The following is a 72,089-nucleotide window of genomic DNA, read 5'->3' on the forward strand; positions in this document are numbered from 1 at the left end:
CAGTCTCCTGCACTGTCTTCAAAGCATCAGTGACTCTACTTTTGCCTTTTTTTTTTTTTAGACAGAGTCTCCCTCTGTTGCCCAGGCTGGAGTGCGATGGCAAGATCTCAGGTCATTGCAACCTCCCACTGCTGGGCTCAAGGGATTTTCGTGTCTCAGCCTCTTGATTAGCTAGGACATCAGGTGCAGGCCACGACTCTCACTAATTTTTGTATTTTTGTTGTAGAGATGGAGTCTTGCCATGTTGGCCAGGCTGGCCTTGAACTCCTGGCCTGAAGTGGTCTGCCTACCTTGGCCTCCCACAGTGCTAGGATTACAGGCGTAAGCCACCATGCCTGGCCTACCTATGCCATCTTCTAAGGAGCCTTTCCCAGAGCCTTCTGTCCCTGCTCCATTCCTCATGGACAGCACTTCTTTGCCCCAACCTGGACAACTTTCCCTTTCCTCAGGCTAAAGCACCCATTACTGGGTTCCACATCTCCCTCCTCCTTGGTCGTTCCTTGTTTTTTTTGAGGCATCGCGTGTGTGAATGTATTTTTATTCTCCTCTCACTCTTACTTGGCTGGATATAAAAATCTAGTTAGAAACAAGTTTCCCAGGAACGTTGAAGACGTTGCTTTGTTGTCTTCCAGCTTCCAGGCTGCTATTGCAAAGCTGGTGCCAGTGCCATCTTTGACTTTGCACAGTTGTAAGATTTGTTTTGTTTTATTTTATTCTCTCTCCCTGGAAGCCTTTTGGGCCATCTCTTTGTCCTCAGTGCCCTGAAGTTTCATACACGTATCTCGATGTAGGTTCACACCCCTCCATTTTGCTGGCCCTTCTGACCTAGAATCTCTAGAACTGTTCTGGGACACATTCATGGATATTTTTCCCCTTGGTAATTTCCTCTCCTCTCTTTTCTGTGTTCTCTCTTTTTTCGGAACTCCTATTACCCAAATGTTGGACTTCCTGAACTGGTCCTCTAACTTTCAGATCCTTGTTCTCCTTTTTCTATTTCTCTGCTCCATCTTATGGCTTTCTTCAACTGTAACATCCAAACTCTTCTTTCACATTTTCCATTTCTACTATCATATATTAAGTTTCCAACAGCTTTTCCTATGTTCCATTTGTTTAATAATACTCTGTTCTTGTTTCACAGTCAGAATATCACTTCTTAGCTCTCTACTTGTATTCATGATAATGATTTTGAAGTTTTCTTCCCCTGCAAGTAAGCTTTGTTTCCTTCAAGTTGCTTTTTTAAAATTTCTGTTTGTTCTGACCTCTGTCTTTCATATCAGAAGTTTACTCAGATGTCTGACAATCCTTTTGATTGCTCCTATTTAAAAGTATGGCACTAAAACACTGGTGGAAAGTTTTATGTGTGTGCATGTGTATGTGTGTGTCATGGGAAATGGTGGCTTGTCAATTGTGAACTTCATTGTAGGATGATCTGCTTGGGCTGTTTCATGGGAGGCCCTCAGATATTTCTTCCTGATTGTTTGGATTCCCCTGAGTATCTGAGGCCTGAAAAGAGAAGCCTGGGTACCAGTGTTCTGGCTGCCAGTGAGGAACAGGGCTGGAGTGTTCAGCACTGAGTGTGTCGGGTTCATTCATTTACCCTGTTTCTTCTGATTTTAACTGTGCCCAGTTCAGAGACCCCTATTGTGGTCTCTAGAAATTAGTCTTCTGCCTGAATGAGGTTGTGCAGTCTGATGGAGAGGCTCTGGGTATCTGTCTGCTTATGAAAATGCTTTCAGTCCACTCTTGGTTCCTATTACTGCCTTCACCTCTGCTGCAGAGGCACCTCAGGCTTTCTGTTCTCGGGACTTTCTGAGCTTCTGGTTATTAGGCTTCCCACAGCCGCCTCAGGAGTCAGCTTTCTAAAATCAGCGAATTCAGTTATCGCTCACCCTTCTCTCTTCCTGACTCTAACATTTGTTGCTATTTTCTCCTCTTCTGTTCTCTTTGTCCTTGTAAGTGTAGGCTACCCCTCCTTTTAACATCCTCTTATTGCCATGTTAGTGTGAATTCAGGCTGGAGCAGAGGTTAATATCCATTTTTGGTCAGTTACATTTATGCAGAACTCAGCATTGAGTTCTGAGGTGCCCATGGGTGAGAGGAGGACACCTGTCCTCATAGTGACACCCACCCCACATTCATTGTTCGCAGCCAGTCTTGAGGTCAGATTGTGTAACCGATAATATTTCTCTTTCACATTAGCTTCTAGAAAGTTGTGAGACATATTTATGCCCTAAATATTTGCTGTAGCAAGTCTATAGATTATCTTAAAAACTTTTTTTTTTTTTTTTTTTAAGAGAGGGGTCTCACTCTATTGCACAGGCTGGAGTACAGAGGCACCATCATAGCTCACTGCAGTCTTAAACTCCTGGGTTCATCTCCTGAGTAGCTGTGACTATAGGCATGCACCACCATGCCTGGCTAATTTTTGTAGAGATGAGGTCTTGCTAAGTTGCCCAAGCTGCCAGTGTTAACATCTTAATAGATTCTTTGCGTTTACCTTCGCAGAATGAGAGTTTTAAGGACTGAAAAGTTCATTGCTGGGATAGACCAGCCACAACATGGAGTGGTTACTAACCTTAAGAAGCACATTAGGTTTTTCTTTTCTGTTCCTTCCTTCCTTCCTTCCTTCCTTCCTTCCTTCCTTCCTTCCTTCCTTCCTTCCTTCCTTCCTTCTTCTTTCTTTCTTTCCCTTTTTCTTTCTTTCTTTCTTCTTTCTCTCTCTCTCCCTCTCTCTCTTTCTTTCTTCTTTCAAGACGGAGTCTCACTCTGTCAGGCTGGAGTGTAATGGTGTGATCCCAGCTCACTGCCTCCCAGGTTCAAGCCATTCTCCTGTCTCAGCCTCCCTAGTAGCCAGGATTACAGGTGCCCACCACCATGCCTGGCTAATTTTTGTATTTTTAGTAGAGACGGGATTTTGCCATGTTGGCCAAGCTGGTCTTAAACTCCTGACCTCAGGTGATCCACCTGCCTCAGTCTCCCAAAGTGCTGGGATTACAGGCATAAACATGGCACTTGGCCACATTAGGTTGAATATAAGACTGTAGTAATATTGAGACCGTTCAGAGACAGGGTCTCATTGTGTTGCCCAGGCTGGTCTTGAACTCCTGGTCTGAAGCGATCCTCCTGCTTTGGCACTCGCAGAGTCTTAAAGCATTACCCTGAAGACCAGTTGTCAATTTAAAACTGGGGAAAAGCATCTTTGTATGATGGAGTCTAAGGGACACCACCTTCACAAAGTGATAACACTTAGCACCCCCAGTAATGGGACGGACTCCCGAGGCAAAACAGTAGCAGGAACCCCTGCCACCTACGGAAAGCTCCTGCCCAGTGTCTAACCTGGGTCTAAGGATGAGCACACAGCCAAATCTAGGGGCCGTTCATAAGATCTGGACTCCTCAAAACCTTGATGTCATGAACGACAACAGAAAATCAGGAGAACTGTTCTAGATTAAAGGAGACTAAAAAAAATCAGTCTAATGCAGTACAAAATCCTTGATAAGATCTTGGATCAAAAGACAATAGATGAAGGAAATTTGGGGGCAATTGGGCAACTGCACTTTGAGGTGTGGCATCTGTTGGATTTGGACATTTCCATGGAAATTCCCAATTGAGCATCCAGTTGCGTTTAAACACATTTATTTTGAATGGGAACTGTACATCAAAGATTGCTAGGGCTAGCTATAATTTCTATAGATTGAATGTTTGTGTCCCCTCAAAATAAATGTTGAAATGGAATCCCCCATGTGATAGTGTTAGGAAGTAGTACCTTTGGGAGGCGACAAGGTTGTGAAGGTGGAGCCCTTGTGGTTGCATTAGTGCCTGTATACAAAAGGCCCCAGATACACCCCATTTCCCCTCTCCCATGGTATAGGGACACGGTAAGAAGTCACCATCTAAGAACCAGAGAGTGGGCCCTCAGCAGACATTGAATCTGCCAGCACCTTGACCTTGAAGTTCCCAGGTGTGAGATAAATCTCTGTTGTTTGTTATAGTAGCTTGAAGGGTAAAGGATAAATATGCCATTGGTACACCATGTCCAAGGGTTCTGCATCATGGATTCACCCAACCAAAGATCAAAGATATAGATATTTTTAAATTCAGTAAAAACATACAATAAAATAATACAAATAAAACAATACACCGTGAGGACTATTTAAATCACATTACATTATATTAGGCAATGTAAGTAATCCAGAGATGATTTAAAGTATACAAGAGGAGGTACATAGGTATGTAAAGAGGATATATGTATATATATAAATACATTGCTATTTCATATTGAGGACTTGAGCATCCACAGATTTTGGTCTCCTCAGGGCCAATCCCCACACATACCAAGGGATGGCTATACTGGAAGAATGTTACAATCGAAATAAAAGAATTAGCATTTAAAATGTTTGACCCTGTACCACCTACAATCATTGTCTGCATCCCCTGTGGTAACTGCTCCATTCTTTGGGAACCACTAGGCTAGCCGGACACCAAGGAGAGCTTCTGTGTAAAAGCAAACCCAGGGCTTGACCTGGTTGGCTTGGAGAGGGAGAGAGAAATCACTCAGCATAATTCAGCAAGAAGCTTGCTGAGACTTCTTTAGCAGACTGGGGAGGAGTGAGTGGGAGGGGACCTAGGATAGAGAGAAGCTGGGGTGGGTGAGAGGAGCCGCGGGGTTCTGAGCAGGGACAGGAATGTCTGGTGATTAGTGTCAACCTATTTGCTGTGATGGTATGTACACTTTCCCCTTCATTTCCTGCCACCTGGCTTCAGGATATAGGGCTAGATTCTCACCTCATCCTCCGGGTTCTCAGGCTCTGTCCAAAGGCTGATTGTGGTGGGATGATATCCTTGGAATAACCTAACAGAGTCCATACCTTCCCACCTGGTGCCTCTATGGAAGGGGGGCATGCTCTTATGTATCACTTAGCTGTTGCTGTGCAACAATTACCCCAATAACCCAGTGGGGCTTGAAACCACAAACATTATTACAAGTCTGGGCATAGTACAAGTTTGGCTGGGCAATTCTGATCATCTCAGGTGGGCTCGTTCATGCATCTGGAGCCAGTGAAGGACAGCAAGACAGCTCTGTTAATTTAGGCTGGGGTCTGTCACCCATTTGAGGGTTTGCTGGGTGGAAGCTGGTCTAAGATAGGCTACAAGCTCTCTTCTGGGTTCACCAGTTGGTTCACCTGAACTTGTTCACATTGCAGGTGAACTGGTACAGTGTCACTTTCACTTCCACCCCGTTCTACTGATAAAGCAATTCACGGCCAGCCCAGACTGAATGGGCAGGAGAATGGACCCCACATCTCGATAGGAAGAACTATGCAGCCATACTGCAAGGACATAGGGAGGGATGTGGAATTGGGACCGTGTTCGCATCAATCTATTACATCTTACACCCTGTAACTGGAGGCTCCTGGGAAGACCTCCAGCAGAGGTCATTGCTGCTCTCCCTCCTATGAGTTGCTCCCTTAATGTAGTCTCCAGTGTGAGAGGCATATGTCTCCCCAGGATGGGGCAGGACTCAATAGTGAGCACTGCAAACAAGCCCCAGAGTTGAAGGGTCCACGTGCGGCAGCCCTGCAGCCAGCCATACAGGGGCCAGGGCTGGGATTCACCGTCTGCAGCAAGGCAGAGAGGCTGCCCACTGTCTGGTGGGCAGTGGAAAATAGTCCACAGCAAGGCAGAGAGGCTGCCCACTGTTTGGTGGGCAGTGGAAAATAGTCCACAGCAAGGCAGAGAGGCTGCCCACTGTCTGGTGGGCAGTGGAAAATAGTCCACAGCAAGGCAGAGAGGCTGCCCAGGCTCTTAGCCCTGCTCTAGCTCAGCCAGCCAGGGGAAAACAGCAATGCCAGAAGAAACTAGGAAATCATCTCCCGGCCTCGAGACGTCCTGGGCAGGGAACTGAAGGACTGGGGGCACAGATGGTGTTTTTTATCTTGTATTCCAATTGGCGGCTAAGGCTTTGGAAGAGAAGGGAACATATGCGAACTGAACAGCTGGCTAAGTAGATGCAATTGAAGAACAAGATTTGATTTTCTGGACCATGGCTTAAGACGGGTTCTTGGCTGGTGTCTAATATTAACAATCTTAATATCATGCATTTGCGCAGGACTTAACTGTTTAGAAATCACTTTGGCTGATCTGCCATTTCATTGTCACTTTACATTAACTGGGGTTGAGGGAGGGTGGATTTCTACTCTATATCACAGATGAGGTGAGAGAGGAGAGGTCCTCAGCTCTTTTAGATCCTAGAGCTGGTAGGTGTTAGGGCAAGTCCAGAATCCAGGTCTGTTTGACTCCAGAATCAATACTCGTTTCAGCATTTCATGTGATTCTAGTGAGCATGACTTGGAGCAATGTTTTTCCACCTCTTTGTGACCCACAGAAATAAGAACTACATTGAGACTGAGGATGTATGTGTGCCTATGTATGTATGTGTGCCTGTGTATATATGTGCATGTGTGTAGCATGTGTAGGTGTGTGTGTGTAGTGTGCGTATATCTGCCTATGTGTGTGTAGTGTGTGTGCATATATGTGTATGTATGTGTGTATAGTGTGTGGTGTTTATGTGTAGTGTGCATGTGTGTAGTGTATCTGTGTATAGATGTGTGTAGCACGTGTATGTGTGTCTATGTGTGTAGCACGTGTATGTGCACCTGTGTGCATGTGTGTATATACATGTGTGTATAGTATGTGTGGTGTGTGTCTGTATGTGTCGTGTGTATGTGTATACTGTATGTGTATAGATGTGTATGTAGCATATGTATGTGTGTCTGTGTGTACATATGTGTGCATCTATGTGTACAGTGTATGTGTGCATGTGCGTATACATGTGTAGGCTATAGGTTTATATAGGTGTAGCATGTGTGTGCATATGTGTGTAGTGTGTGCACATGTGTGTATACATATGTAGTGTATGTGTAGCATTTGTGTGCCTGTGTGTGTAGTGCGTGCATGTGTGTATATGTGTATGTAGTGTGTATATATGTATATGCCTGCATATGCGTATGTATGTGTGTGTGTGTTCATACTATTTGTGAAAACATCAGAGGGAGATGTACACTGGTACAAGGGAAATCGCTGGGAAGAGAGTCCCCCACGTGCCTGGAAGCCTGTGGACAGAGGATGGAGAACTCGGAGTCTCCTTTGTGCCTGGGTTTCCCATGGGCCCTGCCCGAGGAGAGGGTGCCCCAAGCCTGAGGCGCTCTCCCTGCCTGCCTGCTCTGTGGCGCTGTGGGGCACAGTCCTGAGGCTGCAAGAAGGCGCTGGCTGCTCCGCGCCTAATCACGGCGTCCTCCCTCCCTGGACCCCTCACCTGCGTTCCTGCCTCCACCCTGGGCCTGAGTCGCGCCCCTGCCCTGCCCAGGGCTGGGAGTCGCTCCCAAATCGGAGCTCATCCTCTGTGCCTCCTCCGGAACCTGCGTGTCCGTGCCTCCCGTGCCCCTCCAGTCTCAGGTAACAGCCACGCGCGCCCGCTGTGCTGCAGCCTAGCGAACTCCGCGCAAGGGCATCGGATCCGCTACACTGAGAGGCCGAGGACAGGCGTCCCAAGCACGGCTCCCTTGCCCCTCCAGCGGACTCCAGGTTGCTCCTCTCCAGAGGTCACCTCCCCTTCCGCATGCGCCTCCCCGCAGTTCCTCTCTTCCCTCACCCGCCCGGTGGACACGTTCCCTCCTTGACATCCCCCACGGGAGACGGCTCAGCAGGTGCACTGAGGGGCCCGAGCCCAGCACCCACCGCGATCAGACTCCGTGGCGGAAGAAGTTGCTTCCCTACAAATTATCCTTCCCATCTCCTAATGACTTCCAGGGGAACGTCTGGATTTGGTGCTAGCATGTTTAACACCTTTATAATACTTGCTAATCTCTTTGCTCTAACAAAGAGAGAGTAGACCTGGGGCTTAGAGTCCTGCCAGGCTGCGGTATCAAATTAGGGCTTAACAACTTTATTGTGACTTCATTGTGCTTTCTTGTAGTTGCATTATGGAAAATGAGGCTCAGTTCCATTTGTGAAGACACATAAAGTGTCCTGTTAGGTATACACTAATGTAAATTTTAAAAATGCAAAAAATCAAGGAAAATTGAGGTATAAATGAAGGCATAATGAATATTTGAGAAAGCATAATTTGAGAACGTCTGAAGGGAGGGAAAGGAGGGAAGGGGGCAGCTGAAGAGGTGTTTGGCAGCTGTGCAGAATCAGGAGGGTGTGAGTGACAGTGGGTCAGCACGCTGCCACCTCACACAGGCAGGAGGGAAGTGGGCATCCAGGACCACACCTGAAGTGCCAATGGCCTGCCGCGGCCTCTTATCAAGACTTCTTAACTCAGCCCTTCCTTTGCCACCACATCCCTGAATGTGGACACACCTCTGCTGGAGGGTCAAGACAAGACTGTGGTTTCTGGGGTGGCTGAGCAGCACCCATGAGAAAGTTGATTGACAGGACATCCACCTGCCAGGGGCTGGGGTCAGGTGAGCCCAGGCCCAACTCAAGGGAACTTATCCATCTTCTCTGAGCCCCAGGGTGCTTGCTGTGGTCCCAGCACACTGGCCAGCTCTTTCCCAGCATACCCCTCAGTCTGAATCTTGACAATTATGGAGAAGTGCCTGTCACATTCCTAAACAGAGACTCTTTCCCAACTACCCCTTCTGTGCCTGTCTTTCCTCATGCCCAGGTTTGGCAGGACTCTTTTGGATGGTTAGGCAAAGGTACTGGGACAGCTGATCTAACCAGGGTAGTGTGAACCTTGTTGATTACTCACTCATATCCACCCCTTTCCATTGCTTCCATTGTATGGCTAGAGCCCCAGCCCTGCTTGGTTCCACCGTCCTCCATGGAGCCTTGGGGAGGGGTGGGTCTTAACTAGCCTAAGCCAATTATAATAATTTCATTTCCCTATAGGTGGGCTTAGAAGAAGCAGATGCCCTGATTCCAGCCATGGAGACCTGAGGTTGCCTCTGCAATGCCTGGAATTTTGGCAGCCATCTTGGGATCATGAGAAAAGTCAGCCTGAAGGAAACGTGCTGAGAAGGACAAAGGAGAAAGGTGGGAGGTTCTGGGACCTGTGGCTTCTCCTATCATCCTACTGGGGAGGGTGATAAAGTCTCTTAGCTAAGCCATGTTAATTTGGGTTTTCGGCTGCTTGCAGCCAAAAATTTAGCCCAACTGACATGCAGACGGAGGATGACGAGCCAATACCCAGCCTCTCTGTCTGCAACACTCCTTGTCCTCCTGCAACTCACCTCTTTTCACTTCTCCTCTGAAAAGCCTGGCGTTTTCTTCTATCCTACTTTCTGCAGGCGAAGGGCCTGAAAGTGGCTGTGGGAAGCTTCTTTGGTCTATTCCCTCTCCTGAGAGTCCACGAAATGTGAGATGGGGGTCACTTCTCAGCTGAGTGTGCCCCCCAGTGACTGCTGGGCTCCAGCTTCTCCTGCATGCAGCAAGGCTTGGAAGCCCCTCAGCCCCGCCACACTCTACTCACCTTCATCCAGTGCAGCTACACAGGGCATGGTCCAGCCACAAGCTCATCTGTTCCAGACACCACCCGAGGCCCCTCAATCTGACCACATCTAGATCAGATGCTGCCAAGGAGGCTCAAGACTGCATAGACTTGAATGGCAGGGGACAAGCTCAGGATGGCCTGAGACCTGATTTTATTTTTTATGGGACTATGTAGTGTACAATGTGATGTTTTGATATAAGTATGCATTTTGAAATGATTACATTGGGCCAATTAAGTTTTTGATCACTTCACATACTTATCATTTTGGGGGGGTGCTGAGTGCATTTAGGATCTACTTTCAGTAATTTTCAAGTGTACATACATTATTATTAACTAATAATGCACCTTATATACCATTCCATAAAATAGATCTCCAGAACTTATTTATCCTGTCTCTTTGACCAACATCTCCCTATCCTCCTCATCCCCTAGTCCCTAGCAATGACCATTGTTCTCTCTGCTTCTATAAGGTCAACTTTTTAGATTCCACATATAAGTGAGGTCATGTAGTATTTGTTTTTCTGTTACTGACTTATTTCACTTAGCGCGATGTCCTCCAGGTTCATCTATGGCAGGATTTTCTTCTTTTTTAGGTCCGCATTGTACCATGTGTCTATTTTCCATGTTTTCTTTATCCATTCATCTGTTGATGGATACTTAGGTTGATTTCATATCTTGGCTATTGTGAACAATGCTACAATGAATGAGGGTAGATATCTCTTCACCATATTGATTTCACTTCCTTTGGGCATATACCTGGAAATGAGTTTGTCGGATCAAATAGTAGTTCTATTCTTAGTTTTCGAGAAAACTCTAAACTATTTTCAATAATGGCTGTACTAATTCACTGTTGTTCATCAACAGTGTACAAGGGTTCCCTTTTCTCCATATCATTGCTAGTACCTGTTATCTTTTATCTTTTTTATAATAGCCGTTCTAACAGGTGTGAGATGATATCTCATCTTAGTTGTCATTTGCATTTTCCTGATTAGTGATGTTGAGTACTTTTCATACACCTCTTGACCATTTTTATGTCCCTTTTGAGAAATGCCTATTCAGATCCTTCAGCCACTTTTAAATCAAGCTATTAGTTTTCTTGTTATTGAGTTATTTGAATTCCTTATGTATTTTGGATATTAATTCATTATCAGATATAGAGTTTGCAAATATTTTCTCCTATTCCATAGCTTGCCTCTTCACTCTGTTGATTGTTTCCTTTCCTGTGCAGAAGCTATTAAGTTCAATGCAATTTCTTTGATCTATTTTACTTATGTTTTCTGTGCCATTGGGGCCATATCCAAAAAAATCCTTTTCCAGACCAGGACCCTGGAGCTTTCCCCCTGTTTTCTTCTAGTAGTTTTACAGTTTCAGATCTTACATTAAGTTTTTGATTCATCTTAAATTGATTTTTGTATGTGGTATGAGATGAGGGTCTAATTTTATTCTTTTGCATATGGATTTCACAGCATCATTTATTGAAGAAACTGTTCATTCTCTATTTTATGTTCTTGGCAACTTTGTCAAAGATCAATTGACCACAAATGCATGAAGTTATGTCTGGGATCTTTATTCTTTCCATTGGCATCTGTATCTCTTTTTATGCCACTAACATGCTGTTTTGATTACTATAGCTTTTTAGTATATTTTGAAATCAGGTGCTGTGATGTTTCCAGCTTTGTTTTTATTCCCTCAAGATTGTTTTGGCTCTTTCGGGTCCATACAAATTTTAAGATTTTTCTTTCCCTTTCTGTGAAAAATGACACTGGGATCCTTGCAGGGATTGAATTGAATCTGTAGATTGCTTGGGTAGTTTGGACATTTTAACAATATTAATTTTTCCAAAGCATGGACCAACTATCTTTCCATTTATTCATGTCTTCTTCAATTTATTTCCTCAATGTATTACACTTTTCTGTGTAGAGATTTTTCAATTTTTTTGATTAAATTCATTCCTAAGTATTTTATTATTTGTAATGTCATTGTAAATCAGATTGCTTTCTTAATTTATTTTTTAGACAATTTATTGTTGATATATAGAAATACAACTGATTTTTGTATTTTGATTTTGTATTCTACAAGTTTTCTAAATTTATTTATTCTAATGGTTTTGGGGTGGATTCTTTTAAGGTTTTCTATATATAAGATCATGTCATCTGAAATCATGCCAACTGGAACAGACAATTTAACTTTTTTCATTCCAATGTGGATGCCTTTTATTACATTTTCTTGCCTTATTGCTTTGGTTAGGACTTTCAGTACCATGTGGAATAGAAGTGTCAAGGATGGGCATCCTTGTATTGTTCCTGTTCTTAGAGGAAAAGCTTTCAGCTTTTCACCCTTGAATGTGATATTAGTTTGGGCCTGTCATATATGGCCTTTATTATGTTGAGATACATTCTTTCTAAACCTAATTTGTTAAGAGGTTTTTTTTTTAATCATGAAAGAATGTTAAATTTTTTTGAATACTCTTGTCACCTAGGCTGGAGTGCAATGGCACAATCACGGCTTACTACAACCTCTGCCTCCTGGGTTCAAGTGATTCTCCCACCTCAGCCTCCTGAGTAGCTGTAATTACAGGTGTGTGCAATGATGTCCAGCTAATTTTTGTATTATTAGTGGAGACAGGGTTTCACTATGTTGGCCAGGATGGTCTTGAACTCCTGACCTCAGATGATCCACCTGCCTCATCCTCCCAAAGTGCTGGGGTTGCAGGTATGAGCCACCATGCCTGGCTTTGTTGAACACTTTTTATGCGTTCATTGAGATGTTCATATGATTTCTGTTAATGTGGTGTGTCACATTTATTGATTTGTATAAATTGAACCATACTTGTATCCCACAGACAAATCCCACTTAATCATGATGAATGATCTTTTTAATGTGTTGTTGAATTCTGTTTGTGAGTATTTTGTTAAGGATTTTTGCATCTATGTTCATCAGGGATATTGGCTCATTATTTTATTTTATCGTTGTGTTCTTAGCTGGCTTTGATATGATGGTAATGGTGGCCTCATAAAATGGATTTGGAAGTATTTCCTTATTTTCAATTTTTTGGAAGAGTTTGAGAAAGGTTGGCATTAATTATTTTTTAAATGCTTAGTAGAATTTGCCTATAAAGCCATCTGGTCCTGGAATTTTCTTTGTTGGGAGGTTTTACATTACTGATTCAATTTCTTTACATGTTGTTAGTCTGTTCAGCTTTTCTATTTCTTCATGATTCAGTCTTGGTAGATTGCATGTCTCTAGAAATTTATTAATTTCTTCTAAGTTATCAAATTTGCCGGTACATAATTGTTCATAGTTGTCTTTTAGCATCTTTGTATTTTTGTGGCATCCGTTATAATATCTCCTTTCTCATTTAAAACTTTGTTTATTTGATTCCCCCCCTCTCTCTTTTTGGTTAGTCTAGCTATGTTTTCAACTTCATTTTTCCCAGAAAGCATCTGTTAATCTTATTAATCTTTTCTATTGTCATTATAGTCTCTATTTCATCTCTAATCTTTATTTCCTTCCTGCTGTTGACTTTGGGTTTTAGTTTTTCTTCTTTTTCTAGTTCCTTGAGGTGTAAAGTTAGGGTGTTTACTTGAGACTTTTGTTTAAAAAATAGGCATTTACTACTCTAGATGGCTCCATAAAAATATTTTTGCTGCATACCATAAGTTTTGGTATGTTATGTTTCCATTTTTATTTGTCTCAAGATACTTATTGAGTTCCCTTTTTATTTCTTCTCCAATTTATTGGTTGTTCAGTAGTGTGTTGTTTAATTTTGTGTCCCAGCATATGATCTAGCCCAGAGAATGTTTCATGTGTTCTTGAGAAGGAAATATATTTCACTGCTGTTTTGTAGAATGCTCTATAAATGTCTATTAGGTCCATTCAGTTTACATGTTATTCAAGGCCACTATTTTCTTATTAATTTTCTGTCTGGATGACATATTTATTGTTCAAAGTAAAGTATTGAAGTCCCCTAGTATTTCTATATTGTCCATTTCTCCCTTTAACTCTATTAATATTTGCTTTATATATTTAGATTCTCCAATGTGGAGTGCACAAATATTTACAATTATTGTATCCTCTTGATGAATTGACAGCCTTATCATTATATAGTGACCTTTTTTTGTCACTTGTGACAGGTTTTTGACTGAAGGTCTATTTTGTCTTGTATTAGTAGAGGCACTTCTGCTTTCTTTTGGTTATCATTGGCATGGAATATCTTTTCCATCCCGTCACTTTCAGTCTCTATGTGTCCTCAAAGCTAAAATGAGCCTCTTGTGGTCAGCATGTTGTTGGATATTAATTGTTGTTTTAAAAATTCATTTAGCCATACTGTGTCTTTTGATTAGAAAATTTAACTCATTTACATTTAAAGTAATTTTTGATGTGGAAAGAATTACTATTGCCATTCTGTTTATTGTATTTGAACTGTTTTGTAGTTCTTTTGCTCTGTTCTCTCTTGCTGTCTTCCTTTGTGATCTGCTGATGTTTTTTTTATCCATATGCTTTGATTCTTTTTTCTTTATTGTTTGTGTACCTACTACAGATCTTCTCATTGTGTTTCCATGAAGCTCACCTAAAATATCATATGGTTATAATATCTATTTTGATCTTATAACAATTTTAATTGCATATAAACACTACATTTTACCTCTTCACTGCTCCCCCTTGTTTTATGCTATGGGTGTCATACTTTACATCTTTTTATATTGTGTATCCATTAGCCAATTACTAAATCTATGGTTTTTAAAATAGTCTTGTTTTTAACTTTTACACTAGAGTTAAAAGTGACTTATATGTCATCATTATAGCATTAGAATATTCTTAATTTGACTATATATTTGTTTTTGCCAGTAAGTATTATACTTTCATATGTTTTTATGTTGTTACTTAGCATCACTTTTTTTCAACTGAAAGAATTTTCTATAGTATTTCTTATAAGGCAGATCTCATGGAGATAAAGTACCTCAGCTTTTATTCATCTGGGCAAACCAAATTGTCTCAGACAAATAAAAGCTGAGGGACTTTATCCTTTAGATGTGAGTGTTGAAAGGATAGAGGGACCTTATTCTTCAGAAATGAAAGCTTTGCTGAGTGTAGTGCTCTTGGTTGGCAGGGTTTTTTCTTCAGTACTTTAAAGATATTGTCTAATTCCCAGCTAGTTTCCAAGTTTTCTGCTGAGGTGTCCTCTGATAGCTTTATGGAGTTTCCTTGTAATTGATGAGTCTCTTTTCTTATGCTGCTTTTGGGATTCTCTTTGTCTTTTGACAATTTGATTAGAATGTTCCTTGGGATATTCTTCTTTGGGTTGATTTTTGTTGGGATCCTTTGAGCTTCATGGATCTGGATGTCTCTCTCAAGATTTGGAAACTTTTTTCTTTTAAAGCCAGTATTTATTTAAATAAGCTTTCTGTCCCTTTCTCTCTCTCTTCTCCTTCTGAAACTCCCATAATTTGTATATTTATCCCCTTGATAGTGTCCCATAGGACTCTTATGCTTCACTCTTTTCTATTCATTTTTCTTTCTGCTTCTCTTGTTGGCTATTTTCAAATGACCTGTCTTTGGGTTTACTAATTATTTATTCTGCATGATTGAAACTGGTGTTGAAACTCTCTTGTATTTTTTAGTTCTTTCATTATATTCTTTAGCACCAGTATTTCTGTTTGGTTCTTTTTAATGGTTCCTGTTTGTTTATTAAACTTCTCATTTTTGTTTATGCATTGTTTTTCTTATTTCATTTAGTTGTCTGTATTGTCTTGCCTCTCACTGAGCTTCTGTAAGATGTTTATTTTGAATTATTTTTCAGGCAGTTTATAGACATTCATTTCTTTGGGGCCAACCACTAAAGCTTTATTAGTTTCTTTGGTGGTGTCATACTTGCTTGATTCTTTGTCATCTGTGTAGCCTTGTGTTGGTGTCTAGGAATTTGAAAGAGGAAACACCTCTTTAGTCTTTATAGACTAGTTTTGGCAGATGAAGACCTCCCACTGGGTCCCTGACCTCATGGGACTGCTTCTAGTGTTGTCGCCAAGTGGGATTTCACCTGAGTCATGTGGATGCTGTTGGGTCTGCAGTGGAGTCTGCAGCCAGTGGGCTCTTGTCCTGGCAAAAAAATCAGCAGCCTGTTACCAGGGGTTTTAAGGATTATAGATCTTGTCTGGTCCCTGGGTGGACTGGATTGCCTTTAGGACCTTGGTAAGTAGGGGCTGGTGCTGGGATGGGAGTCTGATTCAGGGTCCACAGATAGTGGGTCTGTTACTAAGTATGTGGATAGGTCTGTCTTCCTTCAAGTTCCTTGGAAGCCTTCAACTGAGTCAGTGGATGGGTCCCTGGGCAGGCAGTACTGGCCTCAGGTCATGGCTGAGAGGGGCTGGAACTGAGTTATAAACATGTTTAAGAGTCCACAGCCGAGATTAAGGTCTGCAGGCTTGTCTCTGGTGGTACAGACAAGCAGGTCTCCCTCTGGCCCTTGGGATGACAAGACAGTGCTTTGAGACAACAGTGGAGAGGAACTGGAGCCAAGTTACAAGATTGTTTCAAGATCTGCAGTGGCACTGGGCTTGGTGAGTCTACCTACAATGGCATGGGCAGGTAAAAGTGATTTCATGACATGCTTTCTGTATTTTCGGCTAATCGGTTTTTACTTTTTAAATAGATTTTCTCTTTTGTTTTTAATATTTTAATTTGTTTCACTAGGTATTGGAGTAGGAGATTCTGGGATCCTGCTTTATTTTATTGTATTTACCAAAATTTCTGCTTGGCCAGCCTCTGTAGCCATTTTTCCTGAGCAAGGCACTTTGTCACAAACCCTATCAGAAAGGTGCCTATCTCAAGCAAAGCAGAGGTATATCTGCTGTCACTCTTCAGCTTTGCATCTTAAAAAGTAAAAAATCTGGAAGCTGCAGTTTCTTTACCAGCACTAGGCCTGTTACTGGGGGCAACAGACCATCATGCCACATTTACCCTGAGTTATAGGACATTCTTCTGTAATTCTTGCTTGTTACAAAACAAAGCAGAATTGTGTGAGTTTAACTCAGCATAAGTGTTTACTGTATTTTTTTTAAATGAAACTTATTTATGAAAAACAGTTTTAGTGCAATGGATCAGAACAATGTTTTTAGAATCAGACAGAGCTAGGTCTGAATCCTGGTCCTGTATTTTACTAACTGTGTCTGTAAGTATTCAATGGGTTCTTAATTAAGGAAAAGAACATTGGCAAGTTATGTTGTTTCCCCAAACCTCAAATTCTTTCTCTACAAAATAAGGATAATAATAGTACTACTTCAGCTTTTGTAACAGGGATTAAAAGAGATCATTCATGTGAAGTGCCTGATGTAGGGCTTGGCGCATATCAAAGTCACCATTTAGATCAAGATTTAAAGAAATGAAACCCTCAGGCACACTTATGTGCATCATTCATTAACTTAGATTGTTTGCCAATAATTATTGCTTGATTTAATCCCAGTTTTTTCACAAACTTGAGCAAACCTAACATAATAAGATGCTTGTAAATCTTTAAGTCTGTGCCAGAATTGCAGCTGCTCATCCATAGCTAGGGCTATGTCAGCAATTGCTAACCTCCTTCACTTCTGGCTCAATACATTTAAATCTGAGTTCTCCTTTACCCTGTGTACAGGAGAAAAAAAGGGCTCCCTTTTTCCAACTGCTCTGTTTCATCAGTGTTACCCTCTTTCCTCCAATTTCCAAACTTACAAAATGCACTGTTGGCTTTCCTCTCCTGTGTGTAGTCTTACATTTAATCTACACAGTCTGACCAGGTGTTCTGTCTCAGACGTCTCTCACTCTTGGGTACACGAGCTTTGCTTCCCCAGCAAAGCTGTAGAGTAGGGCTCGTGTCTCTTCTCTAGAATTCCCCAGAGCTCCCATCCAGAGATAGACATGCTGTAGGTGCTTGGGAAATGCTCACTGACTGAGGACACTGTGAGCTACCATGACCATCTATCTTATCTGGAATAGTTTCCCTTTCACTCTCCATCCTCTTGCCCTGACTACTTTCTTCATATTGCTCATGACTACTTGATGTGAGATGTTTACTCTTTGTCAATTGCCTGTTTGGGTCTCAGGGTACAGAAGCACCATAAGGACAGCAGCACCATCTGTTTTGTTCCCTGCTCTATCTCTATCATCTGTAAGATTTGCTCAGCACAGAGTAGATTTTCAGTAAACATGTGTGAAATGAACAGAGGCCCCAAAGTCCACCACTATGGAAATTTGGTTACATGTTCAACATTGGATTCTGAGAGGAAGTCCCTAGTAAGTTTTTTGTGCAAATGCCCGTGCTTTATCAAATGGTATAAAGTGGTGGCCAAAGGAAAGAGGGAGAGAGGAGAGAGACAGAGAGAGAGGGGCAAAGAACACACACATACACACACATGCACACACACACACAGAATTGCACTAGTTAATTGTATCTAGTGACAAGTCACTTGGAGTCAGCTCAATACCTTTTTACCTGTCTGATGGCCTAATCAAAGTCTGCCTTCCTTAATCCCATTCGCCATCCCTCACATTGATCCGAAACCAGAGAAGAGAGAAGAGCACAGGCCCTGGGGCAAAGTGAATGCAATTAACAGCCCTGTGGCTTCATTTCAAAGCTGTCACCCAGCAGTTTGCCCTAATGCAGCAGATTTTTTTTCCCTCTGGGCTATTTCTCTTTTCACCTTTCCTTCTGCAATTCATATTTTGAACAGCAAGCAGGCCAAAAACTTATAAAAAGAAACTGTTTACACCAGGGATTCCCAAACTTTTGGAAGTCATGGAACCTTGGTTTAAAGAAAATTCATGGCAGATGGAGACTTTACAGTTATATCTAGAGGTCACAGATATTTATTGGGCACTTTCTACTCACACCAATTTTTTTTTAGGCTCAGAGAGGTAAAGACAGTTGCTACAGGTCACACAGCTAATAAGTGGTAGAGCTGAGATTTGAACCCAAGTCCTGGTTTTTGGCACAGGACTCTAGTCTCTTACACCCAAGATTTCTTCTTGGGCCATGAGAAGAAGGTCCATGCAAGGCCCAAAGTGCCTCCCATGTGCAAGCATCAACTCAGGACACATGAGGAATGGGTGGCAGAGATAAGGGCAGGCAGGGCTTCTAGATCCAGGCATCCTCCCTGGCCAGTCCAGACGGGTCTGCCAGTTCCTTTCAAATCTGACTCAAAAGGTCAAATATTAACCATGGAGTGACTGAAGGAACTTGTTCTAGAAAGGCTGGGGGGAGGGTAGCATTTGGTGTTTCTCACTAAGCTATACTTTCAGCCATCCTAGTCAATTCCATGGCAGCATTGAGTGGGCCAAGCGGGGAGGAACTGATCTGTAAATGGCAGAGAACAGTCAATTGCAATGTATGGCAGGAGGGGCTGCCCAGGGCAATAAGACTGGAACCGGGTATGGACTCCTTTGGAGGCTGCCTTCCCTGGATCTGCATTATGGGCTTCTCTGCTGGCTGGCCCTGAGAACCCGGATGAACTTTAGGGCTGGTTGGGGATTCCCCTAGCTAGCTGCAATTCAGTCGAGGTCCTTCTGGAGTAGCAGCTGGCCAAGGTGATGTGCCAGGCCTTCTAGGAAAGCACATGCAGCTTCCCCACTTGGCTCCTGGATAGAGGGCAGCCAGGTACAGCAAGAGTAGGAGACAGGGTGCACACGGATGGTAGAAGGAGCGCAGAGGTCATATGCCATGGCATTAAAGGAGAGTCCCTCCATTACTCTGGAGAGCTCTCTTGCTTCCCCTGAGAGGGTTTGTGTATGGGGAGGTAGGATGAGCAGAATGGAGGCTCCTGACATCTGCAACGACCTGGTGTGAGGTCTGCAAAAAAATCTTACATTTTTCTTGCTACCCTAGAGAATGTCCTGGTGGGTCTTTCTTAAGTGGTTTTTAACACCTTTAGGCCTACCAGCCCAGGACACTGCAGGGGTGGAAGCCACAGCGGCTGTCACAGGGTGTATTCTAGATTCATAAATGCATGGATTGTGTGCTCACTGGGGGTCATAAGGGATGCGGACCAACAACATGGCCAAGGAGCATGGCCCTCTTAGTGTTGGTTGAAACAAATGGTTACTACTTTTCACTCCTGCCTGAAGCCTTGCCTTTTGCCTGTGACTTTGCAGCACCTCCCATCAAGAGATGAGTCTATTTTCCTACCCTGTGAGCCAAGACTTGGCCAACATAATGTGATGGGAACTATAGAGTGCCACCTCTGAGCTAGATTTCAAGAGACTATACTCACTCCACTTGCTTTTGGATGCCTGTGCCTGTCGCTTGGACAACCCTGGGCCAGCCCACCAGAGAGTGAGCCATCCAGGGCCTGCTACTCCTGCTGCTCCAGCTGATGGGAGTGAGGCCACTGCAGGCCAGCCAGCTTCCTGGTCCCCCACTCATTGACTACAGACACAGAGCGAACCAGCCAAGTTCAGACAGACCTGGCCCAAACCACAAGCATTTCCCAGCCAACTCCCCAATGTCTGTGGCAAAAATAATTGGTGATTGTTTTAAGTCATGAAGTTTTGGGGCAGTTTGTTCCCCAGCAATAGCTAGTGGCATGGTCTGAAGTATTTTTAGATGTGCTCCATGCTGGTCTGTGGGGTGGTTGGCAGGGCAAAAATGGGCATGATATGAAGAGCCCTGAGTGTCTCATAAAAATATGAGATGGTGGGTATGAGGAGATTGTACTTTAACTGGTGCTGAATGCAGAGAAGGTCCCTGCTTCAGTTCAGGAGACAAGACAGTGGGGGAGGAAAATGTATGCCCAAGACAGACTCCAAATGTTACCTTCTTATTACACAAGACAAGAAATACATCAATATGCTCTTTTAAGACAATTGAAAGATTCCAGATAAACCCCAAATTCCCTTTGACCAACGCTTACTCTCATGCATTCCCCAAAGCAATTATTCTTATGAAGCTGGTGGTGTCCTTCCAGACCTCAAAAATATTCTTCCATGTTGATATGGGTAGATGTAGATTTAAGTTCAATTTTTAAATTGTACAATAGTCTATTGCATGAGCATAAGATGTTAAGAACATCTTAGTTAGCTGTTCTCCAGTTGTTGGAAATACCCTTATTTCCAGCGTCCACTTGCAACATCCCTGTATGTGCCTCCTTAGGCACCAGGGGTTCTCTGGGGAACCAAAACCAGAAGTAAAGTTGCTGGGCCCTGAGACACATGCATTTTCACAGGGCACAAGAACGAACAATTTCCTTTCACCTTGACAGCACATGAGATTATCAAAATATTTTTTGCCAATTACAGAGGTGAATAAAGAGACAGCAGAGGGTAGGGAGGGAGGGGAGGGTGGAGAGGGATAACATGGGGAGAAATGCCAGATATAGTATGCACCTAAAGTAAAATAAATAAAATTTAAAAATATCTTGTGGTTGATCTAATTTTGCATTTAATTTGATTACTCATAAGGTTGAACAGCTTTTCTTATGGCAGTTGGCCTATCTACTGCCTCTTCAGGAAATTCATATCCTTTGGCCATTTTCCTATTTGATTGCTTATCTTTTCTTATTAATGTGATCTGTTGTTTGTATATTGTAAGCACTCCAAGATAGACTTCTCTGTGGGAGCAGCATATTGGAGGCCTGCCAGGACAGTTCACAGGGGTGGCTGTGTGGGGCTGCAGGCATGTCTCTAATCAGACCATGCCTGTTTTTGTTTTTTTTTTATTGCCAGCTGCACTTTCTCCACCAAGAAGTGGGTAGCATGCAAGCTATGGTCATAGTGAAGGTGGGGGACGTGGTAAGTCCTTGTGGTACAGACAGTCATTTCCTGCTATCAATACCACCTGTAAATGGAATCTCTGTGGGGGAGTTATTCCAATTCCCTTCCAGTAAGAGTCTGCTTCTGTGAGTGGGGAAATCCAGCATGAACACCCAGAAATACACCATAGCAGGGAGATCACTGTTGGTCCTCACCCTAAGAAAAGGAGTAATCACACACTGTCACTCAGAGATGTGTGCTGAACAGAGTGCTGGTGGAGTGGTGTGCAGGAAAAACTAAAGACCAAATCAATGCATTCCTAAGAGCACAGGGGGCTGCGTCCCTGGTATGGAAGGTAGCACAGGGACTCGGGGAGCCTCCCCAGGAGGCCAGAGAACTGGGCAGAGGAGGCTGACTGCAGTGTGGTTTCACTGAAGGCCTCTGAGAGACTTACCAAGCTCTGGGGCTGGAGTGGGTTTAGAACATGTCCCATATTGAGGGGAAGAGGCTGGGCCTTTCAGCCCTGTACTTTCCAGGGGATAGGGAGCCTTGGCAGAGGCAGCTCCTTTCAGCAGAGTGTGATGCCTGGGGACAGCTTGGCTGGGTCCTTGGAAGACAGCAATGCTGACCAGGTACTAAGCAGCTCTGTCTGAAGGGGACACATCCCAGTGACCGCACGCTCTTATAGCTCCTGTCTCCTTCAGAGCAGAACCAGGCTCACAGTGGCTGTCAAACCCTATCTGCTCTGCCTCTCTGACCTCCTCTTCCCTAGCTGTTCCTCTCTCTCTCCTTCATGCAATCTAAATTGGCCTAGCACCGCTGTCCCTGAACTGTGCCAAACATTCTCCAGCCTTGGACTCTGGCTGGAATGTGCCCAGCCTACTTCATAACAGCATGGCTTGGTTCTTGTCTTCTTCCCCTTCTTGTTGAAATGTTCCCTTCTCGAGAGACATACTCTAACCACCTGGCTTAATCGGGGTGGTGGGGGGGGATTATTCCCCAGGTATCCTCTGTCCTTCAAATGCTGCTTTATGATTTTCCACAGCATTTCTCACCTCCAGGCAGATCTCATTCATTCATGAACTCCCTCTCCCCAGAGAATGGAAGCCTGAGAGCAGGCATTTCTGTACTCTGTTCACTGCTGGGTCTCTGGGGCTTAGAGCAGGGCCTGGCTTGTGGTGGCCACGTGACAGTGTTCACTGTATGAGTGAATGAACAAATAAATGAATGAACGGAAGAGAGGAGGGAACTGCAGGCAGTGGACAGACTCAGATTCCTCTATGGCTGTGGTATTCACTGCATCAGAGCCACAGATACAAATGTCGCCATGCTGTGAAGGCAAGCTTGGCTCTCTGTGTCAGAGGTGTGCTAAGAACAAAGTCCATGTTCTTTCTAAATTGTCCCAGAAGTGTGGGCAGGGCACAGCCACGTGATATACATGGAAGGAAAGTTCAGATTAACAGAAAATTCGACTTGGAGACCAGGGTGCTCACCAACAGTGACACCAAACATCCCTAAAGTCATGTAGAGATGGACAATGCTTAGTGGGTGTGTCAGGGAGGGAGAGGGGCTGATCAAAACCCCAGGTCCCTCCTCCAACCATGGCTGACAAAATTGTCCTTACCAAGCATCATAAGACTCTACCTTATCCAGATGAACAATAAAGAGACCCACCTTCGTAACAAGGGGACCAGCGGTGGCAGTCCTTCTCACATGAAATGCCCAGTGATTCAGTCACACATAGGCCCCAGTGCTGCTGGGAGGCCTTTTGTAGATGTGGTTAACATCTGCAATCTGTTGACTTTAACGTACAGGAGATAATCCCAAATGAGCCGCATAGGCCTCATCAAATCAGTGGAAAGCTTTGAGAACAGAGCGAAAGTTTCTCTGAGGAAGAGGAAATTCTACCTGTGGACAGTAGCTTCAGTGCCTGCTGCAATTTCCTTCCATTTGGCCCTTCCTGAGGGCCTGCCCTGTGCATTCCAGATTTGCCAGCAGTCCTCACAGCCACATAAGCCAATTCCTCGCAATAAATTTCCTAGTGTTAATGATCCTTTAATAATATACATATAAATAATGTATCCTAGTACTAATAAGTCAATCTCTCTCTCTCTCTCTCTCTCTCTCTCTCTCTCTCTCTCTCTCTCTCACACACACACACACACACACACGTCTTACTAGTTCTACTTCTCTGGTGGAATTCTGAATGATATAGATGTACACGAAGAGTAATCAGAAAAAAATTTAACATGGAGAGGGGGCTTGACCAGATGTTTTACCATTCTGTATAGACAACTTTCCAAAATGTGGTCAGTCAGGACACAGTCATCAATAGCCTAATCAGGTGGACCTAGACATCTAAGGCCAAAGCACAGCCAGCCAGTGTCATAGATCTAGATGGCATGATCAGTACAGCAGCTGTTCAGAACACAGTCGACCAGGCAAGCTGGATTAAGGACACAGTATAGAAGATAAGATGAAGATGGGCAACTGTCCTGGATGTAGCTGGCCAAAAAGACAGTCATGGGGGAAATGGCCAGTGTTTCCCAGGACCTGGGTGGCCAGGCCAAAGTCATGAGGCTAAAACCAAAAAGGATTCACTGCCCAGGACACTATGGCCAAGAATGTAGTCCTCAAGGGCAAAGCCAGCATAGATAGAGCAGATAGGACATCACTGACCAAGAACAAGTCCCAAGGATGCACAGCCAATGCCAACAGTGTAGATGGTACTACACTGCACAGGATACTATGCTGTGGCCGTGCATAACCTTGGGGGAGTGTCCTTGAGACAGCCACCATGTGTGCTTGTGCTAGAGGTAGGCTGTGGTTTATTTTTCTCATTTATCCAAGAAGCTATTTTTGTTCATTAAAACCTAGTTACTTGCTGTATCTAGCCAGGATCCTGGAGTGCTCGCTTGGTTAATTTAAGCAAGCAGAGCTTTGACAAAGTAATTTTATTGTCCTCTGGGATTGGCCAGCTTATGCCAAGCCTCACTCTTTCCATTGAAATGGAGTTAATTTTCGCTGAAATTGCTTCTTAGCAGACAAACACATTCCCCATCATCGAGGGCTTATGCTTCTGCAGCTCTATTATTGCTTAATTTACACACTTGGGCAGCACAGTATCCATGCCCAAGACAGACAGAGACTCCTGCAGGTAGACGGATGTGGAGAAGACTGCAGCCTCTGCTCAGCCCCTCATACCAGGTTGGAATTAGCCATTAGCAATTAGTAATCAATCATCCAATAAGTCTGAGCAGCCAGAGCCCCCAGTGTGTCCAGCTCTGTGCCAACAACAGCAAGAGGATGCAGTGAGGAGAGGTGCCCTGTCCCAAAAACCCAGTTTATTTGGAGAGGTGAGACTCAGATATGGGACTCAGAACTGACACAGAACAATATTAGCTCAGCCATTGGCTCTGGTCTAGGACATGGAAGAATGGAATGACTTGCTGATGGGATATGAAAAGATGGAAAGGTCTGAAAAAGAAGGAAAGAAAATGGCCCTTGGAGGGAATTTGCTATAGAGGAGTCCTGAAACTTCTGGTGAACCTTCAGGGAGGGGCTGCAAGAGTGAGCAGAAAGGGAGGTACTGGCTAAACGGGTCCAGGAGGAGCACAGTAGCAATCAGTGTTCTTCAGAGTAAGGAAGGACAGGAAGCGTTCAGGACAGGGAAAAGGCCAGGATGGAGGTCAAGGCCATGATGATTAAGCCAGAATCTGAGTCACTATCAGTGCTGGCCTTAGAGTCATGAAGGGCATCCAAGGTGAGACCAAGGATAGAGGAAGGGCAGCTTGGCTCACAGCTACTGTCATGGCCAGCACCACGGAGAGCTCCCGTAGGTTCTGGTGCCTCCCACAGCTAGTGGGCAAAAATATTCGGATTCCAGCTGTAGAAGCAGAAATAAATACGCCCATGTTCAGCTTTGGCTAGGAAATATTACTGAAGCAGAAGCCATGGGCTTTGCCTAGCAGCTAAGGAAGAACCTGGAAAAAAAAAATGGGAGTCTGTTGACACAGGTGCTTTGAGAAGACAAGCAATAAGCTAGCCATTACATCTCGTTAGATGGATTAGGAGAACACTGGGGAATATTTGCATACCAATTACCATAAAATTTGAGTTCAATCTATACTTATTTTATGACTTGCCTTCAGAAAGTTGAGTTTCTGTGCACATCTGTTTGCTAAGAAGATTCATTTTCCTGTAATATTAACATTTTTGTCATAATAGTTTCAAAAATGTTGACTTGTAACATTGAGATTAAAAATGTTTATTAGAAAAAAACACATTTGTTAAAATATTTGTAGTAGGAAAGTATTCATGCAAAGTTGTTTATTTACCTTGATAATTAACCCACTGTTTCCCTCACTAATCCAGCAAGATACAGCCAACTCAAGCTGTATAAGTGCTGAGTTCCTTAATATTAGAAATATATTAAGATGCACATTTTCATGTAAAATGTATCTGCAAGTACAATAAAATTACTCTAACATACTAACTTTAAAACCCAAAGCATAATCTTTGTTCACAGAGTGTCAGGTATATCTGACTCCAGGCTCCAAGGAATCACATATTTGAACCTGCCCCATCCTGGGGCTGCTGCCTCTCTCTGACTCTGCTGGGACACTAAGCACCCTTTCTTGGAGCCCTTGCTCCTGTGCGTCATGTGTTTTTAGTTTAGTTTAGTTTTTTTTTTTTTTGAGACAGAGTCTTGCTCTATTACCCAGGCTGGAGTGCAATGGTATGATCTCTGCTCAATGCAACCTCTGCCTACTGGGTTCAAGCAATTCTCGTGCCTCAGTCTCCTGAGTAGCTGAGATTACAGGTGCATGCTCACCACCATGCCCAACTAATTTTTGTATTTTTAGTGGAGACAGGGTTTCACCATGTTGGCCAGAATGGACTGGAACTTCAGACCTTGAGTGATCCACCCGCCTTGGCCTCCCAAAGTGCTGGGATTACTGCATCTGGCCTGTGTGTCATGTGTTTCTAATTTTATTCACTTGTACTGAGTTTGTGTCTGCCACCTGGAAATTTCAGTTCTTGCTTTAGAGCTTAGCTAAGTTCTTAAAACTTAAGTAGGTAACTGGATGCTGTTTCAATCCATTTGGGCTGCTGTAACAAAACACCTTAGACTGAGTAGTTTACAAACAATATACATGTATTCTTGCAGTGCTGGAGTCTGGGAAGTCCAAGATCAAGACACCAGCAGGTTCAGTGTCTGGTGAAGGCCCATTCCTCATAGCTGATGCCTTTTTTGTGTCTTCACATGGCAGAAGGAACAAAAAAGTTATCCCTGGCCTCTTTTATAAGGGCACTAACCCATTCACGAGGGCTCTGCCCTTATGATCTAATTGCCTCCTAGATGTCCCACCTCTCAACACTATTGCACTAGAGATTAGGTTTCAACATATGAATTCTGGTGGGGACACAAGTCTTTAGACCATAGCAGGTACCTCCACACTTTCAGGGTACATGTTGGGGGCATTTTTCCTGTGCCTGTTCTGTCATTTGACCTACAAGTTCCATTTTTTACTCCTGGCTGGTTAACTAGTTAGGTAATAATGTAGATTGTGAACCTTCACAATGCTCAGCACAAAATAAGACTTACTTGTTTGATGAATTGATGAACAAAGCAATGAATGAATGAATGAGGCTTCCTAGGAGAGCAAACCATTTAAATTCAAGAGACAAATCACTAGCCCTGAAGGGGCAGGAGGGAGGCAATGTATTGGGGGCTGATTAAAGCAAAAGCTTACACAGCCTCACCTGGCCCCAGAGGCTGCTCAGTGTGCAACTCAGCCCAAACTTGGACAATGTGAAGGAGGAGTTTGTTCAGTTAACCCTGGAGATTTCCACTTTCTCTTGAGGGAGGGAGAGGCAGCAAGACTGTTTGAGATTCTCTTGTTTGGAGATCTAAAGCTAGACAGATTTGAGATTGAGTCTCAGCATTGCACTATGAACTGTATGTCCTTGGCCAGGTCACTCAATGCTTACTGCCTCAATTTTCCCAACTGTGAAATAGGGAGGGATAAACAAGAGTGCAGCCTCATCATGGCACAGAGATGCTTATATACCAAGCACTGCATCTGGCACCAAGGAAGTGCTCATGTAGCCATTAGTATTTGAAACAGTTGACACCTGCTGCCTACCACCAGGAGCAGGATGTCAACCCACTGCACAGTTTGCAGGTGTCAGGATCGCCAAGAAAGACACAACTCACACAGGCACTGGATGGAACAATACTTTATTTACATTGAGAAACTTCACTAGGGAGTGTTGGCTCCCCATGACCAGCCTGTCTTGTCCTGCAGCTGATGCAGGGAGGTGGTCTGCATGTGCCCCTCTCAGGCTGCAGGTGAAGAACCTCATTTCCTTCCTCCTGACAACAGATATGGCAGTAAGGTTGGCCAGGTGCTATATGACGGACACACTGAAGCAGACCAAAGAAGTACATACAAGGAAACAACAGAGAAAGGTTTCCTCAAGCACAGTGGTGAGTCCAACACAGGCTGTGTTTTTTGAGCTCGTTATTTCCAGGGAAGGAATGGCTCCAGGCACAACCTCATGAGACTGAGCAGGAGTTGAGCAAGCTGGTCATGGCTGCCTCTCCTGGCAAGTAATGCTACCAATACAATGGTCCTGGTGGTGATCATTTCTTGTTGACGCCCCTCTGCATCTCCTTCTCACCTTCTTTATCAGAACTGGTCTCTCATCTGTGCACCGTGAGTTTCGGACCTCAGCTTCGAGGCAGTCCCAGCAGTCTTGGTGCTTCCTTCACCTCTTTGGCTTATTTTGTTTTTCATTTATACTATCATATGATTACAACATTAACATATGTTCATTTTTTTAAAAAAAGATGAAAATCCCTAAACATGCAGAAAAATAGAAAAAACATTAAAATCATTAATAAGTTTATCACTGTTGTCAGTATTTTCGAATATTTCCTTTAAGCTTTCTTTCTGCAAATAAACATATATACATTATTTTAAAAACTTGAAATTATATTACATGTAAAGTTCTTAATATATATTTGTACTTAACATTTTCTCATCTCATTACATATTCTTTGAAAGCACCTTTTTATGCCTACAAAGCATTTTATCTTATGGGTACAACATGCTTATATAACTCCAGTGATGTAATTCTGGTAGATGTGATATTTTTGAGTCTTGTCCTCAGATAACAAACATTTGTAGCATGTTGCATTTGTCTACATCTGTTTCAATTCCACCTCACATGCTTTCTTCAGACAGCGGCAACTTTGATCTGGTCATTTCCAGGTAAAGTCAGTCACTCACTTGAGATTTAAAATCAGATCATTTCTGCTTCTCTCCTTTTTCCTCTTCTCCGAGATCGGCAGCTAAAGTTTATTTTTTTTTTCTGTTTTTTCCAAAGCAAAACCCTAAAAGCCTCAGGACATGAAGTCAATACCACCAACCACAGTCAGTTTTCCCACCAGCCCAGGTAGAATAAAGCCATGTAACAGCAAGTCAAAAGGAGTGGGGGCCTGATGCCCAAAGACAGCAGAGTACAGGTCCCTGGTACCTGCCTGGGTGTGTACTTCTCCCCAGCTGCATGGCACCATCTCCTGGGAGCTTTCCAAACTCCTGAAACCAGGCCATGCCCCAGACAAAGGACATCAGATTCCATGGCTGGCTCCAGGCTTCAGTGCTTTTTATATCTCTCCAGATGATTACAGCATGCAGCAGCCAGTGCTACTGGCCTTCTGCTGTGCATGTGTAGTCTAATCAATGGATACCATCTAGGGGCTGTTAAACTGTGGAATCTTGGTCCCACCCCAGACCAGCTCCCTCAGAGTCTGCACCTTAGCAAGGTCTCCAGGTGGCTTAAATGCACATTAAAGTGTGAGGAATTTATATGAAAAATAATAAAAGTCATAAAAACCATTTATACAGCTCTTAACCTTTCATCCATATTGATGATATAAGAGGACCAATAATTGGCCTTTGAGAAATATATGGAATAGGATTACTTTGGAGAGAGGTGTGCTGTGATTCCCACCTTGCCCAAGGGGTGTGGCAGGGGTGTGATCTTGTCATCATATCAAAGAAACTGCTGAGAGCTTGCTGTCTGCCCTTGCAGTCTGGGGAATGCCATGACATGCTGTCTGAATCACACATTAAAGTACAGAGGGCGAGGGCTGGCTGAGTGACCTGCAGAGGCTAAGCTAAAGGGCTCTGGTTTGGAAAATCACTCTACTTCCAAGATTTGTTGGGCTAAGGATTCAGTGAGCATGTCCTCTGGACTGGAGGTGGACACATGCCTGAGGGAGCCTCCTGGCTGCCCTGAGCTTGACGAGACACACAGATCCGGGGCTGCAGAAGGAATTGGGAGTGGTCACAGCAAGGGGGCTGTTAATATGAGGCATTCCCGCAGCCCCCAGAAGGCCCTGTAAGAGGAAGTGTCAGCTCAAAACACCTGAAACATTCCAGAAACCAGAGAACAACCATGGTCCCAGTCAAGGAAAATCCTTTCTGTCCCCTGCTCCCCACAAGGGGTAATGTAGTTTGGCATGATGGAGGAGTGAGAGGAGCTGAGCACCCGGTTCTTCCTGGTCTGCAGCAGGCCCCAGGGCAGGGGAAGGAGACCTGGCTCTAAATCCTGTCTGATTGCATCCTGTATGAGGACGTCTGGATCACTGAATTGAAACAGAGGCTGGTGATTTAACGTGGCTCTGGGACGCTGTATTGGCACCATGACAACAATAACTATCACTGCCCCTGCCATCTACAGGACCAGAGAAATTATGGGGTCTGCCCAGGCAGGGAAGAACAAGGAATGGAGAAAGAAAAATCAGAATGAAGTTATATCTCCACCTCCTGCATGGCTGGCATGGCATTTGCAGCCTGGGTGGGGTTGGGGAAGCCTCAGGGCTGAGGCCTCTGAGGCAGGATGGATAGAAACTCAGATGGGTTTGGGAATCTGGATGGGAGAAACTCTAGTGCTTGCTGCCCTGCAGGGCACTGGAAGACAGTGAGTGGTCCAAGGCTCCTCTGGGGCCTAGCCTTCCTCAGGATTCCACACCTGGCCATGCAGGGAGGCAAAGGAGGGCCTGGTGGGAGGTGTTTGGGTCATGGGAGGAGTCCCTTATGAAGGGCTTGGTGCTCTCCTCAAGGAAATGAGTGAGTTCTTGCTCTATGAGTTCCACGAGAACTGATTGTTCAAAAGAGCCCGGCACCTCCCTCTCCTCTCTCTCTTTCTTGCTCATGCGATCACCATGTGACATGCCAGCTCCCCGCCACCTCCATCATGAGTGGAAACTTCCTGAGGCCTCACCAAGAGCAAGTGCTGGAGCCACACCTGCTATACAGCCTGCAGAACCATGAGCCAAATAAACATCTTTCTTTATAAATTACCCAGCCTCAGGTATTTCTTTATAGCAATATAAATGGTCTAAGACAGGGTCTATAACAGCATTATATACATATTCATACATAATCTCTGGAAAGATTTATATTAAAATGTTAGTAGAGAACTCTTTGGGTTACGGAATTGTGGGTAATTTTTATTTTAGTAATGGCCACATTACGATTTTACATAGAATATGTATTACTTGGATTAAAACAATAAAATTTATCTTAGAAGTCCTTTTCTATATTCATGTAAGGTAAATGATCACATTTATTTTCTTTTACTTATTTTATTGGTTCACTTTTTACTTGGAAATCTTTAATCCATCTGTAATTAACTTTGGTGTAAGGTGATGATCTATATTTTTTTAGAGTAGTTAGCCAACATCCCAGTAGCATTTACTGCACAATCTAGACTCTTCTTCTGATATCTTAGACTTTCTTCCTATTTTCCTTGCTCCTGCATTCTGTGTTACCTCTATCACACATAAGTTTGTCATACATACAAGGTCAGTTTCCATTTATCTGCTCAGCTATTCTATTGGCAGGATCACACCATCGTATTATGCCTTTTAATAATATTATTATCTAGTAACATAAGATGATGCTCATCATTTTTCTAAGTGTATTCTTCCATGTTATCTTTGGAACTACCCTGTGAAATTTGAATTAGATATCACTGTAAGGCCAGTTGCCTCGCCGGGAGCTCAGACATGACCATCCCTCTCCACGCCTGAAAACTACGTCACCAGAATCTGCACTCAACACACACCCACCTCTGCACTCCACATCAGGATCTGCACTCTGCATCAGAATCTGCACTCAACACTAAACTCTGCACTTGTCACCTAGCCCACCATTGGAAAACCCCGCCAAAATTTAAAAGAAGCCCCACCAAAAACTTCCCAATAGCACATTGCCCCGTCCAAGTCCCACTTCCCCTGGGCAGCCCGCTCACCAGAAATCCCGCCTACCTACCAATAGCAGCTCGCCTCGTCCACGTCCTGTTTCTTCTCAGCCAATCAAACGCCTTCACTCCCTATAAAACTCCATGCCTGAGAGGAGTCAGGCGCAACTTCTCTGGCCTCCCCCTTTCCTGGACCATAGAACCTCTCCCGGGAGCTGAATAAATTGGCATTTAATTGTTCTTATACTGGCCTCAGTTTCCTCATTTTAAACTGGGCAATAACCCTTACAATCACAATTATTTAAAAAGAAATAACATGTTGGAACTATTTAGGCTTTCCATTCAGGGACATGGATCTAGAAAACTTCTTTAATGTCTATTATACCTTAATTTTTTTTCCTTTGACTAGTACCACAGTCTTCTTGGAGAAAAAATGTTCTTGGCTGAAGGAAAATAAGACTTCAATTAAAATTTGTTTAAAAAGCAACAATTGTGAAAACACTATGTATTTAAGCAAATGGGGACAACTAAAACTATATTCAGAGGATTATTCAAAGCCTTAAGTACTTTCAATAGTACATAAGAAAACCTGAAAATAAACTAAGAATTCAATTTTTAAAGTCTTTTAATTTTTAAAAGCAGAGCTAAAGAAAGCAAGAGAAGGGAAATGGTAGCCTTACAAGCAGAATTTTGAAAACAAGAAAATTAGAAGAACTGATGAATAAATACAAGGTCCACTTATTTAGTCTCTAGATGTATTAATAGATTTGTCTGTTTCTTCTTTCAGATCTATTGGTTTCTGCTCCATGTGTTTTAAAATTCTGTTGCTAGGTGCATATATGTTTAGGATTATTAATGTCTCCTTGCAGAATTGACTCTTTTATCATCGTGCAATATCCCTTTTTCCAAGCATAATATTTTCTTTTATCTTTTGTGATGCCTGTGTTTGTCTGCAGCTTTCAGTTAATATTTTCATGGTATATCTTTTCATCCCATTGCTTTTATCCTTTCTATGTCTTACCTTTTGTAATAAATACTTATGTCTTTTTGTAATAAATTGGCAATAGTAAGTAAAATGTTTCTTTGAGTTCTTTGATTTGTCCTGGCAAATTATTAAGCATGAGGAGCAGGGTCATGGGAACCCTGATTCTCAGCAGGTCGGTTGGAAGCACAGGAAAAACAACATGGGGCTGGTGATTGGCATCTGAATTGGGAGCAGACTTGTGGTGCTGAGCTCTCAACCTGTGGGGTCTAACAGAATCTCCAGGTAGGTGGTGTCAAAATTGAGTTAAATTGTGAGACACCCAGCTGGTGTCCCCTAGAGGATTGTTTGGTGTGTGGGGAAAACCCATACACGTCTGATGTCAGAAGTGAAGTATTGAGGGTGTTGAGTGATAATACAGTAGGAGAAAAAAACCTGTTTTTTTCTTTACAGGCAAGTGATCAATACAATAAGCATGGAGCACCCTAATTTATGGACCACAACCTGTTAGCAGTATAGAAAATTTAGTCATAGGATGAAAACGTTTTACAGCGTAAAAATGAGGAAGGTACTGTGTTTACAGACAGGGGACAGCTCTGTGCTGATCATTTTGAAACCTTGAAAAAGTGATTATTTTAAAAATGAAAATAATCAAATTTGATTCAAGAAAAGGTAGAAAGGGGATATATCAGGAACTATGGAAGAATAAGGATATGCAAAAGCAAAAATGACTTTCAATGATAGCACTGTTTTGCTTGGTAGGATTTTTTTTTTCAAACTTTGAGGGAATGGGTAAATTCCTGACTATACAAAAGTTATGTGATATCCCTCACTGAGGATAGCTACAGGAGTTACTTCTTTCCTTGTTTAATCTGGATTTATTATCTTTTGTTGTTCATACCCTATTCATTTTCTTCTGGGCTGGTTACTTCTCCCCATTGAGGCCCCATTTTTCCCTGGAGAGGAGACTGACAAGTGCTCCCACCCCAGCTCAAGTGCAGGCATTTAATAAGAAAATCCTTAGGAACCAGTTTCTTTTAAAATGTGTAAATAAACCGGGAATGCGTTATCATTACGAGAAAATAAGGATGAAAACACCTATTGCCTAAGTCCCTGGTTCCAGAGCTCTGCTGTACAACACTGTATCTATAGTTAACAATACTGTATTGTACACTCAAAGATTTAAGAGGGTAGATTTCATGTGAAGTGTTCTTACCATGACAAAAAGAATATTAAAGTTCATGAAGGCTTTAAAAATAAATCTTTTATTGAATACTTGTACTCAAGGAAATAACTTTATTTTAAATAAAAAAGTGTTTTTACTTTGGGAATATAAAAGATATGTGCCTAGAAATCAAAATAAACCTTGAGTTTTTCAGTGGGTGAAAAGAAAGAAAGTCCCTGGTGGCAATCTTCCTCATTCCAAGACACTTTCCTCCTTGTGGGCAGTCAGTGGAATTAATGGGTGAGAGCCACATTCTTTAACAGGGTCAGCCGAGATCTACATGGCTTCCCGCAGAGACCAAAGGTCCTTTTCGCAGAGTTTATGTCCTCATTTTATAATTATACTATATCTAAATTGTCTTTATCTCATTTTGTTTGCTTTTCCTTTTGATGTATATAAAAGTTATGGGTTTTTTTTATTGGTATCCTAGCTAAGGTAAAACAAATATTTTGATTGGATGTTAGCTTGGGTCCTCATTTTATGCCTCAAGGGAAAACCTACATAAAAAGGAATAGAACACACCAACCCCGTTCCCCTTTCCCGGAAGATGTCAGCTCCTCAGCCCCTTGGTGGAGCTTAGGAAGCCTTGGCTACAGTTGTGGAACCTCATATATCTGATGTCTCTTACTCACCCAAGTGAGTTGCATGGGCTCAGATCTTTGAAGAATTCCACCTTTCAGAAAGAAGGCTGAGAGGAGTGCATGAAATATCTGGCATGATAGGAAAACAGAATGTGAAAATGGGACTTTCACTGACATCTGGAGTTTGGCTGAAGCCCAACCCCGAGCCCCCAGTGTCGACTTCCACATCCTGGAGTCAGATGCCGGCTTATCTGTGGTAGAGATTCCTGCCCTTCCCGGTAACCATTCTCTTTTCTTCCCTGATTTTCCGTGGAGTTCAGGTGGTCCTGTGATACCACAAAACATAAGGGAGAGGAAGGAGGGCTGACCCCTGGAGCCTGTCCCTCTTCTCCTTCCCCTGTTTTCCTGCTTGAAATACGAAGAAGAAAGTGAGAGTTCTGCAACCATCCTGAGGACTCAACAGTGGCTCAGTTGTTGAGAAAGGGAGAATGAGACCCTCAGGGCATGGCCTTGTACCAGTGTGAACCCTACTTCCAGGTTTTGTCCTGTGGTGCACTCAGGCCACTATTTGGGAAGCTCTACAAGTATAGCCAAGCACAATTCCTGGCTTGGACATTGAAATGTGACATCGTGCTGGATTTGCAAAGGCCATAGAAGGGAGGGCTAAGAACTGACTGTGGGAGGGAGACTGGAGGGGAGGGTTGTTGGCATACTCTACTGCTTTCTCCCCTTCGCCAGGTGAAGGGCCTTGGGGGACAACTCTGAGATTGGCAAGCACCCCTTCCCAAGCTTCTGACTCTTCTGAGCCACCTCACCTCCAAGAGAGAAACTGGGATGGTGAAGTGAGGGGGACAACTGCTGGGCTCCTGGCTCCTTGGCACTGACCCTGCTCCCACCACAGCTTCCTGCAGGTTCCACGTGGTAACCATAAAGAGAAGGCAGACTGGGCCACCTTCAATGAGATTCTGCTCATAAAAGGCACCTGCAGAGGGGTAGCCTAGAAGTCTGCTTGGGGTGGAGGGACAGGGACAGAGGAATGAGAGTGCGACCCCGCAGACAGTCTCAGTCCCACTCATAAGTCAAGAAGCTGGGAGTCCCATGGAAGGGTCAAGCCAGCGTTGGAGGGACCTGTGGCTGCTGTGATGGAGCCCTCAGTCAGCGGCTTGGAGGTGGCAGACATTTACTCCTCATTGGGCTGCAGGCTGGATTCTGAGGTTGGGAGTCTGCAGGGCTGGGCTCAGGGCTGCTCCCTTGCAGGCTGCAGCTGGCCCTTCTTGCTGTCCTCACACGGTGGAGAGAGGCAGGAGCTCTCTGGGGCCTCTTTCATCAGGGCCCTTATCCCATTCGTGAGGCCCCCATCCTCATGACCCAATCATTAACGCCACACACAACAGTCCCACTCCTAACACCATCCTTTTAGGGGCTACAATTTCAACACGTGGATTGAGGGGCAACAACATTCACTCCATAGGAGGCAGCATCTGGGCTCGCAACATGGGGAGCCTTGGCAATGCCACGAAATGGAAGGCTGCCTGATGCCATCCTCGACCCAAGTGACCGCTGGAGTTACAGGGTCTGCCATGCAGAGGAGGAGTGGAGGACAAGGAGAGGAAAAAGTAACCACTTTTCCTTTCCCAGCTGAAGGCCTCTTTGAGATAAGGGCTGGAGGAGCAGAAGTTTTTCATGAGATAAAAGCCTGGAGTTTTGATATCGGACCAGACCAGACTTTCTCTTCTTTGTTAGGGATCAGAAATGCTGTGAAGCCTGCCTGAGATTTCACTGAGGTGGGGAAGAAAGATTTAACACAGCCGGGAGAAAAGGCGGCGGTGTCAAAGACGGAGGCTGCTTTCTACCTACCCCTTTCCGAGCCAAGCGTGTTTAGTGGCATGCCTGGAAATTTAAAGGGGAACGAAAGTGGGGTGAACTCCTCTAGCTGGTGGCTGCCTCTTGGTGTCCTGCGGTTTCTATTTCGTTGGAAGCAAAGGAATCAAAGCACTTTGCTGTCAGAGAAGGAAGGCATTCCCAATTTTGGCACACCATTAGATAACAGACACACAAAAAGAATAAAATAAAAGTCGACTGTATTCTGCTTCTCACAGATAACATTTTTGTGTCTGGTCTTTCAAATTTGATAACTGGACAGCAATGGCACTTTCTGTTGTCTCAGAGAAGTGTCTCTGAAAAACTCGTGCTAGACATATCCCTGCAGGATTTAACAATGGCCAACAGGATCCATCTTCATCACCCACTGCCTCTAGCTTCGAGAAGAGGTGAGTTACTCAGCAGAGGAAAAGATCATTTGCAAGAAACTTTTAGACAGACGGCTTGGCCATTGATTGTCCTTTCAATACCTATAGTCAAGGAGAGTGTTCCTCCTTTGGGTCAGATGTGAGGGTGCCCCGAGAGAGTCACTGTAAAATTTAGGGTGGCATGCAATAGGAGAGCCCATGGCTGGGGGAGCTGCTTGTGCTATGCTTGGATGGAAGTATCATTTGGTTCTTGGAAGAAACTTGTGTCCCTAGGAGTTTAGCGGCTTATGAGCATGAGGACAGGAGCTCGACTCTTCCAGGAGCCTGGTGGCAGTGCTCTCCAGGACAACCGGGAACAGAGAGCAGGAAAGCTTCCTGCAGGAACCGCCAGTCAGGGCAAGGACATTTGATGTCTTCATGTCAGTGGATACTAGGGTGGAGATCTGGTCATGAGTCACCCCAGAAGGATCTCAGCCCGAAGACTGCCTGCCAGGCAGATGTGTCCCCCTGCCAAAGGGAATGTGGACATTCCTTTGGGGGACAGGAGCAGAGAGCAGAGGCGAGGAAGAGGAATGGTCATTGTGGGGTCAGCGCATGGTACAGTGGAGGTCCATGCGGGGGGTGGCTCTAGACCCATAGCACCCAAAATGGAAAGGCCTTTGCCCCTTTTCCTCATAGTCCAGAGGATCCAGAGCACGGAGAGCGGAAGTGCAGACTGTGCCCTCTCTCTGCCCTGCACTGGTCCTGGGCCAAGCACCATACCCAGGCCTGGGGAAGGGAGACCTGAGGGTCCTCTGGAAGGCCATGATGGGAGGGGAGCAGCACTGTGTGTCACTGTACCTGGGAGGAGTTGGAGCTGTGTGCCATTGCACCCGAGAGACGGCAGAGCTGTGTGTATTGTACCCAGGAGGGGGCAGGCAGAGCTGTGTGTGTTGTATCCAGGAGGGGGCGGGTTAGAGCTGTGTGTACTGTACCTGGGAGTGGGTGGGGTAGAGCTGTGTGTATTGTAGCTGGGAGGGAGCAGGCAGAGCTGTGTGTATTGTACCTGGGAGGGAGCTGGCAGCCTGTGTGTATTGTACCCGGGAGGGGGTGGGGCAGAGCTGTGTGTACTGTACTCGGGAGTGGGTGGGGTAGAGCTATATGTATTGTACCTGGGAGGGGGTGGGGTAGAGCTGTGTGTATTGTACCCAGGAGGGGGTGGGGTAGAGCTTCGTGTATTGTACCTGGGAAGAGGTGGAGCAGAGCTGTGTGCACTGTACCCAGGAGGGGGCGGGGCAGAGCTGTGTGTACTATACTAGAGAGGGGGTGGGGCAGAGCTGTGTGTACTGTACCCGGGAGGGGGTGGGGCAGAGCTGTGTGCACTGTACCCGGGAGGGGGTGGGGCAGAGCTGTGTGTATTGTACCCGGGAGGGGGTGGGGCAGAGCTGTGTGTATTTTACGCGGGAGGGGGTGGGGCAGAGCTGTGTGTATTTTACGCGGGAGGGGGTGGGGTAGAGCTATATGTATTGTACCTGGGAAGAGGTGGAGCAGAGCTGTGTGCACTGTACCCAGGAGGGGGCAGCGCTGAGCTGTGTGTACTATACTAGAGAGGGGGTGGGGCAGAGCTGTGTGTACTGTACCCGGGAGGGGGTGGGGCAGAGCTGTGTGCACTGTACCCGGGAGGGGGTGGGGCAGAGCTGTGTGTATTTTACGCGGGAGGGGGTGGGGCAGAGCTGTGTGTACTGTACCCGGGAGGGGTGGGGCAGAGCTGTGTGTATTTTACGCGGGAGGGGGTGGGGCAGAGCTGTGTGTATTTTACGCGGGAGGGGGTGGGGTAGAGCTATATGTATTGTACCTGGGAAGAGGTGGAGCAGAGCTGTGTGCACTGTACCCAGGAGGGGGCAGCGCTGAGCTGTGTGTACTATACTAGAGAGGGGGTGGGGCAGAGCTGTGTGTACTGTACCCGGGAGGGGGTGGGGCAGAGCTGTGTGCACTGTACCCGGGAGGGGGTGGGGCAGAGCTGTGTGTATTTTACGCGGGAGGGGGTGGGGCAGAGCTGTGTGTACTGTACCCGGGAGGGGTGGGGCAGAGCTGTGTGTACTGTACCTGGGAGGGGTAGGACTGAGCTGTATGCCCTGTATACGGGAAGGGGCGGGTAGAGCTGTGTGCACTGTACCTGGGAGGAGGGGGGGCAGAGCTATGTGTACTGTACTCTGGAGGGGGCCAGGCAGAGCTGTGTGTACTGTACTAGAGAGAGGACGGGGCCGAGCTGCGTGCACTGTACCTACCCAGCAGGGTGCAGGTCCGCATATTTCTGGGCATCATGTGACTTTGCCTTATATGATGAAGGAATAGTAGTGTTTGGGATCTTGCATTTAACCTAACAATGTATTCTGAGCATTTTTCCATGTACATAAACTTCTATGGCTTCATTGTCAGTGCCTAATTGACTAATTTATTTAATTCCCTAAAAGAAATTGGGTATTTGGAAGGATCATTCTTATTCAGCCTAGAAACTCAATTTCACATCAACAGCCATCACACTAAAGTCTAATAGAAATTAAGACTAAAATGTGCATATTGGTTTCTATTATTTTTATTTAACATTTTCCTGTAGTTTCTAGCTACTTCAATTACATGTGAACCATAAATAAGAGGTAGAATTCTTATAAGTAAAGAAACAAAATTATAATTATTTGCAAATGATATGTTTATATATCTATGCTTCCCAAGAGTATCAAAGAAAAAATAACTGGAATTAATTAAGAGGCTTCAGTCTAAATACAATTTTACTCAAGTGAGTGGATTTTCTGTATAACATGAGTAACCAGTACCACTGAAAAAGAGATCATTTACATAGAGACAAAGTATTTAAGTGGTTTGAAAGTTACATTTACCAAAACATTTTAAGACTGCTATAAAGAAATGTACTATATTTTGCTGTAAAGAAAATCAACGTAGAACTATATTTCTGTATAAGAACACTTAATATATTTTAAAATATGTTGTGACAACTAAGCATATTTATAAGATTTTCATCATCATATGCCACCAGGGAAATTAAAATTAAAATAATGAGATACCACTGCACACCTATTAGAATGGCCAAAATCCAGAACACTACAACACCAAATGCTGGTGAAAAAGTGAGCCAGAAGGAACTCTCATTCATTGCTCATGGGAATGCAAACTGGTATAGCCATTGGAAGATACTTTGGCTGTTTCTGACAAAGCTAAACATAGTGTTACTATATAATTTAGCAATTTTGCACTCCTAGGTATTTACTCAAATTATTTGAAAACTTAGGCCCACAAAAAATTGCACATGAATGTTGATAGCAGCTTCATGCATAATTGTCAAATCTTGGAAGCAACCAAGATGTCCTTCAATAGGCAAATGGATAAATGGTGGTACATCCATACAATGAAATACTATTCAGCAGTAAAAATAAATGAGCTATCACACCATGAAAAAATATGGAGAAATGTCTTAAGTGCTTAAATACATATTATGAAGTGAAAGAAGCCAGTCTGAAAAGGCTACACACTGTGTAATTCCAACTATATGATATCCTGGAAGAAGGTAAAACTAAGGGGACAATAAAAAGATGAGTGGTTGCCATTGGGTCACAGGAAGGGAAGGATAAATACATAGAACACAGAAAATATTTAGGATGATAAAGCTATTTTGCCTGACAGTTTACTAGTGGATACATGATATTATATATTTGTCAAAACCCCCAAAATGTACTCCACAAAGAGTGAACCCTAATGTAAAGGGTAAGTAATCATAAAGTGTGAATGTTCGTTCATCAATTGTAAGACGTGTACCCCACTAGTGCAAGGTATTAACAACAGAGGAAACTGGGGAGGCAGGTATAAGAGAACTCTGTACTTTCTGTTTAATTTTTCTGTAAACCTAAAACTGTTCTAAAAAAAAAAGCTATTAATTAAAATTTTAAAAATCTGGCCACAAAAAGAGCATAAATAAATATTTATTGCTAAGTGAAATAAGCCAGTCTGAAAAAGCTACATATTGTATGATTCCAATTCTATGACATTCTAGAAAAGGAAAAACTACAGAGACAATTAAAATATAAGGGGTTGGGGGTTGGTTGAGTAGGGGGAGGTCAGGAGATTTTTTATTGCGGTGAAACAATTCTGCATGATACTGTAGTGGTGAGTGTGACACTATGCATTGTTAAAGCCCATAGAACTTTACAGTACAAAGAATGAACCTTAATGTGTTCAAATTAAAGAAACAGTCATTTAGGAGGTGGAAGGATCCCAATGTAGAATGCAGGATATGACAAAACAATCTAACTATTACAAATGTATGAACCCACCTCTCAGAAGGGATGGAAGAAGATGGTGCTAACCTAAGTGACTTTAGAAATGAGTGGAAACTGAAAATATAATAAATGTCAATAAAAATATATATCAACTTTAGTCAATTTACTGATTTAATGTAATTCAAAATTCCCAGTAAAATTGTTTTTCCCAAATGAAAAACTGATCACAAAAATAATGCAGATTATTTTTAAAAGAGGAGGAAAAGCTAAGTAAATATTGGATTAGCAAAGCTGGGAGGTGGATTTCTGTAATTAGTTATAGGCAAAAGGAACTTTACAACATCATAGGACTGTCGATAAAGTCGTTTCCCATTAGCGTTCTGTATATCAATTCTAAGTTAATGGATTGTATGGTGGGAGCCAAGTTTCTCACTGTTGGAGTGGGAGGTTCCAGTTAAGCAAGGGAGGAGGCTAGAATGAACCATGTGGCAATGGATTAGAATTGGAGATATCAGTATGAACTTAGGTTTAGCTTAATATAGATGTAGTTGGTTATATAGAGAGATACACACATGTAGATAAATGGTCAGTAGATCGATAGATAGATGTGTGTGATTTGTATACACACCTATTTCCTTGTTCTGTCAGCTGAGCAAACCTCGAAGCAATGACATTCCAGCAGCAACAAGCACAGCTGGGGCCCAGGTATTGGTTTCTAATACTCTCCAATGAAAGGAATCAAAGCTCCTTGAAAAAATGACTGATTTTAGGACTAGGACAGGAAATATAGAAGACGCGTTTAGATCATGTAATGCTGGGAAGTAAAGAAGCGCTAAAACCTAATCCAAAACCAAAACCCCTGTGATGATGGGAATATCTAAAGGATGCGGGTACTATGAGAAAGAGTTGAACAGCAAAATAAATAGTGTAGCATCAAATTATAAACCTCCCCCCGAGCAATGGGTTGCAAAATAAATGCCCATAAGTTCATACTGATATAGACAAATGATTGAATAAAGAAATTAGTGGGGTTGGGGAAGGGAAAAAGACAAATCTATAGAGAAGAATTCAGAATAATTTAAATACTCTGCCCTCAGGGAGGTAGGGCATAACCCCTACCCCTTAAGTGTGGGCTGCACATAGATCCTTCTAAAGATTATGGTAGAAATGGGGAAAATGTAATTTCAGTGGAGAAACTAGACAAACCCTACCCCAGCCAGGTGACCACAGTCACTGTTAGTAGTGGTTTAGTCATGTTGAGAGCAGGTGCCCTTGATAGACATGATGAGACAGGCACTTTACCTCTGTGGTATTCCTCCCCAGCACACCTCATCTCAGTCTAATCATGAGAAAAACACCAGACAAATCTCAATAGCAGGACATCCTGCAAAATATCTGACCAGCACACCTCAAAACTGTCAAGGTCATCACAAGCAAAGCGAATCTGAAAAACTGTCACAGCCGGGAGGAGCCGGAGGAGGCGTGATGACTAGTTGTAATGTGGCACCCTGATAGGATCTTGAGACAGAAAGAAAGCCATCATATAAAAATGAAGACAATCTGAATGGAATATGGGCTGTAGTTAATAACAACATCGATATTGGTTCATTAATTGTAACAAATATAAGGTAACCGTAACTAACTTCAGATGCTAGTAATGGGAAACTGGGTGCTGAGTGTATGGGAACATCTTTAACAGCGCTATAATTTTTCTGTAAGTATGAAACTATTCTAAAGTTTAAAAGTTACTTAAAATTATATGTCAATTCTTTCTTAGCCAATTTACTAATTTTAACATAATTCAAAATCCCCAGTAACTTTTTTTCAAAATGGAAAATAGATCACAAAATAATGCAGATTATTTCAAAAGAAGAGGAATAGCTAAATAAATATTAGATTAGCAAAGTTGTGGGGTGAATTTTCATAAGTAATTTTAAGACACATAAACTGGCAACCTTAAAGCAATGTAACTCTGATGCAAAAACAGAACAAGGAAATGTGATGCTTGACCCCGCAACAGGCTTGAAAGCTTGCAGGCTTGAGAGCTTGCCTTTATAAAAGTAGCTGCTCTGATGAAAAAAGGACTATAAAAAGAAGAAATTGCCATATTTGCAGATGTATCAGGCATAGGCTTATCCAAAAAGCATCTCGTTTTATTTTTAAATGTGACCTGAGGTGCAGAAGGCTGTTGGTCGCACTCCTCAGATCATGGCCGGCTCTCATCCTCACTCCATGCAAGGCTCGTTCTGGTTCTTTTTTGTTTCCCCTTTATCCTTCATCCTGACCTTACCACCTCAGCAGCACCCAATCCAGTGTGTCTGGTTTATGTCTTTAGAAAAGCAAGTAATTCTGAAAATGGTAGTATTGTTTTATGTATATATTTTCAGCTTACATAAATGGTAATATCCAGTAGGTCTAATTGTATTTCTTTCCTTTTTAGCCCAATACATTTCAGATGGAGCCACGTTGCTGCATGTGCTCTAGTGTAAGGCTTTGGGCGCTGCACAGTGTCACATAGAATTCGCCTGTCATGTGGATCCCTTCCTTCTTCTAGCACCCAGCAAGGAGGTTGCCTTGCCCTTTCCAGTAACGCGCGTGATACTACGATGAAGAACTTTCTGGTTCACGTTTCTCGTGTATGTGCGACTTTCACCAGGATTGACTCAGGAGGGTGGGTGCTGAGTCATAGGGCCACTCATACTTAATTTCCTGAGTGCTACCAGCTTGCTCTTCATAATAAATGCACAGTGCACATTACAGCCAGCTGTGTACAGGGCTTCCATGACCTGCGTTCTTCACAACATGTATATTACCCAATTTCCTAATTTTGCCCATCTAACAGGAGTATATTGCATCCTGTGGATGCAATGTTTTCATTTAATTACTGAAGAGGCTGGGCACTGCTCCCTCTACTTCTCTAGTCCAGCTTCTTCAATGGACAGCCCATTCATATATTTTACTCATTGTTCTATTGAATTTCCTGCCTTTTTTGGCCACCATGTTATATTATCTTATTTATTTATTTATTATTTTTTATAGATTTAGAGGGCACAAGTATAGTTTTGTTACATAGCTATATTGCATAGCATGCAGGTGGGCTTTGAGTGTAGCCATCACCTGAATAATGACATTGTACCCACTGGACAGTTTTTCACCCCCGCCCCCAGTCCACCCTCTCACTTTTCTGAGTCTCCAGTGTCTATTACTTCACTCACTATGCCCATGTGTACACATTATTTAGCTCCCACTTATAATCAACAAATGTCTTGCCTTTTTCTCATTGATTTGTATGAGTCCTTGGCATATTCCAGATTCACCCCTCCGGCTGACGGCTGTCTTTCTGGCTTGCTGTGGAGATCAGCAGTCTATGGCTTCCTCAAGGCAACAGGGTGAGGGGGGCGGAAACCAGAGTTACTGCCAAATTACACCTCCTCCACCTGTGTCCTGTGCAGAGGGCCCTGCCCTCTCTTCTACTCAAAAATGCCAGTGCTCCATCTCCCTGCCAGTTCTCCAAGCACCAGCCACAGCCAGTGGCCCCAGGAGTCTTACTGCTTTTAGTGTTGGTTTGACAAATCCATCGACCTTCCTCTGACGTTGGTGTATCTTTGAGACTGTCTTTGGAAACAGTGACTGAGTGCTAATTGGACATTTTACTTAGAGCCAGAAGACAGTGTGCCACACACCAGTTTTACAGCGAGAAAAGATTTAGGAGAAAAACATTTAAGTACTTTTCACATTGTATATTGCAAGTATATTAAAGTGGGGTTTTTAAGGAAAAACATATAATTATTGTGTTTGTCACATCTAGTGGTTGAAAGCTGCTCTTCTCGTTTTCTCCAAGTCCTTATCATTTTCTTGGTTGGTGGCAGACCTCACACAAGGCCTGAACCATTAAACACAAGACAGGGTCACAGCAACAGCTCCAGCGCTTCTGCACCACGGGTTGTGGGAGCAAAAGATTGAAATCTGAATGGTTCCGGAATAACGAAAACTGTAGCTCTTGTGTGCCGAATGGCCTGTGGCTCATTATTTTTGTGAAGAAATCTATAAAAGGAGGCAGAGTTGGTGTGTTCCTTGTGAGGCTTTTTCTCATGGCCATACTCTATCAGAATCTCTGGGGGTGGGGTCCAGGCATCCTCGCTTTTAAAAACTCTTCAGGTGACTTCAAGGACAGCCAAGGTTAAAAGCCAGTGCCAACCTAGACGACTGGTTTTTAAAACCAGCTGCACATTGTACTGCACAAGAGGATCCTGCTTCCCGACTCCCACTCCCAGAGGTTCCGATTTAATTGCTATGGGATACAGCCTGGGCACTGGCATTTCTAATGCTGCTCAAGGGATTCTAATGTGCAGCAAGGTTGAAGAACCTTGGCTTTTGAGAGTGACAGTTCCTTTCCCCAACACCTCTCACACCACAGTGTTATTTGGTTTCATTCTATCTGATTTGTGAGCGTCCCGCTCCAATAGCGGCTACTTATTTATTTTTTGTCCTGAAGGCTCGCTTGGGATTTTTCACATGTTTATCAGTTGTTTATTCACAATTGCTTTATGTATCTCATGCTTTCTTTGGTATTCTTTTTTCCATACACAACAGCTTCCTTTTGTTCTTTTAGCAGGAGTCTGGATGGAGCTATACATTTTCTGCACAGGTTTTAGAAAATCTATTTTTTTTTAATCTTCTGTACTGATGGTTTGGCTGGGTATGGAATTCTGCCTTGATGGGCTCTCCCACTCTGAGGGCATTGTTCCATTGCCTTCTTTCCTCAAGGGCTGCCAGTGAGAGGGCTCTGCCAGGCTGTTAGGTGTTTTAGATAATGTCTCTTTTTTGTCCAGTTGCTTTTATGCTTTCTCTCTTTGCCTTTTGTTTTTGGCAGTTGCACTCACACAATGTTTGGGTGTCAAGTTATTTATTCTTAGCCTGCTTGCAATTTTTTATTCTTCCATCTTAGCATTCAACTCTTAGCTTAATTCCAGAGCATGTTCAGCTATGCCCTCTCTTGGTGTGCCTCTTCTCCATCCTCTTAAGTATATGTTAGATGCTTTTAGAACCTCTCCCATGTTTGTCTCCTACCGTCTCTTTCATATTTCCCATCTCATTGTCTATCCGTCTGCACTACTGCACTATGTCTGAATTCTTTACCTTTAAGTTATGTCATATTAATTTAATTTAAATATTTTTAAAGACAGGGTCTTGTTTTGTTGCTCAGGTTGGAGTGCAATGGCACAATCATAGCTCACTGCAGCCTTGAACTCCTGGGCTTAAGCAATCCTCCCACCTCAGCCTCCCATGTAGCTGAGACTACAGGCATGAGCCACCATGCCCAAATAATTTTATTTTTTAAAAATAGAGATGGGGTCTCACTATGTTTCCCAGGCTGGTCTCAAACTCCTGGACTCAAATGATTCTGCCACCTTGGCCTTCCAAAGTGCTAGCCCACTTAAAATTTAGATTTTGATGTTTATATTCACTTCAAGAAATTGTATTTGCTTCATTTCAAAATCTATGTATTTTGTTTTTGTATTTTCTTGTTTTTGCTTATGAATTTTATTCCTTATTTTATCTTGTTAATAATTTTAAGCATATTGGCTTTATACTTGTTATTTAAATTTCTTAATATGCGAATCCTTCTCTTCCTTTTTTAGCTGACTCTTCCACTTAGAGACTCACTTTGTTATCGTTCATATGGGAGTCCTTGTCTTTTGGAGATGTGGGTTAAAATATTTATTACTGAAATGTCATGATGCCTAGGGTTTGCTTCAAAAGGATTGGGTATTGAGGGAGCGGGTGGAGTTTAGATAAAGCAATATTGGGTTTGGAATTTGTAGTTTTTACTTATGAACTCATCTTCACTGAGGACTTTTTCTTTTGGGAATTCTTGTGTTCTGTGTTGTGAAAGTATTGCTAGAAAGAAATTTTTTGTTTTCCTCAGCTACGTATCCTCATAAATTTTAACAGATGCTGAATAGATATTTAAAAATTGATATCTTGTCTTTGAGATTTTGGCAACATATGGTTAGTATAAATTGGGATTCCACACCCTGCTTAAGAACTTAGGATTACCTCAGCCTCTTTGTTGCTTCGCTGGGCTGCTGGGCAGATTCATTTTAGTTCCCTTTTTCACCAGTGGGCAGTTTTTTCAGGATCCCAGTTTGTAATTGAAGTCTCACTTCTGGCTCTCAAACGTGGAGGTACAAGGGAAATCTCTGTTCTGAGCCAATGTTTATGAGGTCACCATGATATCAGTTATTTTTGTCTTTCAAGGTCAGTTCTACATTTATATATTTTTCCAGCATTTTTATGTATGTGTTTGTAGTCTGAGTTCTGTCATGGTGTTGATTTTTTATTGTATTTAGGAAATAACTTAGGTTTTCTCATTTAAATTTGTAATCAAGAATTTTCTTAATTGTCCTATTCTTGAATTTCTCAGATAAACAACATCACTTGAATGTGTTTATAAAAATAATAAAAATTTATTATTTGCCTATAAACAATGCTATCCATCACTGTTTCATTATTTCACCTATTATTTCAAATTATCCTCAGATAAGTCTCTGTGCCATTATGAGTCTCCACTCTGCAGGTGGAGGATTGAAGGCTTAGAGCTGTTAGGTGACTTGCCCAAGGTCAGGCCCAGTGAGTAGGATATGGGGTTTGCAGCTCGGGTACAGCCACTCTGAGTCTTCAGAGTTAATGCCTACTCCATGGCATCTCCCTAAATGATTATGATACATAGCTGTGAAAAAAATACATTTTTTTCTGTGTTTTATTGAAGTGGCTAAATGTTCCAGAACAGTCTTCTAGTAGTTCCAGTACAAACCTCCTGTAGGATAGAAAGTTGGCCCACACCCGGTATCCAGGTGCTCCTCCACACTCCCAGCCTCACCTGAACTTAGGTTGAGGCCAGGTACCTGGAGCTGACCAATGAAATGGGAGTGAGAGTGAAACGGAGGTCTTGTGTTAGTCAGTTCTCATGCTGCTGATAAAGACATACCCAAGACTGGGTAATTTATAAAGAAAAAAAGGTTTAATGGATTCACAGTTCCATGTGGCTGGGGAGGCCTCACAATCATGGCAGAAGGCAAAAGGCACGTCTTACTTGGAGGCAAACAAGAGAGAATAAAAACCAAGTGAAAGGGGAAACTCCTTATGATATCATCAGATCTCATGAGACTTATTCACTACCATGAGAACAGTATGGGAGAAGCAGCCCCTGTGATTCAGTTATTTCCCACAGGGTCCCTTCCACAACATGTGGGAATTATGGGAGCTACAATTCAAGATGAGATTTAGGTGGGGAAACGGCCAAATGATATCGGGGGTGACAAAAGGACCCAGAGCCAATGAAAGAGCTCCCAATGGCCAAAGCTGGAAACTTTGAGTAACAAAATAACTAAATAATAAATAATTAAATATGTAATAAAATATTTAACAAAATAATTAGCTGAATCATTAAATAATTAATCCCAAGAAGATTGGATTATAATCCAAAGTATGCAACAGATATCCATGAGTCCATACTGATATAAATAAATGATTATATAAATAAATACATGGGGTAAAATAGATAAATTCCCCTCACAGGAGATCTCCAAATAATTTAGATAGCCATTCTCCTACAAGGAGATAAAGCATAGCTTCCTTTTTTAAAGTGTACTTACAGATGGTGACTTCCAAAAAATACAATAGAGAAAGAGGGGGGAAAATCACTTTATGGTGGAGAAGCCTAACCAACACTGCCCTAGCCAGGTGATCAGGACTAATACCAGCAGTGATAAGCTATGTTGATAGTATGTACCCCAGACAGGATGGGATGGGAATAGCACTTTCCCTCTGCAATCTTCCTTACAAAACTTACCATTCCAGCAGGATCATGAGGAACACATCAGATGAATTTCAGGAGAGGACATCTTACAATATACCTGACCAGTAATCAAAATGTCAATGTCGTTAAAAACAAGGCAAGCCTGAGAAACTGTCGCAACAAAGAAGAGCCATGACTAATTACAATGTGGTACCCTGGATGGGGTTTTGAGACAAAAGGGTATTTTAGGAGGATAGACCAAACATAGACTTTAGTTAATAACAATGTATCAGTATTGGTTAATGTATCAATAATTGCTATTGCCATAATAATTAATTATGACAAACATACCATGCTAATGTAAGATGTTAGGAACAATACATTTTGTGTGGGTTGTATGAAAGCTCTTTGTGTTTTTTCCAACTTTTCTATGAGTCTAAAACTATTCTAAAATGAAAACGTTTATTTTAAAATATTCATTAAGCATATAATTAGCTATCAAGGAATGCAAACTAGAACCACAATAAGACACTGCTCCACAGGCACTTGAGTGGCATAAAAGACAGGGATCAGCAACACCAAATGTTGGGAGGGAAGTGGAGTGCCTAAAACCTTCATATACTTTGGGAGGGAATGTAAAATCCCACAACCAATTCAGAAAACAATTTGATAATTTTTTATACATCTAAAAAAAAACCATTTGCATTTGACTCAGAAATTTCACTTGTAGATATTTACCTAAGTAAAATGAAAGCATATGTCAAACCAAAATCTTGTATATGAGTGTTCTTAGCAGTTCTATTCATTATAGAACCAAACTGGAAACAACCCAATCAATGTCGGTCAGCTAGTAGTGACTGGATAAACAAACTGTAGTCTATTCATGCAATGAGACACCACTCAGCAATGAAAAGGAATTAATGACTCATGCATTCTACAACACAGATGCATCAACAACATTATATTAAGCAAGATGTACTGTATGCTTCCATTTATGTGAAATTCTAGAACAGGCAAAAATAATCTGTAGAGATAAAAAGCAGATCAGTGGTTTCTGGGGCAGAGGATGGGGGAAAGGGACTGACTGCAAAAGGACTCAAGGGAGCTCACCCAGTGATTAAATTATTCTGTATTTTAATTGTGGAGGTAGTTACCCAAGTCTACAAGTTTATCACAACTCATCAAATTGGGTATTTGAAATGGATGGATTTTACTGTGCGTAAATTGTACCTCAAAATTTTTTAAAACAAAAGCAACAAAAAATAATATTGAGAGTCTAATAGGTATTGCATTATTTATACCCCCCCTTTTTTTTTGAGACAGGGTCTCACTCTATCCCAGGCTGAAATGCAGTGGTGCCATCTTGGCTCACTGTATCCTTGACTTCCCACACTCAGGCAATCCTCCCATCTCAGCTTTCCTAGTCGCTGGGACCACGGGCAGGCAGGCACCACCACACACGGGTAATTTTTTTTTTTTTTTTGATTGAGATGGGGCCACTGTGGGCGGCCAGAATTTTTAAAACAACATTATGGGGACAGAGTACGGTGGTTTATGCCTGTAATGCCAGTGATTTGGGAGGCCTAGGCGGGAGGACTGCTTGAGGCCAGGAGTTGGAGATTAGCCGAGACAACAAAGCAGAAAACCTTGTCTTGACAACAACAACACCCAATTAGCCAGGCGTGGTGGCGTTAGCCTGTGGTCTCAGATACTCGAGTGGCTGAGGTGGAAGGATGGCTTGAACTTAGGCATTCAAGACCACGTCAATCATGGCGAAACCTCATTTCTACAAAAAATACAAAAATTAGCCAGGCACGGTGGTGCACACCTGTCGTCCCAGCTACTCTGGAGGCTGAGACAGGAGAATCACTTCAATCCAGGAGGTGGAGATTGCAGTGAGCCAAGATGGCACCACTGCACTCCAGCCTGGGCTACAGAGGGAGACTCTGGCTCTTTAAGAAACAAACAAGCAAACCAACCAACCCACTGTGGGCGCCCTCGTGTGTCCTGGTGTGTTTCCTGCTCTCTTCCTCCTCCCATGTGTGTACCTACAGCAGTAAACGCCCGTGGTGTGTGTCTTACATGTATTTCCAGCCCCACTGCTATCTCTCTGAGCTCCAGAACCTTTTCACAAAAGTCCACTTGACGTCCTCACTTGGAGGCTCAAAAGCTCCTTGAACCCAACGGACAGACGCCAAGCTCCCCATCTTTCACTTAGCGCAGTTTCCTGGCGGGCCTCTGTCTGAAGGAACAGGCGGCCAAGGCTGCAGGCTCCTTCCCTCCAAGGGTTTTCGGCACTCGGCTCACTTTCCCTTGCAGACTTCTCTCCTGCCAGGCCCTGTTCTCCACCTCTGCTGCCCACAGTCCGAGCCTAACACGACCCTGAGCTCAGCCCCTAGGGCTGCGTAGCCCCCTTGCCTCTCCTGAGTTAACGTGACACCCTGGGTTCCCTCCTTCACAGCCAGTCTGACCGTTTTTGAAATGTTCGCCCACTCAGGACACTGTTCTGTGGTTTCCCGGAACAAGACCAGCTCCTGAGGCCCCCGCCCCTGCTTCACACACCCGGGGCCTAGGCCTGACCTCCCCCTCCATTCTTGGAATGGGCCCAATTCCCTTCCAGTCTGGGCCTCAGCACCTGTTCTTCACTCGCCTGCCTCCCTCCCTTCCCCTCCCAGCCATATCGATTAATTCAAATTCCAAATTCCGTATTTCAGTCCAAATATTCCCCGCGATGCTTTCCTTCACCATGCTCATATCTAATCAGATTAAACCTTGCTATTCGCTACTCTCACGGCACCGCACCTCCCTTTTGCTGGCACTTATTGTAATATTGCATTTATTTCTCAATGATTAGATTGATCAACCATTGACTTCTATGACGGAGGGGGGTGAGGGGGGAAATCTTGGCGGGCCCCATTTGACAGGCAAAGGACTGGGCCAATGACATTCCAAGTCTAGTCAGGCCTTCCCCAGCTGGCCCCGCCCCTGACCACTCCTGTCACGTGACAGTCTCACCGCCTTAAAAGAGGGAGCGCGCCTTGTGCATTCTGCTTTCTGCCCGGCTCTGAGGCGGGATCGCTGGGTGTTCCCTCCAGCCTGCCTGGTAGGGGGCGCGTCCGAAGGCGACGTCGGAGCCACAGCCGTGATCCCGTGGACACCTCCAGCTCCTCGGGCCTCTGTTAGAAGACAGCCCACTGCGGGGAGATCAGGTGTGGGTCTGGGTGTCCTTAAGGGGTGGGTAGAGTTTGCGCGGGTATAGGTGGGGACAGAATCCTCAGTGCCCTAGAAAGGCCGAGGCCACCTCCCTTGGCAGCCTTGCCTTCTTCGCACCTCTGTTCCCCATCCTCCATTTTCTTTCCGTCTTCCGCTAAGTAGGGATCCTTTCTCCAGGAGGCCCGTGAGCCTCCCCAGTCCCAGCTTTGTCTGAAGAAACTGGGATAAGTTAATCAGGCCGCCTCTAGGCCAATCCCTGCTAGCTACTGGCTCCTCCTTGGAAATCCCTTACAGTGTAGAAGCCTCCCCACCCCCACCCCCGTCCCTGCCCACACCTTCACGTGATCCCGTTGGCGGTGCCGCACGGGCTTGGCGCCAATGTTCTGAGCCCCGCAAGCGGCAATGGCCCCGGAAGACGGGGTGAGGTGGGATCCGCATTGCTGTGTGGTGCTTGGGAAATGAGGCTGTGGTTTAACCCCCCGCCCCCCGCTGCCCCACTGACGCATCTTTCCTTCTCACCCCCTCCCACAGATTCCTCATGGAGGAACCAAGGCGTCCGAAACGACCTCGCGTCACCACCCATAACCAAGGTACCATCAAATGCCTGCCGGTCTCCTTTGAGTTTTTTCCAGATTTTTACTTTACCTTTGGCATTGACTTATAGAGCTTAGATATGCAAATGTGACATGTTATGAAATGCAGCAGCCTCTGCTCCTTCTCAGCCTCCCACACCTTTGGGACCACCATTCCTATCTGGGTAGCCATTTCTTCCAGCACTGCCTCCGTTCTTTAAATAACATATGTACCTTACTGCTATTTCTCTTTCCGTTTAGACTTTGTTTATGGTCTTCTCTTTAGGATAGAGGAGTATTTAGCTGCAGTTCACACATTCCTACCACTCACCCAGCCACACCCATTGCAGGACACATGCCCTCTGCCCCTCCCCCATTGCCCAGGAACCAGGAGGACATGAGGATTACTTTCTGCTTCTTTCGTAACTTAAGTTTTCCAGGACTTAATACTTCTCTTGGGTTATTATGTCTTTACTTATCACAAATCCATTCCCCAATTCTTCCCTAATTGCTTAAATTCAAACTCAATCAAGCTTTCTCTCATTTCACCTTCTCTTAGGCTGCTCCAACTGAGACTGGGTGTTCTGAGTCAGCTCCCAACTGCCAGCCCGGGATCTCCCTTCCATATAATCTGGGAAATCCCTTTTCCTCTATTGAAGTTTATCCCATTTCCTATATCTGGTGTCTTTTTCTTTCTTATTTTACTTTTTCTCTTTGGAAAAGTGAGTCCTCACACTACTTGATTTATATGTGATAAACCAGTACTCTCACCTTGTTCTTTCCTGGAGGTATTAGAACTTGATGGCTATTGCCAAATTATTCTCTAAAACATTTCCCTTCTAAATCTTTTAATCTTGTCTAGTTTGATAGACACATTACAATAAAGCATGCCTTGAAAGGAAATTATTTAAGATATTGCTTGTCTGCAAACATCTTCATTCTGATTTCTAAGGGATACTTTGGTTGGATATCAAATTTTGGGTGGGAAGTCCATTTCCCTCAAAATTTTGAAGACATTTTATATTATCTTCCCTATTTAATTGCTGCTTTTGAGCTGTCCGATTTTTGAGACATGCTGAATCCTGACCCTTTCCATAAGGCCTTTCCTCTCTTTCTCTTTCTCCCTCTCTGGAAGCTTTTAGGATCTTTGTCACCAGCACTCTGGAATTTTATGGGGATATGTCTCAGTGACCATATGCTTCTAATTTTCTTATATGTTATCTTCCTTCTTTTCCATCATTTTGGATTTTTGCTTTCTGGGAGATCTTCTTAACTTTATCTTCCAAAATTTCCATGGAGATTTTCATTTCTGCTCTCATATTTTAATTTCAAAAAGCCATAGTTTTTTTGAATATTCCATTTAAAAAATATTCTATAATTGATTCATGGGCATAATTCCTTCTATCTCTTCGAGAATATTAATTATAGATGTTTTTAGAAAGTCTCATCTGTGGAATAAATTGTTTCCTCCAAGTTGGCTTTTCTTGTGTTATTGTTCTGTCTCATGTTAGAGCCTTTCCTCTGATGTTTGGTAATCTCCGATTACGGCTTATATTTTTAAAATGGGACCCAGAATAAGCTGATGGGAGTTCCAAGCCCATGGATGGGGCTTGTTGATTGGGTTTCACAGAATATATATTGTTGAGCTATGAAAGTGGGCAACCCTAGATGTCAGTTTCTTGGGACTTTTTCTTAGGCTACACAAGTTTCCTAGTGAAGTCTTCAGATGATCTTCAATGCCTGCTCTGTCATTAATAAAATTTCTGTAGATATTTGTCTAGTCCTGGGCTTCCTGTTCTGTTCCATTGCTCAATCATTTATCTGTGTGAACACTTCCCTTCCCTGGTAAGCTAGCCTATAGCCACCCCAGGCTTTTTTCCACCCCTGGAAGCCATGCAACCACCCCAGGCCCCTCTGTCACCTAGAATCCTCTCCCATCTTTGCCTTGCTAAATCCCACCCATCCTTAATGTCCCTGGCTTATGTTAACTTCTCCAGCAAGACTTTCTGATCATCTCCTTCCCAATACATGTTAAGATGCTTACTTGAGCCAGACACGAATCTAAACATTTCTCTTGTAGTAACTCAGTTCTTGTAAGGACACAGGGGTTGGTATGTTATTATACCAATTCATGAAAAGGGGAACTGATGCCCAGATAAGTGAATCTGCCTGGGAAACGGCCCCAGCATTCTGGATCCAGTGGCACCTCCCTCATGATACCTTTCACCTCCCAGCTGGTCACTAATTAGCATCATTCATTTTTAGGTGCTTTGTTTGTCTCTCCTACTGAAGTTTAAGCTCAGGCAGCCTGTCATTTTTATTCAAACTCAGCCTTTCTAGGGAACTGTAGACTCATTTACTTATTAGTAAAATGGTGATTATAATATCCAACTGACAAGGTCATTGCAAGGACTTGAGAAGTTTTTGGAAGGTGCTGAGCCCAGGATAGGCCCTTAGACAGACAGAGCTCCTGAGGGCTCACCCTGCAGGCATCTCCTGACCCTCACTCTTTGCCAGGGCTCCCCTGGGCCCTCCTTGAACCCCTCTCCTGGTCTCCCTTCCTGAAGGCTTCCTGGGAAGCCCCTGCTCCATCTCCTCACACTCTGCTTCTCTTTTAGCTTCAGGTGGGCCTCCTATGGAGCCAGGCTGCTCTGGCGTGGACCGTGAAGATGCTGCCGAGCCAGTTCAACCTGCAAAACCCACTGCTTATGTGATACCTATGAGACGGGAGACCCCAGCTGGCACAGAGCCGGCTCCTCCTGCAGGAAGAGACCGGCGCAGGGGAGGAAGCTGGCAGGCAGGCCGAGGCCGTGGCACTGGGGTCGGGCTCCGCAGGGTCCCCCGCCAGATAGAGGGGCCAGGTATATTCATCCGGCTAAACTACCGTGGAGACCCAGGCCACCAGGGGGAACCGGAAGGCAGGCAGACCCTAACCCTCTCTTTTATCGAAGCAGTTCCTATACCTGGAACTGTGCAGGAAGGCCCCGCCTCTCATGCAGCCCAGCCTGAGGTGGAGCTTCAGGACCCACCTCCTGCCCCTGGGCCTGCAGCTGTGGCCAGACAGCCCATGTTGGCCCTCTATCCCTGTATTGAGCTCAGGCCTCTGGGTGACTCTGGTCTTTTGCGCGTCATGCAAACCTCCGGTGGCACCTATGTGCATGGGGTCCCGGTGCTCCTTGCCCACATTACACAGTGACATGTCACCCATATTGCTGCCAGCCTCCCTTTTTTCCACCTGGATTTTCCCCAGCCCCAAACTCCATCCCCATTTCTGTTCCACTCCTCCCCACCCATCCCAGCCAGAGCCCTCACCTTGTGTTGTCAGGAGCTTCCAAGCCCTCCTCCCAGGATCTTGACAGTAGTCCATCTGCTTCCAATACCCCTCTTGCCTCTGCTTTGTATGTTCTGTCAAAGATATGCATGCATGAAGTTCCTCAATGCTTGTTCAAATAAACCAGCAGCTCCCCAGTCCTTTTAATGTTCTTATATTAAAAGCCAATTAAAGATACTTGGAATAAAAAACAAGGTTGTTGGAATCCTGTTATGTTGATGGTTTAAATGACAGAATGGGTAGGAATGAGGAATAAATCAGTAAAAACTAGATATTTGGGCAAAAGAGAGATGTGGGATCCGTCTTCCTTATGATCCACAGGTTAGCTAACATGAAGTTCCCCAGGGATCCATTGTCCTGGGGATCAGAGGTCATATAACATGGAGTTCTCCTGGGTTCCATTGTCCTGAGGATCCACAGGTCATGTAATATGGAGTTCTTCCAGGATCCATTGTTCTGAGGATCCACAGATCACTAACATGGAGCTCTCCTGGGATCCATCGTCCCGAGGATCCACAGGTCATCAAAAATGGAGCTCTCCTGCAATCCATTGTCTGAGGATCCACAGGTCATCTAATGTGGAGCTCCCCTGGGATCCATCATCCAGAGGATCCTCAGGTCATCTAGCATAAAACTTCCCTGGGATCCACTGTCCTGAGGATCCACAGGTCACCTAACATGGAGCTCCCCCAGGATCCATCATCCTGAGGATCCACAGGTCATCAAAAATGGAGCTCTCCTGTAATCCATTGTCCTCAGGGTCCACAGGTCATCTAACCTGAAGCTACCCCAGGATCTATCATCCTGAGGATCCACAGGTCATCTACCATGGAGTTCCTCCAGGATCCATCCTCTTGAGGATCCACAGGTAATCCTAACATGGAGCTTCCCTGGGATCTGTTGTCCTAAAGATCAGAGGTCATCTAACATGGAGCTTCCCTGGGACCCATTGTCCTGAGGATCAGTGGTCATCTAATATGCAGCTCCCCAAGGATCTGTTGTCCTGAGGATTCACAGGTCATCTAATGTGGAATTCTCCCAGTATCCATCATCCTGAGGATCCACTGGTCATGTAACGTGCAGCTCTGATGGATCCTTCATCCTGAGGATCCACAGGTCATGTGATGTGGAGCTTCCCTGCAATCTGTTGTCCTGAGGATGCACAGGTCATCTAACATGGAGCTCCCTGGAATCTGTCATCCTGAGGATCAGAGGTCATTTAATGTGGAGCTTCCCTGAGATCCATCATCCAGAGGTGATCTAACATGGAGCTCTGCCAGGATCTGTTGTCCCAAGGATCCAGAGATGATCTAACATGGAGCTCCTCTGGGATCTGTTGTCCTGAGGATTAGACATGGATTATCTAACATGGAGCTCCCCTGGGATCCATTATCCTGAGAATCAGAGGGAATCTAACATAGAGCTCCCCCAGGATCTGTCATCATGAGGATCCATAGGTCATGCAAAATGGAGCTCCCCTGGGATCTGTCCTCTTGATAATGAGAGTGGATTTGCCCCAGGACGCATCATCCTGAGGATCAAAGGTCATCTAACGTGGAGCTCCCCAGGATCCATCACCCTGAAAATCCAGAGGATCCAGTCGTCCTGAGGATCCACAGGTCATCTAACTTGGCACTCTCCCAGGATCTGTTATCCTGAGGATCCAGAGGTCATACAACATGGAGCTGCCCTGGGATCCATTATTCAGAGCATCCAGAGGTCATCCAACATGACGCTCCCCCAGGATCCATCATTTTGAGGCTCTTCAGATTATGTAACATGGAGCTCTCCCGTGATCCATCATTGTGAGGATCCACAGGTCATCTAACTTGGAGCTCCTGCAGGATTCATTGTCATGAGGATCCACAGGTCATCTAACCAGTAGCTCACCTGGGATTCATCATCCTGAGGATCCACAGGTCATTGCTCATGGAGCTGCCTGGGATCCGTGATACTGAGGATCCAGAGGATCTAATGTGGAGCTGCCCCAGGATCATTGTCCTGAAGTTCCACAGATCATCTAATGTGGAGCTCCCCCAAAAGCTGTTGTTCTGAGGATCCACAGATCATCTAAGATGGAGCTTTTGTGGGATCTGTCATCCTAAGTATCCAGAGGTCATCTAATGTGGAGCTCCCCCAAGATCCGTTGCCCTGAGGATCAGAAGTCATCTATCGTGGAGCTCTCCTGTGATCTGTTGTCCTGAAAATCTACAGGTCATCTAACATGGAGCTTTCCTGGGATACGTCATCCTGAGGATTGGAGGTCATCTATTGTGAAACTCTAATGGGATTTTTCATCTTGAGGATCCACAGGTCATCTAATGTGGGCCTCCCCCGGGATCCATCATCCTGTGGATCCAGAGATCATGTAATGTGGAGTTCCCCCAGGATGTGTCATCCTGATGATCAGAGGTCATCTAATATGGAGCTACCCTAGGATCCACTGTCCGGAGTATCAGAGGTTATCTAATGTGGAACTCCTCCAAAATCCTTCATCTTGAGGATCAGATGTCATCTAATGTGGAGCTTTCCCCAGGATCTGTCGTCCTGTGGATCCACAGATCATGTAATATGGAGCTCCCCAAGGATCTGTCATCCAGAGAATCAGAGGTCATCTAACATGTAGCTGCCCCAGGATCTGTCATCCTGAAGATCCACAGGTCATCTAACATGGAGCTCTCCAGGAATCCACCATCCTGAGGACCCACAGGTCATCTAACATGGGAACTTCCCTGGAATTCATCCTCCTGGGGATCAGAGGTCATCTAATGTGGAGCTACCCTGGGATCTATCATCCTTAGGATACAGAGGTCATCTAACATGGAGCGCCCCCAGAATTTGTTGTTCTGATGATGAGAGGTTATCTAATATGTAACTCCCTTGGGATCTGTCATCCTGAGGAACAGAGGTCATCTAATGTGGGATCCATTTCCCTGAGGATCCACAGGTCATGTAACGTGGACTTCCCCCAGGATCCATTGTCCTGAGGATTAGGGGTCATCTAATATGGAGCTGCCCTGGCATCTGTCATCCTGAGGATCAGAATTCATTTAACATGAAGTTTCCCCTAGATACCTGGTCCTAAGGATCCAGAGGTCATCTAATATGGAGCTCCCCTGAGATTCGTCATCCCGTGGATACACAGGTTGTGTAACTTGGAGTTCCCCCAGGATTTGTCGTCCTGAGGATCAGAGGTCATCTAATGTGGAGCTGCTCTGGGATCCTGAGGATCGGAGGTCATCTAACTTGGACTTCTCCCAGGATCTATCATCCTGAGGATTGGAAGTCATGTAACATGGGCTTGTCTTCCTGAGGATCCACAGATCATCTAACTTGGAGCTTTCCTGGGATCTGTTGTCCTGAGGATCCACAGATCATGTAATGTGGAGCTCCCCCAGAATCTTTCTTCTTGAGGATCCACGGGTCATCTAATGTGGAGCTCTCCCAGGATCTGTCGTCCTGAGTATCCACAGGTCATCTAACATGGAGATCCCACAGGATCCATCGTCTTGAGGATGAGAGGTAATCTAATGTGGAGCTCCCCTGGGAACCATCATCTTGAGGATCAGAGGTCACCTAACATGGAGCTCCCCTGGAATCCATCATCCTGAGTATCCAGAGGTCATCTAACATGAAGCTCCCTTGGGATTTGTCATCCTGAGGATCCACTTGTCATGAAGAGAGAAAGGGCCTACAGAAAAAGGAGAAAAAGCCAGACTCCTACTAAGACTGGGCTTGAAGCCTGAGCTTCCCCTGAACCTAGAGTACACAACTTACAATGTGCAAGCTACTAAACCCCCTTTCTGTTCAAGGCGATTTGAATTCAGCTGTTATCTACAGTGAAAGTACAAACAATGTTTTTCAGCCAGAGAGAAAAACAGACAAAAACCCTAGAAGAAGTGATGCAAGAAGAATCAGTAAGCCAGGAAATTATTAAGCTATATTAATAAGTCTAGGTAAGTATGCTTCTGGAAGAAAGATGGATGACGTCGATTTAAAATTCCAGAAGATGTTGACATAGACATTTGGGACATGGAGGAGTTCAGAAGGAGCTAGGCATTACTCAAGTTCTTGTCTAGTTCCTGCAGATGATATAGAGGCTGAATATAAGAGAATAATGAAATTCTGACACATTTATAAGTTGAAGTGTAGGTACCCACTAGGACTACGACATGAATTGGAGTAGAATGTAAAATTTCAAACAGATTAAGGAAAAAGGGGATTAAGGAAAATTTGCTGAATCAAACAAAAGGCATGGGGGTTAATAGAAACAAGGAGTGAGTGTGACATACTTACAATACTAAATAAGGAATCAGTAATTTAATGCTTTGTCCTTGGCTTCCTCCTGGCTTCAGTGGGAATATTTTAAATGTTTCATCATTAAGCAAGATATTTGCTGTAGGTTTCTCATAGATGTTTGATCAAGTTGAGGTAGTTACCATTTTTTTAGAGTTTGATAGAAAGGTGTATTACAAATTGGACTTTGTATTTTATTAAGTAGGCTTTGATTAGCTGATTTTTGAGTCACTTGTAAGAGAAAATGCCCAAGTAAAATGAAGAGAATTTTTCCCATCAAAAATTTTTGTCCTGTTTATTCAGTCCTCTTAAATAAACCCTCCTCTTTGACTTTTTGTACTATACCTCTTTTACTAAAATTCCACAAATTATGAATATAAAATGTCTTTACCAAAACCAGAAAAAGAGACAAAAGGTAGAAAAAGAATGTCTGCTTTCTCTATTCTTCATTCCTATTGTATCTTTCCCCAGAATCACACAAGTCTATACAAGCAAATGTGTACATTAAAAACATCATTTGTGGTTTGATTTTACAAACATCCGACATGCCATCCACTAGGGGTCATGCTAAAGTGACTACAGGGTCCAGGCAGGTAACCCAGGTGTGGCAGGTGTGGTGGGGACCAGCGCCTCTCTTGAGCCCACGCCCCCTCCAAAGTGGGCAGAGGTGACTTAGTATTGAAGCACAGCATGAACCCCAATTAGCACTCTGCAGGGGGAGCTGCTTCTTGGCTTGCCATTGGGTTCTGTCATGCATAAGCCAACAAGCACCCTCCCAGTTCATTCATTCTATGCTCGTGTGCCACTATCTCCTTGCCAGATATCTGTCTGCAAGATATACAGGCTTTAGGTTGGGCAGGCAATGGTCTGCTAATAGGATGCTTCCAAGGTGTTTCTGCCACCAAAATGCCTCACTAAACATTTGTACATGGTGTAAGACAGGGTCTCATTCTGTTGCCAAGGCTGAAATGCAGTGGTGCAATCATGATTCACTGCAGCCTCCACCTCTCGGGCTCAGTTGATCCTTCCACCTCAGCCTCCTCAGTAGCTGGGACCACAGGACTGCACCACCATGTCTGGGTAATTTATATTTTTTGTAGGGACAGGGTTTTGTCTTGTTGTGCAAGCTGGTCTTGAAATCACTAGCTCAAGCAATCCATCCACTTCAGCCTCCTGAAATGCTGGGATTACAGGTGTGAGCCACTGCACCTGGTCTTGCATTTTTAAACCTAGTAAAATAAATTATAAAAGTGAGATTCCTATGCCAATCAGTATGGCCATATTTTATTGTATTTATTTATTTTTTAGTTTGACTTTCAAGTTAAATTAGACCCCAGTGTATGTTGTTCCCCTCTCTGTGTCCATGTGTTCTCATCAGTTAGCTCCCACTTTTAAGTGAGAACATGTGCTATTTGATTTTCTGTTCCTGTGTTAGTTTGCCAAGGATAATCGCCTCCAGCTCCATCTGTGTCCCTGCAAAGGACATGATCTTATTTTTTTGTCATGGCTTCATAGTATTCCATGGTGCCTATGTACCACATTTCCTTTAATCAGTCTATAATTTATGGGCATTTAAATTGATTCCATGTCTTTGCTATTGTGAATAGTGCTGCAATGAACATACAAAGCATGTGTCTTTATAACAGAACAATTTATATCCCTTTGGGTATATACCAGTAATGGGATTGCTGGGTTGAGCCATATTTTATTTTAGTAGATACCAAGAAATTATATTCAAATTAGGTTGCATCTATGCCAATTCTAACCAGCAGTGATAAGGGCACCTCTTTCCACTACTATCTTCCCCAGAAATAAATGTTTGGACTCTGTAATTTTTGCCACTCTCTTGGATAAAATATGGTATTTCATTATCACTCTAATTTGAATTTTCTTTACTTATAAGGCTTAGTATCTTCGTATGCATTTATTGGCCACTTTTATATCTTACTCTCTTAATTGCTAATATATCTTTTTTACACTTTTGTTGTTGGATTTTATATCTTTTGTGTATCAATTGGTATGAACTCATGTTAGAAATGTATAAGTGCTGTGGGTATTTTTCCCATTCTAACCTTCCTCTTTTGGTATTGCTTGGGCTGTCTGTGGCCAGCCTCAGCTCATAGCAAACCCCTCCCTTTGGCCCTGCCCCCTGGGTTCATTTTTTGGGTCCTCGCCTGGGCTCTGCTTCTGCCACCTGAGGGCCAGAGGGCTATATCTGCCACACAGATGGCCTACCTTACACAGCAGTGTGGGAAATGATTTTCTAGCCATTTCAAGATCACTCTCAGTTGTTTCATGATTTGGTCATAGTTATGATAAACTTGGCCAATTCATGGATTCATTGCTAGTTCAGTGCTCTCCCACTCCTCTTTCCTTGTGGGGTCACCTACATTCTTGGATGGGTTTGCCAAGATTCAAGTATCAGGAGGCGCTTCCAGTCCTACGGAGACATGAGCATTCTAGATCCACTGCTGAGAGGTCTTTCTATTTCTACTCGTGGCACTCTGGGTCCTCTGATCTTCTTCCAGATGACTCGGGTCTGCCCTGGAGAACATGGATAACCCCCTGCCCTCAGGTGGGTAGCGACCCTCTGTCTGTCTCAGGGCCTTTAGCCAAGATGCCCCTCCAAATCCATTCACCTCCACTCTTTGCTCAAAGATGGCAGGATTCTAGCTCATGACCCATTGTCCTGCTTTTCTTTGCTCTGTCATTTCCATCCCACTTCTACCCACTTCTGGCTGGAGGGGCAAGTCCCAGGCCCCCCACCTGCACCCAACACTCTCACTCTCTCCCAAACTCCCTTGCTCCCTCCAGCTCACAGGAGCTCATCTTATCCTGCAGAATGGGGAGAGTGCAGCCTAAATGGTCAAAAATCCTTTTATGCCTTTTCTCTGAAGCAAAATCTTCTCCCCAGAATGTGCTTTGGGGCTTTGGAATTTGGTAAGCAAAACCTAGGATTTTAAGCCTCATTTTTTCAAAACTGTAGATTTCAAGAGTATATTTTGAAAGTCAAATAAAGGACATACCTCAGCAGCACAGAATCACAAAATTATTTAAATTACTTTTGAATTTAAAATCTTGTCATAACCTTGCACCACTGATGGACTGTGAGTATAGAATGCTATTAATGGGTCCAGGATGTTGGGAGAATGACTGGGGTAACAAGTGGGATCACTTTTAGGGGCTCATAACAGAAAATAAAGATAACGCTGGCTGAAACAAAACCTAAGCTTACTTCTCTCACACATGGAAGAAACTTGCTGGTTTGAAATACAGGTCTTATATGGCAGTTTTAGGGGCTTTCATCTTGGTGGTCCCTTCTAGGGTGTGACTTCCAGTCTCACAGTCACCTCACAGTCCAAAATGACTGCTGGAGTTCCAGACATTGTGTCCTAGCCCCAAGAAGCAGGAAGTAGTGGGGGAAAAAACCCAAAACTAAAAAAAAAAAAAAAAAGCAACCTCTGAGTCATCTTTCTTAGAGCAGCCTTCCTGGAAGTCTAGCTCTTGTATTCTTTCCCTTCTGGTTCAGTAGTCCAAGCTATTATATGATCACACCGGCTGCAAGGGAGGAAGGGAAACAAAATTTTCTACTTGACTCATTGCTGCTTCAAGTAACATCAGGCTCTGTCTTAAGGAAGAAGTGGAGAGTGGATACAAGGCAGTAAATAGCAGTCCCCAACATAACACAGTAAAATAAATTGCAGGGGGAAAAACCTGCTAATGCTTTAAAAATATTCCACCACAAACTATTTTTGTCAGGCAACCAAAACTGTTAGTAATATTTTGAACAGAAGTGGGTTTGTTGAACATTAAATTTAAGGAAAAAATTTTTTACAATTTTGAGTCTTCTTATCCAAAACTAAGGTATCCAAAGATGCCTGTCTCCATTTACTCACTTGTGGAGAAAGGAGGGGCTGACTCATATTGGGGAGAGGGTTAGTTCCTCAACAACCTTCTCAGTTTTATTGTAATTGGGCACATTGCTATGACTCTGTTTGGCTTTCTGTTTATTCCTGAGTCAAGTCTGTCTACAACAGTTTCCAGGCTGCTACCCCTCAACCATCTTGTTGAGTGGCCCTCAATTATGCATCTCAATGGGAATCATCTGGGGAGTGGAGAGGTGGATAATGGCCAATCCATTTCAAAACACCTCAGAGGGGTGAATTTCATTGGCTTGGGTTGTGGCCTGGGCAACAGGGTGTTCAAAGCCTCTCTGGGTGACTTGCATGGGTGGGTAACTTTTGCTATTCCCTAGTTCCCTGGGATTGTTCCTTGAAATCTCTCAAGTAACTTGAGAGATGGCTGCTAGGAGGGCTGAACCAGTCCTACAATGCTGGCAAAGGTCCAAACTACCTTGCAAGGCAAAGAAAGCCTGCACACATGGATTCATAAACCATTTGCCTTCATGTTTACAGAAAAGGACCAGCTGCAGAAGAGTACTGAAATTAATGCTTCCATCCTGAGGCCATGCTTCTCCATGCAGAACCAAATTTGGCCATTCCTGATCAAATCAGGAATATGTGCAAAAGGAAGATGAGGTGCTTTTCCTTCAGAGACTGAAAGTCTAAGTAGTCCCAATGATTCAGAATGCACTCTAGAGAAATGCAGACTGAAAATCGTTGGTTACCCATCTGGAAGAGAGGACAGAGGAGAAAAGAGCTTTTCTCCACTCTCTCTATAGTCTGAGGGTCAAATGGATCCCAGTGATTTAGAATGCACTCAAGGGCAGTGCAGACTGAAGATAGCTGGTTACCCATCTGAAAAGAGGAAAAAAGGCATTCCTTTGTTTCTTTCTCTTTTCAGTGAATACCTGGGGTATGTGAGGGAGTGAAAAAAAGGTGTTCCTCTTCTTTCTTCTGACCTCATATCCCTGAGTTTCAGTGACTTGTGCAGGTACTGACTGTGGGTGCAAGTGTGACCTTCACCCATGAAGGCAGAGGAGGCATAGCCAGCAGAAATATTTGCACTCACCTGTGTGGTGCCTAAGCCTCCCACTGTCAGTAACCTTTGAGTTCCCTAGACGTTATCTATGCCCATGGATGTGAGCATGACCTCCATCCATGAAACAGAAAGGCCCTAATTGGCAGGAATTCGTCATGCTCACCTGTGCTGTCCCTAGACTTCTGCTGTCTTCTGCCTTTGAACCCCTCAGATCTAGTTTTCCTTTCTAGGGCCTCAAACCAAAGCTTGGGAAAAAGACACCTCAGGAGGGTGTATGAACCCATTAAATTAGTCTCAGGTGGCCCTCACCAAATTGCAGCCAGCAATCAGCAAGGCAGCCCTTCTATTGCTTCCCTATCATAAACAGGTGAAGCTGTAGGACCAGGTCCCCCTCAAACAAAGGAGATGAAGGGAGTTCTGGAAATTGGGGACCCGGCCTAATGAGATGCCGCCCAAAATTACAACTTAAGTATTTGAGAGAGGAATTACCTGGGGAAAAAGACTCTTATGCTATACATACGGGTTCCTTCAACAGGGGAAAGAAAACTTTCAATCATGATACTCTTCTTTCTTCTAAGAAAATACAGACACTACATTGTCCTCATTTACACTCCTGATGACGAAGCTAAATGCTCATTCTACCCAGCAATATTACTGTGTTTTACAACATTCAACATTTAACATTGTATATAAAGAAGAGACAGAAAACATGACAGCCATGAAAAGAGAGAAAAAAAGAAAGAAAGGGAAAAAGAAAGAAAAGAAAGAGAGAGAGACCAAGACCCGAGGTCCTATTGCTGATACCCTAACAGGTGGTTGGGAACTGGAGTCAGTCCAGAGGCCTTTGGATAACACCAAGGTGTAGCCTCAACCAGACGCCTTCAGTTGCCCTAGTACCTCCTTCTGGTACCATGGGACAGCTAGACCTCCATGAAGGGAAATTGGTTTGGAAGAAAGCCAACATTCTCAGCACCTGAGGGTGATGGGGGATTGAAGGTGTCCTTTCCAGCAAGTCTGCCCTCTGTGCCATAAGTTTGGCAGCCACACTAGTTGCTTTTAACTGGCTGACAGATGCTCAGTATTTTTTTCTTCATTTTGACTATTGTGGAGTTAAGGACTTCAAAAAAAGGGACAAAAAGCAGATCCACTTTTACTCACTCTTCCACAGATCCCAGACAAGCCCCAAAAATGTTATGGGATTTTTGGGTGTCATTTTCTATTTGAAAAACCTCTGTGGTTGGTGGCACCTTTACCTGAATTCTTGTCCTGCATCCTGAAAGAATGAGGTACACAGACAAGTCGAAGGTGAGCAAGATGAAGAGGAACCTTACTGGGTATTAGAACAGCTCAGAGGAGACCTACAGTGAATAGCTCCTCTCTGTAGGCAGGTTGTTCCATCCAATATTGAGATCTCAGTAGAGAGGAGGCCTGTAGTGGGTGGAGTGGGTGGCTCTTCTCTGCTGGCAGGTCACTTCAATGAGTGTTCAGCTCTCAGCAGAGAGGAGGCCCTGGAGAGGGTGGCTCCTCTCAGCAACTGGTTGTCCCTGTATCTGCTGCTTTCAGCAGAAAGAAGGCCTTGGAGAGAGTGGCTTTTCTCTGCAGCAGGTCATCCCAACATCTGCTGCTCTCAGCAGACAGGAAGCCCTGGAGAGGGAAGCTTCTCTCTGCAGCTGGTAAACCCAATGTCTCTGCAGGTCTCTGATGCTCTCAGCAGAGAGGATAGCTCCTCTCTGCAGCTGGTTGTCCAGTTGTCTGCTCAGCTCTGGCTGAACCAAGGGCTTTTATTGGCTTCGGAGGGGAGGAAGTGCATGTGGATTGGTCCACGGGCAGCTATGGGCTGCCTGCAAAAGCCACCACAATTTCTCACCCCGATTGGTCCTCACCAGGGACTGCCCCCTTCCACCCAGGAATCTGTCTGCTTACTGCTGCCCTGCATGGCACCCATGCTTGGTCCTGACTTTGCTCCAAGATTGGAGCAGGCATTGACAGCAGAGAGAAGCCAGTAGGAGCAAGCATTTCTGAGCCTGCAAGGGCAGGAGGGCATTCCCAGGCCCCCAAGAGTGCAGGGATGCCCCAGTTGGCAGCCACTGCTTGAGAAAATGCAACTTCAAAATAGTGAAGTGGGCTGTGGGGAGGGGGGCACACTTCTGCCTGCTCTGTGGAGCCAGAAGCCCAAACCTGCAGCCATGGTTTGGGTGGCTGCAGCTGCCCCCAGGAGGGCAGGGCTCCTGCCTGCCTCTGGCCCCCAAGAGCAAAGGAAGGCGTGAATCTGCAGCCACAACTTGGGTGGCTGAAGCCCTGCCTGAGAGGGTGGGGCTCCTGCCTGTTCCATTAAGTGGGAGGCCTGGGTCTGCAGCCGCAGGTTGGGCAGCTGCAGTAGCACCCAGGGAGCTCCTGCTCCAACTCAGAAGAGATGGGGCTCCTACTTGTTCCTGGCCGCTGCTGGCTCCATGGAGTGTGTAGCCCCAGACACACCTCAGTGCTGTAGTTGGCATGACGTCAGTGGCAAGCTCTCTGGAGTGGCCACTGCCATCACTTTGCTATCTCGCTTTATCTTGGTCAACATTATATCTTTGATACTATTCATGCTGAAAATTTCCATTTTATGAATTGAAGAAAGTATAAGCCTTACCAACAGCAACATTTTTCTTTTTCTTTTTTTAATTCCAGTCCCAAACAAAGTGGCAACAAACACCCTCCCACATATCTTCTGGGTGCACATGAATGGGAATCTCTCTAGAGTGGGTACCTAAAGCTTGAGTTTCTGGATAGTAACACAAGTGCATCTTCAACTTTTCTAAGTACCTCCCAACTGCCCTTCCAGATGGGCCATGCCCACTGACTCCAGCCAGCAACAGTTTACATAACCCCTGTTCTTTATCAATGCTTGGTACAGCTAGGCTTCTAACTTTATTAATGATTTTGCATTTCCCTGATGAGCAGAGATATTGAGCCGCTCATCTAATAATTCTTGTCCATTCTCGTTCTTTCTGAAATTCCCCTCTCATACTTAGCCTACCACGTCACCAATTTTAAATTGGCAGTAATGACAGCACTTGCCTAGCAGGTGCTATTAATTAAATGAGGCCATGAAGTCAAGTGTTTGGAATGAGTCTGTGTCCCTTGCTGTGGGTGCTAAGTACTCTATGTTTGTACTGTGACACAGATATGCATACATTACATCAAGGTTTTATTTACATTTATATGTTCTATATCCTTAATTAAGTTCTTACTTATTTTTCTTATCCATCAATTTCTGAAAGAGAGATACTATAATCTCCCACTATGAGTAGAAATTTGTTTATTTTTTCTAACTTTTTTTTTCCAATTTTTACTTTTTAGTAATTCAAAGGCTAATTGTTGAGGCATACAAATTCAGTTTTTATATCTTTCTGGTAAATTCCCAGGGAAGTTTTCCTGTAATCTTTATATATGCACTATCTTTTCTTCACAACAATTCTTTTTTTAAACTTATGTGCTAAATGCTTTTTTAAGTTTACAACTGATTTATATTAATATAGCTATATTTGATATATATTAATATAGCTATGTTTGAAATTTACAAAGTTACTTAATTTATTTTTTTCATCCCTTTACTACTAAACTTTGGACCAATTTTTTGTGAGTGTGGTTCTTATAATCAGCACATTAAAAAACTTAGCTTTATCTCCCCTGAGTTTGTCTTTAATTTAAGGCTTCAGTACTTGCATTTACTTCTGTCTTCTTTTGGGGCTTTACCATAACTTTCCTTTGTGCCTCTCCCACTACCTTTCCTGCCTTTCGCTGGTATGATTGGATTTTTTTTCTTTCTCCATTTCACCTTTTCTGGTTTCAGAGTTCCCCAGTATATTAGGTTGAACTATATGAAATTGCCATTATGTTGGTCAAAATTGGTCAGATATTAGCAATTTCACATGGTTCAATCCATTACCTCTATTCTTTTCATGATTATCCTTTTTTTAAACATGCATACTTGACTCAATGAAGTCAACAGTCAGTGAATCTCTGCCTTCTCTTGAATGCTATAAGGACCTTAGAATATGTTTACTCTGATCACCATCTATTTCATTTTACATGGTATTATCATGTAATATTTTAGTTTTATTTCTTCATCACCAACATAATCCTTATTAATACCATTGATATTTACTGTCAATACTTATTTCACTCTATGTCTGTGTTCTACCAATTCATTTGCTGTCTTCTCATGCATTACTCTTTTGTTTGGAGCTCAATTTCCTCCTTCCTGAAGTACACTCTAGAGATTTTTAGCAAAGAACTTTTAGCAGTAAACTCTTTCAGCCTGTCTGAAAATGTCTTTATTTCACTGTCATTCTTGAATAATTATTTAGCTGGATATAAAATTCTAGTTTGGCATCTGTTTTCTTTCAGCGCTTTGAAAACATTTCCTGTAGTTTTAGGCCACGGTCGTTGCTGTTCAGAAACATCTTGATAGTTCAACCTTTGTTCTTTGGAGGCAAACTTGTTCCTCTATGGGTTCTTTTATAATTTCTTTTTGTCTTTAGTGTTCTGAAATTTCTCTACGAGAAGTCCGTATGTAGATGTTTTTCAAATCTTTCTCTGGATTCATTGAAAATCTTTTATCTACAAATACATGCAATAAAAAGTGAAAAATTCAAAACCCTCATCACTTCCATTTTGTCTCTTTTGCCCTTCTGGAACCCTCATGGATGTGTTTGGATCCTATCCTTTTAATCTGTTCCATGTTCTGCCTTCTATTCTGGTTAAGTGCCTCATATCTGTTTTCTACTATCCAACAAGCTCTTTAATTTAGATTTCAGAGTCTTAACCCAGTAGTCTTCCTCTCCTGCAGTTTCACATACGTCGTTTCAGTTACCCATGGCACAGTGCAGTAAGATATTTTGAGAGACCACATGCGCATAACTTTTATTATAGCATGTTGTCAAAATTGTTCTATTTTATTAGGAGTCATTGTTCCTAATTTCTTACTGTGCTTAATTTATAAATTAAAGTTTATCATAGGTATGCATGAACAGGAAAAATACACATTGTAGACAGGCTTGCTTTTGTCCGAAGTTTCAGGAATACAGTGCAGGTCTTAGAATGCAACCCCTATAGGTAAAGGGCTCTAATGTAATCTATTTTGTTCTTTTCTAAATCGACTGTTATAGGGTGTCATTTGCTCTTTACTTCTAATTTGTGAGCCTTCTTTCATTCTTTAATCATTTTGAATAGTCTTGTTTAATAATTTCTCTCAGATTATTTAATTAACTAAACTTTTCAGGAAACAAATCTTTCCCGAATGAGCAAAGCGTCCCTCCTGATGGGATAGTTTCTTTATGGGTGTCCGTGTGTGTGCAAGCTTTGTATTTACTGTGGGAATTTTATGGTGGCTATGTTGTTAAGACACCTTTGCATTGTGGCTTTATTTGAGTTTATACAAGTTGCTGGAGATGGGATGTGTGTCCCGTGCACCCATCCTGTATGAGCTTCTTGGCTTATGGTCCCCACACCAAGAGGCAAAGTAAAAGCCAGACTCCAGGTTCTCAGGAGGGGAGGCCTAGGGTTTTGGTTTCTCACTGAAGATCATCTTCCACATAGACTCACAGAAGAATTAGACCTCCTTCTCCTGGGTAGAAAGTGGTGGGTGGTTAAAATGTGCTTCTTTGCCCCCACTGTGGTGGTAGGACCCCCAGAGGCCTGGCTTCTCAGGGGCATCTTGGTTTCAACTCTTCACCTCCTGTGGGCCAAATGCCTTATCTCCTTTCTTGCATAGACAGGAAAGCTCAAGCCTCTAGATCTGTGGGATCCATAACCAGCCAGAGATGCGGTGTGAGCCTCCATGTTCCCACTCAGCCCTCCCTCCTTGCCCTGACCACTTAGCCATGTTTCTCTCTGTCTTTGCACAGTCCTGCATGGGCAGCACAGAAAAGGAGCTGAAGGCGCAGCCTCCGGAGGCCAGATTGGGCTTCCAATCCTGGCTCCACCACTTACAAGCTGGGCAGCCACATGCAACTTCCTTCACTTCTCTGTGTCTCAGCTTCCCAGTGATGACACTGGTGTAAAAGGGTGCCAACCTCATGGACCATCAATGAGCTAATAAGATGTAGGCATTTAGAATTGTGCCTAGAAAACAGTGAGCACTCAGTAGAAATTACCTACTCTTATTTCAAAAGTTGGGTGGAGGGTAGCTCTGTTTTACCCAACCTCCTAAGTGCTGGTTAGTACTTCTTTTTGTCCACACTTAATCTTTACTGCTTATTGCTTATGGCATAGACTGTATGCTCCCAGTATTTCAGGGCTCTGGCTCTATTTTGTGGGGGCTGGGTGCCAAACTACTTTATTGGAGGAATTGAATATAAACGGAGGAGGAAAAAAAATAAGTGGATGTTTGTATACAGCGCAAAAATCATATAAAGTGCTGGTTACCTAGTGCTGTGCAACAACTGCCTCAAAATTTAGTGTCTCAGAAGCACCACTCTATTCACTCACAGTTCTGTATGGCAGGAACTGAGAGAAGGCTCTGCTGGGCTGTTCATCTGTGCTCACACAGCACCAGCCAGGTGGCTAGGACTGCTGATCCACCACCAAGACAGCTTCTGCACTCATGTGCTTTCAAGATTCATTGACTACAGGTGTAGCTATAGGTCACTAATTTTCACTGCTGTATAATATCCAGTATCTGGATACACCTCAATTTGCTTATCTATTCTTCTGTAGATGGGCTTGGGATGTTTCCAGTTTCTTTTCCATTATGAACAGTGCTGCCACAATCATTTTGGTACATAACTTTGGTACAAGTTATGTACATAACACATTTGGTACATAACACAAAAAATGGTGCGCATTTTTTTTTCTTTGATATATATCACAGAGTTAAACTGCTGGGTTGCCGGGCTTGCAAATGCTCAAATGTGTAAGACTATGTCAAAGTGATGATAGCGAATTACATATCTGTTGGCCATGTTTGAAAGACCCTGTTGATGCATATTCCCTTAAATACTCAGTATCATCAGACACCTTTTTTTGCCAGTTAAGTAATGAAGTGGAATCCTGGGGTTTGTACCTGCCTATATGAATCACTATTGGCACTTGAGATCTGTAGGCATTGTCTGTTCTGTGCAGCAGCTGTTTTAATTTTTGCCCATTT

The 72,089-nt window shown here is 43.7% G+C and overlaps 1 protein-coding gene and 1 long non-coding RNA gene across 3 annotated transcripts; both read left to right on the top strand.

Annotated features, from left to right (window-relative positions):
- Positions 1 to 7,225: 7,225 nt before the first annotated feature.
- On the top strand, positions 7,226 to 20,879 carry LOC128929765 (uncharacterized). Its single transcript, XR_008476865.2, has 3 exons — positions 7,226 to 7,455; positions 8,899 to 9,042; positions 9,297 to 20,879. It is a non-coding gene; the product is annotated as an uncharacterized LOC128929765 (long non-coding RNA).
- A 15,535-nt stretch (positions 20,880 to 36,414) lies between these two features.
- PRR20G (proline rich 20G) lies at positions 36,415 to 55,923 on the top strand. Of its 2 annotated transcripts, none has more exons than XM_035273907.3 (3): positions 36,415 to 36,553; positions 52,349 to 52,407; positions 55,008 to 55,923. In XM_035273907.3, the coding sequence occupies exons 2-3, from the start codon at positions 52,356 to 52,358 to the stop codon at positions 55,583 to 55,585; spliced, it is 630 nt and encodes a 209-aa protein (XP_035129798.1). In that variant the 5' UTR covers positions 36,415 to 36,553; positions 52,349 to 52,355; the 3' UTR covers positions 55,586 to 55,923. The 2 variants fall into 2 exon arrangements, with proteins under 2 accessions (XP_035129798.1, XP_078206277.1); XM_078350151.1 differs by lacking the exon at positions 36,415 to 36,553 and adding an exon at positions 51,654 to 51,813.
- The last annotated feature ends 16,166 nt before the right edge of the window (positions 55,924 to 72,089 follow it).

This window comes from Callithrix jacchus, chromosome 15 (assembly GCF_049354715.1).
Source record: "Callithrix jacchus isolate 240 chromosome 15, calJac240_pri, whole genome shotgun sequence".
NCBI classification, from domain to species: domain Eukaryota; kingdom Metazoa; phylum Chordata; class Mammalia; order Primates; family Cebidae; genus Callithrix; species Callithrix jacchus.

Bases quoted from the DNA above. Each gene is read 5' to 3' on its own strand.
- PRR20G (XM_035273907.3), top strand. From the start codon at position 52,356: ATGGAGGAACCAAGGCGTCCGAAACGACCTCGCGTCACCACCCATAAC. The intron at 52,408-55,007 runs GTACCATCAAAT...CTTCTCTTTTAG, and splicing joins CGTCACCACCCATAACCAAG to CTTCAGGTGGGCCTCCTATG.